The following is a 72089-nucleotide window of genomic DNA, read 5'->3' as shown; positions in this document are numbered from 1 at the left end:
AACAGGACATTTACTTGAAATAAATCATATTTTAATTGGCATTTTAAGTGAAGGAATGTGAATCATGATGACAATATATTACTGCAGATTGTACTCTTTAGGCAGAATTTCATGCTACATTTCCTTGTTTGTTTTAACATTTGAGCCGATGAAGCTGTTTTTATTTGAAAATAACTGTTGGTATTTTGTATTGAAAATATATGTCTTCTGATTCGAATAAACCCATCTTTCCAAATTCCTTCCTGCAATTGTTGGAGATGCTTCTCAGCGGCTCCAATGTTTCTGTATGTCTTGTGGCAGATTTTGCCCCACACCATTTTTTCAAGGAAGTTAATATAGCAAAAGGCCTTGGAAGACAGAGCAGCTCTCTGCACTGCAGAGGGCAGATTTGTCTCTTTACTAGTAAAGGAAAGATCGTGTCCCCCTCTAGGCAAAGGTGAGGCTGGTTTGTCAGCAGTCACCTTAAAAGACTCTGGATGTTGAAAGCTTGGATTCCCCAGATGCAACACAACCCCCATCCAGTGCAGCATCTCCCCAACACTCCTGGGGAACTTGGGTGAAGGGGACCTGATGCTCACAGGAAGCTCCCCTCCCCTGCTGTGCCTTGAACAACAGGTGTGTGTTGTCTCTAACCCAGAAGTCCTGAGTTTTCTGCCAGCATTTAAGGAGCTATAGCAGTGTAAGTTGTTAGCTTGCAATCACAGTCTTTGGAGTCTCTATCTTGTCAGAAAGGAGAGTGTTTTATGGAAAATAAAAAAAGGAAGACATTGTTGATTAACCTGAAAAATGTTGCTGAATCAAATATCTTATCTTGAGAGTGAGCAGTTAAATTTCTCCAAGGCTGGCAAAAGTTACAGGATAGAGCATAACTGGGTTTCATTTCTGTTTCCTGCCCTAATATACAGAATGCATTTCTAATTCAGGGCTCTCCAGCTGTCAGAGTACTTATACATGATGGCAAAAATGGCTGTTCTGGAGAGATGTATCTCTTGACACCTCAAATGGATGGACACTGTTTCCTATTTAGAAATGCACTGGCCAAGATCAAGATGCCCATCCATTACATACCAATCTTCTGGCCTGATTCAGAAAATTAGCTTGGGTGACATTAGTGTCTACAATTGCAAGGCTGGGTGAGGAGGCTGGAAAGCAGGAGGCAGATGAACGATGTTCAAGTGAACTAATGAACTGATAACCTTGTTCCTGTAGCGCTGGATAATATAAAGGTCTGGGATGCAGGGAAGATACATGGCCTGGTCTCTCACGCAGGGAAGGAGATTCCAGGGGTTACAAATCTTGACTCCCAATGTTGTGTCTATTTATCAGTGCACTGTTCGCTTGCTGAGGCCATTTTCCAGATTTATGTGCCTCAAGGTCACGGACTCCTAACCAGGAGAGTGATACCACCTAATGAGTTTTCTCCCACTGCAAGGCTTTGCCCTTCCTCCAAATGCCATAAATTCCAAAGATGGTCAACAGAAATTCATGCAGGGAGACACAGGGTATTTCTCGGCAAACTTGACCAAGTTACAAAATCAAGTTTCACCTTTGGCACTGGACCTTGTTCTAGAAGCAGAGGATTCCTCCTTTTGGTCCTGTAAAACCCAGAATGTCCTAGCTATATCTCCCCTGTACCTGACACCTACCAGTGAGTCCCAGGACTTCAGGCCTGAGTTCTTATAGTACTATACGCAGCACGTCTAAGGACAGCACATGGGACTGTCCCTTTTTGCCCCAAGCCCAACTGCAAGCATAGCTCAACATTTAAGTGCATCTCTGCAAAGGGATCCAACTCACAGTGGTCTAAGAAGAAACATTTATTTTGTTTCACAGGGAGGTGAACTGGAGAAGCTAGTTGGCCAGCACTTTTCTGGCTTCCATAGTGTCTCTGTTCTCCCCACACACATAGTCTTCACCCACAATCAGCCACCTCCTTATCACACTCTCTCAAAATGGCCCACCTTGTCCTGACAATCAGCTCTGTCCTTCAGCATGTGTACGTACACCACCGGCACAGTCGCAGCCTGCGACCATACAACAGAATGACAAGGCAGAATTGTCATTAAGCAGATGGCTCCAGAGACCCTGTCTGGCTTTGCCCTGATGTGGTCAAACAAATAACACCACCTCCCTGAATTTCAGGTTCCTCATGGTGCAAAGGCAGACTAGAGCAGGGCTTGCTCAGGCAATCAGAAGTTGTCCAGCACCGCACTTGGTCTCAGAAAGCTCCTGATGAACGGAACCCACCTGGCTCAAGCAGATACAAGAGTCAAACTCCGGTGTTTCCACCCAACAAGCCACTCCCTTGCTTTGTGGTCACACCTGATACTAATGTCAAATCAAGCCCTGTGAGCATAGGAAGTCCTTTCTCATTTTACCTATAGATAAGGAATGGGGCCCTCGAATGTCCTCCTCTTTGTCAAGAAGCGTCTGTGCTGCATGCAGGCTGAACCCGGACCCCGTGTTGGTTGAGGACCAGCTCCCCTTGTCTTCCAAGTCATCGCCCCGCCCCATCGCGAAATACTCTGTGCACTCCGTAATTAAGAAATCCACTAATTACAGCGTGTGTCTGAGATGAAACTTGTCACTTCTCAAGGAGGGAATTTCAGCTCCCTCGGTGCTGGGAACAGTTCAGAGCTGGGGGATTCTGACAGGTAGCTTGCCTGCTCCTCTGCCATTCTGACCTCATCAGCTCTCTGGTAGAGGCAATGGTGATTTGTAGGTGTGAAACTTCAAAAGGTTAGAAAATACATGATTTGTTTTAGGAAATAAACACTTGGGAAGGAAATATTACACTTATATAGCACTAGGTATTTAAATGGATTGCCCATACTGTTGATGAGAAAATTTTGAACATGCAGGCCATTTAAAAATCTATAAGTCATATACATAGTAACCATATTAACATATTCTCTGCTTTATAAAACACACACAAATAAATTGTAGAAAGACGAGATAAAAGATAAATAAGTTTTGGTAAAACCAAGTATGAATGAATATGCATTCGTCTTTTCTGAAACACTTGGTTTCATATTTTATGATGGGGTGATACCAAAGAATCATTCTGAGTTTGATTTATTTAACTTCTTGTTTAATGCCTGCAATGTGTGAAATCATTGCAAACATAAGAAGGACATTTTTTACTATATTTAATTAAAGTTTAATTTTCAGCCCCCTTCACCAGTCATGCCTAATTTTTTGTCAAAATCCTCTTTTTTTTTTTAAAGAGAGAGTGAGAGAGGAGAGAGAGAGAGAATTTTTAATATTTATTTTTTAGTTCTTGGCGGACACAACATCTTTGTTGGTATGTGGTGCTGAGGATCGAACCCGGGCCGCACGCATGCCAGGCGAGCGCGATACCGCTTGAGCCACATCCCCAGCCCTCAAAATCCTCTTGTGCTTTGCTTTGGTACTCTCTTCGTGCTGTGGTTTCTTGGTGAAGCCACTTGTTCATTTTATAAGTGTTAACTTTATACTTTAATTCATAAACCCACTTAAGAAGGCTCATGTTTAACAGACTTTGTCCTGTTTTCTTCTTTGATAAATGTCCAGGTTCTAAATCAGCTAGGCTAATGGTGGGTGCTCCATGAATATTTGTTAAATAAAATTTCCAAAAGGAATACCTTGACTTCTGCACAGAAAATGGATTCCAATGGGGTAAGAATATAGATATAGAGACAAGGTAGTGGGCTAATGCAGTTGTACTGGTAGTGCTGGGATTTGAATGAGGTACAGTTAGGATGAAGAAGAATGGAAAAAGTCAGGCCAGGTCTTAGAGAAAGAATCCACAGAAGTTAGTGGTGGGTCAGATCATGAAGAATAAGAAAGACAGTGGTCTTGAAGATGACTGTTAGATTTCTGGTTGGAATAACTAGTTCAGAGAGGAAGGATAGGAAATTAGAGAATTTTTACATAATATAGCACAAAGTCCCAATGCTTCTATTTTACAAATTTTTCCCCAAACCTAGATATTTCCCATGAAAATCTGTGCTCCCAGCCTGGTGGAAACCATCATTCCTTCACCTGAGTTTCTGCTTTCACTCTGTGCTATCTACACAACAGTTAGAAGGAATATTTTTAAATTCAGGCTTATTGAGCTATAATTTGCACACAGTGAAACTTACCCTTTTCAGTGTGCATTTATGTGAGTCTTGACAACTACAGTTGTGTCACTACCATGGCAACCACAGATACTGCCGTCACTTCAAAAAGTGCCAGAGGAAGTATTTTAAAACATAAATCCAATTAAGCCCCTATGGGCCTCCCATCTATCAAAGAATAAAATCTGTTGCCTGGCAGCCCTGGGTATGTGGTCTTACCCCTAAGCTATCTCTCCATTCACAAAAGCTGTGGCACTTCGTGAATATCCTGTGTCCATCAAACTGGCCTCCTTGTCATACCTAGAGGTCCCAAGCCCATTCCCACCTGACGGCCTTTTCATTTTTTTTCCATAGATCCTTCCCCAGAGAGCCTCGAGGTTTCTCTGAGGTTTCCCTTTAACCCCCATTATGCTTTCTGTTCAAGCAGCATACACACATCCCTCCCTCCTGCTGGACTTCTTTAGCAGGCTCATCTTTCTTCTTACCAGTTTACTGTTTTGTTTTGGTTTGTTTTCTGGTACCACGGGTAGTTTTGAACCCAGGGGTGCTTAACCCCTGAGCTACATCCCCAGCCCTATTAACATTTTTATTTTTGAGGCAGGGTCACACTAAGTTGCTTAAGGCCTTGCTGAGTTGCTGAGGCTAGCCTTGAACTTGTGATCCTCCTGCCTCAAGCCTCCCCAGTCACTGGGATTACAGATGCCCAGCTTACCTGCTACTCTTACCTAATAAACTACATATTACTTCTCTGCTTTTTATCTTCTTCAGACTCAAAATTCGTTAATATATAAGCTACATATAAATAGGACCTCCTGTTATATCTCCAGCAGCTAGAACACTGCCAGAGACATGGAGAATATTCAATAAGCATTTGAATGAAAACATGGACAGGCAGATGGAGGGTGGATGGGCTGACTGACTGTAAGACAGCAATCATCTCCTTTGGCCCTCCACTCTTCATGCTCATGGCTAGATCAGATTTCTACCTTGAGACTCAAGGTGCTGAGTAGCAAGGCTTCCAATATCATCAAGAATCATATCAAGGATCTTCAAGGGGCAACGTGCAATCTAAGCATAACATCTTCAGTGTGAAAAGGTTTCCACTTGACATGTGTCTGCAGCTCCAGATACAGCAGCTGTGGAGCAAAATCTCTCTTAATGCTCCGGGCTTCCGCCTCATTTATCTGCTCTTCACAGTTACCTCTTTTGCTTTTGAATCCACCTTCTTTTACTATTGTATTATCTGGCATTTGCACCTTCAAAACAAACAGACTCTCTTTCCCCAAAACTGCCATAATGAGGCTCATTTTTATTGAATATTTTGGAAAAAGCCTCCACAGCAGTCTGCTTAATCAGGTCATGTGGTGTCGTTTGTATTCAGCATTTCGCAGATTGTGCCTTTTTATTTTCCCCAGAATTATATTTTGTTGAGCTCTTAAGAAAGACATTCTGTTGGCAAAGGGCTGTTTGCTGACTATAATTACCAAATTTTCCTACTGAGTGCCCCTGAGGGCAAATAAGGTTCTATTCTTCCGTTATTGTTATTGGGCCAAGATTATTATTTCTATTCAGGAATTTATAAAGTTAGGTAGATTTATTATTTACACAAAATGTCCAATGCCCAACTATTTTAAGAAAAGGGAGATGATATTTTTTTCCTACTAAAATTTAAGTAGTGTGTCTAATGAAATCGTTAGAAAGAGGAGACAAGAAAAGAAATACCTTCCATCCACTAACTGGATTAGAGATTCTCTGTTTATTCCTCAGTAGTCAAGCACATAAATTGTCCAGGCAGAGAACGGAAGGAGAAGACAGAGTGGGGACCCAGAGGACTGGAAGTTAAGGCTTATCTTTGCCATTCCAACTGTCCCGCCTTGAGGTCCCAGCTCTGAGCTCGGTTTCTTGTTGGCTGTATTTCAGATGCTGTAAAAATGAAAGGCTGTCACTTTCCTAGGACTCTTAATACCATGCACTTCAGAAGGAAACTGGAAATGTTCTTGGTCCCCATTAGGAACATTTCTAGAGAAGCCAGCAGTTTGAATCTATAGATATAATTGCTGCATACACAAAATTAAGGCAGTGTCTCTAAAAAGAAAAAAATCTAAGGATCCATTTTCAACAAAGAGGACTGCTGGGTTTTTCCATTTCATACCTAAATAGAAAAGGGCTGTTATTGGCAAGAAGAAGGCAAAACCCTACCTATCGTCTTGAAATAGCATGTAAACTATGTGCACAGCTTTCTTTAAAATATCGTTAAAGGATCACTGTCCCATACCCACACTGCTGCCCACAGTTTAAACATGTAGACTGATTTCATCTCTATGGAGCACGACGGAGGTGAGCACAGTAAAAAACATACCTCACATACCCTATGATGCGTAAATTCTACTGCCGAAAATTCACTCTTCAGATACACTCGCGCAAAACCCAAAGAGAAATTAACATGTGCACATGTGAAGGTGTTCGTTGTGAAATTGGTTATAAGAACAGAAGACTATAAACAACCTAGGTGTCCATCAATAGAGACCAGAGAAATAAATTCTGGTACAGGCAAACAATACAGCTGAGAAAATGAGATCATCTGTAAGTGCTCATGTCACGAGATTAAATAAAATCAGTCAAGTTGCAGTCAGGTCTCTAAAATGTAACTGGCAGGAGGCTTCAACTTCAGCTAGACTGGCTTCCAAGTGCAGCTCCCCTACTTACTGGCTGCAGACTTTGGGCAAGTGGTTCTCACTGTTTCCTTCCAGTAAAGTAGGGATAGCATACTGCATACTTCAAAAAGTTAGGATTAAATGATTTATACATGTACAGCCCTTAAATATGGGTTCAAAAAATCATCTGCTTGTCATCAGTATTATTTTAATGTGTGTGTATGTGTGTGTGTTTTCTCCCTTTTTTTTTTGTTGGTGTTTCTGGGGGTTGATCTCAGGACTAGTGCATACTAGGTAAGCACTGTACCCTTGAACTACATCCCCACTTTACAATATTTATTTTTAAAAAAAGAGAAAAAAACAACAATAAAAAACAATGTCTTTATGTCAAAAGTGTCTTTATGTTACTTGTCTTCAATCTTATTTTAAGTTATTACCTCTTGGCTTTAGTTCATTAGGATATCATAGAATATCCATATTACATGTATGTACATGTAATATGTAAACAAAGAAATTTATTACTATTACTAAAGCATCAAAAATTAATTTTAAGTATCAAAAATTAGAACTAAAGGGAGAGTTCATTAATAGATAACTGAAAAGCTATGTCATATTCACAGTGTGAAATATCGCATGGAAACTAAAAGATTTGGATATAATTGCACTCATTGGCAGCGTTTTTTTCAATGCATCTCTGAATGTGGAAATTCAAATGCTGTATGTGTATACAGTCCAATTTGATATAATAAAGACAATTCTAGGTGCATGTGCATGTGCCTATGTCTGAGTGCACAGAAGCATATGCAATTACACCAGGCTGCAGACCCACGAAGAAAGTGGAAAAAACACGCCACACCAGTGCTCTCAACCAAGGAAGAGCAATACGGACTATATTTACACTCCTTCCCCAAACGACCGAACAAATGATAATTCATGACATCTCATGTAAACAGTACTTCTCCAGACAATGGCAAGGACCTCGAGAGCTGGGGTCAGGCAAGTGAGATGGACAGCAGTTCCCACTGATGCCCTGAGAGATCCCAAGGCCCTGGCCCCTGAGGAGACTCCGGGAGCCTGGTCAAGTCCCCAAGTTACCAATGCAGCACTGTACCCCTGAAGCCACTGGGCCGTGGAGCTGGCTGGAGCTCAAGGGCAGAGTAGTCTATGACAGGAGAAGCCACAGAGAAAGAGCGCAGGAGACCAGCAGGGGGCGCCCCTCAAGTGTTCAGCTGAGAACAAGTCAGTTCACCCAGGAGCATAAGGTCACAGTTCCCAGGGCTCATGCAGGGCGGGGAGTAGCCCCTGTTCCCACCAGAAAAGAAAAAAAGAAAGGGACTTTATGAATCATGGAGCATTAACTAGAGTACAGAGAGGCCTGCTTCAGAGAGGAAATAGTCCAAGACCGAGCACTTCTCTGAGCCAACCAATCTTAGAGGAAGATCTGCAAGGACACCATTTCCCTTAAACAGCTTCATCCTAGAACAAAACTTAAGATCCTCATGAGACACAGAAATAACCAGAACCCACAAGTAAGGTCATGAGATCTGGCATTCAATTAAAAATTTGGTAAGCATGAAGAAAAGCAGACATAGAACACATAAATGAGGAGAAAAAAGTTAAAAGTTTATCAAACAGATGTTAGAATAGACAACCTTAGAATTAGCAGAGAATTTGTTTTTTGTTTTTTGTTTTTTTCCATCTCAGAAGATGGAAAAATGTACCCTGTTCATGGATAGGCAGAACTAACATCATCAAAATGGCGATATTACCCAAAGTTCTCTACAGGTTTAATGTGATGCCAATCAAAATCCCAACGGCATTTCTTGTAGATAAAGCAATCATGAAATTCATATAGAAAAACAAAAGACCCAGAATAGCAAAAGCAATTCTAAGCAGGAAGAGTGAATCTGGAGGTATAGCGATACCAGAGGTCAAACTGTACTACAAAGCAATAGTAACAAAAACAGCATGGTACTGGTACCAAAACAGGCAGGTGGACCAATGGTACAGAATAGAGGACACAGAGACTAATCCACAAAGTTATAACTATCTTATATTTGATAAAGGGGTTAAAAACATGCAATGGAGGAAGGATAGCATCTTCAACAAATGGTGCTGGGAAAATTGGAAATCCATATGCAACAAAATGAAACTGAATCCCTTTCTCTCACCATGCACAAAAGTTAATTCAAAATGGATCAAGGAGCCAGATATCAAATCAGAGACACTGCGTCTGATAGAAGAAAAAGTTGGCTACGATCTACATATTGTGGGGTCGGGCTCCAAATTCCTTAATAGGACGCCCATAGCACAAGAGTTAATAACAAGAATACACAAATGGGACTCACTTAAACTAAAAAGTTTTTTCTCAGCAAGAGAAACAATAAAAGAGGTAAATAGAGAGCCTACATCCTGGGAACAAATTTTTACCCCTCACACCTCAGATAGAGCCCTAATATCCAGAATATACAAAGAACTCAAAAAATTAAACAATAAGATAACAAATAACCCAATCAACAAATGGGCCAAGGACCTGAACAGACACTTCTCAGAGGAGGACATACAATCAATCAACAAGTACATGAAAAAATGCTCACCATCTCTAGCAATCAGAGAAATGCAAATCAAAACTACCCTAAGATACCATCTCACTCCTGTAAGATTGGCAGCCATTATGAAGTCAAACAACAATAAGTGTTGGCGAGGATGTGGGGAAAAGGGTACACTTGTACACTGCTGGTGGGACTGCAAATTGGTGAGGCCAATTTGGAAAGCAGTATGGAGATTCCTGGGAAAGCTGGGAATGGATCCACCATTTGACCCAGCTATCGCCCTTCTCGGACTATTCCCTGAGGACCTTAAAAGAGCGTTCTATAGGGATACTGCCACATCAATGATTATAGCGGCACAATTCACAATAGCTAGACTGTGGAACCAACCTAGATGCCCTTCAATAGATGAATGGATTAAAAAAATGTGGCATCTATACACAATGTAGTATTATGCAGCACTAAGAAATGACAAAATCATAGAATTTGCAGGGAAATGGATGGCATTAGAGCAGATTATGCTAAGTGAAGCTAGCCAATCCCTTCAAAACAAATGCCAAATGTCTTCTTTGATATAAAGAGAGCAACTAAGAACAGAACAGGAAGGAAGAGCATGAGGGAAAGACTAACAGTAAACAAAGATGAATGGGGGGAGAGAAAGGGAGAGAGAAGGGAAAGCATATGGAAATGGTAGGAGACCTTCAATGATACACAAAATTATAAGAGGTTGTGAGGGGCAAGGGGGAGGGAAAAAATAAGGGGAGAGAATCGAACAACAGCAGAGGAGGTAGAGAGGGAAGATGGGAGGGGAGGGGAGGGGAGGGGGGATAGTAGGGAATAGGAATGGTAGCAGAATACAACAGTCACTAATATGCCATTATGTAAAAATGTGAGTGTGTAACCGATGTGATTCTGCAATTTGTATTTGGGGTAAAAATGGGAGTTCAAAACCCAATTAAGTCAAATGTATGAAAGATGATATATCATGAGCTCTGTAATGTTTTGAACAATCAATAAAAAAAAAATGTGAGTGAAGGCCACATAGGGGGATTTCCCCAGTTAGTCTGGTTAGTCAAAAGGTTTTTGTGTATGTTTTAATGGGTCATGAACTTATGGAAACAGAAGTATCATATTTCCCATCAAATTTTCTAGCTGGGCATGATGTCACACACCTGTAATCCCAGCAGCTCAGGACACTGATGCAGGAGGATTGCAAGTTCAAAGCCAGCCTCAGCAATTTAGTGAGACCCTAAGCAACTCTGAGAGACTTTGTCTAAATAAAATATTTTTTTAAAAAATTGGAAAGCATGAAGAAAAGCAGACATAGGACACATAAATGAGGAGAAAAAAGTTAAAAGTTTATCAAACAGATGTTAGAATAGACAACCTTAGAATTAGCAGAGAATTTGTTTTTTGATATAAGGAGAGCAACTAAAAACAGAGCAGAGAGGAAGAGCATGAGAAAAATATTAACATTAAACAGGGACGAGAGGTGGGAGGGAAAGGGAAAGAGAAGGGAAATTGCATGGAAATGGAAGGAGACCCTCATTGTTATACAAAATTACATATAAGAGGATGTGAGGGGAAAGGAAACAAAACAAAACAAGGGAGAGAGATGAATTACAGTAGATGGGGTAGAGAGAGAAGATGGGAGGGGAGGGGAGTGGAGGGGGGATAGTAGAGGATAGGAAAGGTACCAGAATACAACAGTCACTAGTATGGAAATATGTAAAAGCGTGGATGCGTAACTGATGTGATACTGCAATCTGTATATGGGGTAAAAATGGGATTTCATAACCCACTTGTCAAGAGCTTTGCAATGTTTTGAACAACCAAAAAAAAAAAAAAAGAATTAGCAGAGAATGACACAAAAAGACGTTATTATAACTCCATTACCAGTGTCCAAAGAGTTAAATAGACACTAAAGACATTGAAAGATCCAAATAAACCTCCTAGAAATGAAAGCTATGAGATGTGAGACAAAATATACACAGGATGGAATTTATGGCAGATTGAACATTGCAGTAAAAAAAATATTTACCTAAAAAATATAATACCAGACACTATCCAAAATAAAACACAAAAAGGTGTTGATGAGATGCTCACATGTATGAATCCACATGCAATTATAAAAGCATGGCTGTTAGTGAAGAAAGACATTTCTAATCCATTTTGTTCTGAAGGGTCCATTGTGCTTTCAGGCGTCCTTGGCCCTCCTGAGTGCCTGACAACATAAAAATCAAACTAGCAGGGCTTATGGGGTGTCCATATGGGGCAGCCAGGAGGCTTTGTGCTTTGCATATTTATGTCCTCGTTTCATGCTTTAAAGTTTATAGGGTGGGTTTTAATATTATTCACATTTTACAGGTGAGTGTGCTGCTAACCAGACCAAATGATTTCCACCCCTGGCTTGCTTCTTCATCCCACCTCCTGTTCAATACTCACAGAGCCATCTGTGTTTATGGACACAGACTCTTGAGCCACACTGTGTGGCAGAATAAAGGAGAACCAACCACCCAGAAAATTGAATAAATCCCCATTTTTAGTGCAAAGATTCTAAAAGTAAATTTAAAAAGCATTTGGGTCAACTGCTATAGACATATAGTATATATTATACACATCTATATAATTGAATCATCAGGTATATAATCGAATCATCCAATGTCTACTCATCTATTCTACATATCCACTGGAATCATAGGTATAGAAAATGATAAAGTCAATTTGAAATATGTTCCACTCAGAAGTTTGGTTCCACAAAATTACTGTACTCAAACTCTCCACAAATTAGAGCCATGTGCTGAGCAATCTTGCTACTTTAACTGTCTTCCCAGGACCAATCTGGGAATCTGCCAGAAGCCGGTAAGACGTGCTGAACCCCAGACCTACCCAATCAGAGTCAGCCAGAATCCGCATGGTCAAGAGAGGCCTAATGGTGTCTGTGCACTTTCCAACTTGAGAAGCACAAACTAACACCGTCACCCAGAGCAGATTGAGTCCACTTTTTAAATCAGAGACAAGCTCCTTGGAGGTAAGACCTCCAGCCACAAGTCACCAGTCACATAAAAGTAAAATTACTTTTTCCCTTTTTCTTATGGGTAGGTTTGCATGACCACTTCCGTCACTGTTCATGATTCTGCCTTTTAAAATAATTTTCATGTGGCTTGTGTACGGTTTCCTCTACTTAGAATTGTGAGCTCTACAGACAAGAGTGAGTAGCACTGGTTCAACATCTCTGCCCGCTTCAAGAGCCGTCATGTCGGGGCCCTCTGTGTGCATCCCCCACCCCAGCCCTGACTGCAAAAGTTTCAAGTAGTGGTGAGTTCTAACCCTCATTGCATCCAGGGAGCATCAAAAAAATACCACCTCCTGGCCCCCGTACTACAAAGATTGAATTGCACTCTCTGAGGAGGGGCCTGGGTAATCATAAGGGAAATAAAGTGATTCTGGTGCAACCTGATGTAAGGTGCAGCTGAACTTAATGTTGGCTGCACGGCAGAATCATCTGGGGGTCGTGCCAAGGCCCAGGCTACCCTCTAGGCAGAACCTTGGGATTCTCTGGGGCAGAGCTTGGGCACCCATCATTCAAAAACAAGATGGAACTAGATTAATTTACAGCTCAAGTGCACAAGACAGAGCTATTGTTATCCAAACTGAAACAAGGAAAGCGGCTTTCTGAAATATGAGAGACTTTCGAAAAGCTTGAAAGTAAGACGACTCCGGGAAGTAAGGGGATCAGGGGGAAAAAAAAAGACTGATAGATAGTTTTAGTACCCAGAACCACCTCTGGAAGCCAATGAAGATCTTATCAACTCCCCTCAGGAAGCCAAGGAGGTGTGGGGGACTTTTTGTTTTCTCCCCTCTCCTTCTGTTGACAGTTGTCATCATAGGTCACCAAAAGTGATTATCCTTCAGTCCTAGAAAGAAAAAGCTCCCCTTGAGCTAGCGGCATGCTCTGGGTTTCCCTCCCGCAGCTTCATCTCCTTAGCTTCATATTCTTGGCCAGTTCCTGAGCCTCAGCTGTTCCACCAGCAACGTTTATAACAGTCTTACTGCTGCCTTTCTGCCTGCAATTCACCTTACACTTCCCCGTTTCCCACAAGAGGTGAATGGGCAGCCATACCCTCCCTGGGTGAGACCTCCAGCGTGGCCTCCAAGCATGAGTCTTTGTGCAAACAGCCTCACTCCAGCCAAGTTGATGTGCTCACAGCAGGACCATCATGCACTTCTCTTGTGCATGGGGGACACACACAACCAAGACCCCTAGCAGATACCTGAAACCACCGACAATACCAACCTGTATACGCTATAGGGTTTGGGTTTTTTTTTTTTAACATATACACAAATCTATAATAAAGTTTCATTTATAAATTAGGCCCAGTTACAGATTAACAACAATAGCTAGTTAGAAGACAGAATAATTATACTATACTATAAATGTAGTCTTCCTCGCTCTCAAAATATCTCACTGCACTGTACTCACCTATCTTCCTGTGAGGAGATGGATGACGTGGGGTGAATGACACAGGCCTAAGGCTCTGGAAGGGTTACTTGAACGAAAGCACTGCTATAGCAGGGCAGTGGATCTAACAACCAAGTCGGCTGCTAACTGACTAATGAGCTGGTAGCTTACCCGGCAGGGAGGGATATGCCAAATCAGGAATGACTTACATCCCAGGGTGGGGGTATGAGGCAGGGGTCTCAGGATTTTTATCACCTTACTCAAACCAGCAAGAATTTGCAACTTACAAATTGTTTATTTCTGGAATTTTCCATTTACTCTTTGGGGACTGAAGTAAACCATAGAAAACTGAATTCAAAGAAAGGCCAACTTGACATAAGGAGGAAACCCCTGTACTCCCAGCACAACACTTTCTCTGATTTTGAGGGTACGACCCGCGTGTTCAGTTTGACCTCACTTTCTGTCTGGGTCATTGTCTGTCTTGTACTTTGGAAGTAATGCCAGTGGCCAAGGGTCCAAAGAATATAATCTTCAAAGCATTATTTGGTACCCGCTCTGTATTTGAGCATTCTTTTATGCACTTAAACACCTCCATGGAGCATGTTCTCTGGGGCTGGCATTAGCTAATTGCTCAGGTTAAAAAGCTAAAAGGCATAATCTCTAGCCTCAAAGAGGTTCAAAACTAGTGAAGAATTCAGGTAACTAAACCAACAACTACATGAAAGAGAGCAGAAACACAAGCTAAGTTCCAACAATTACTGGCTGCATTCCACTAGGAATTCTACTTAACCTCTCTATGCCTCAGGTTCTTTTCCCAGAAAATAGAATCACTAAAAGCACTTTCCATCAGCACTAAAAGAGTGATTTGTACAGTGCCGTGAACTGTTTGCTCAAGAAAATAGATGAAAAGCTCCTATGAACTGAAGAATATAGAAATAAACCCTCACACACAGTCAGTTAATATTTGACAATGGTGTACAGGAAATTCAATGAAGAAAGGCTTCTTTTTGACAAATGCTACTGGAATCATTGATTATCCTTGTACAAAAATTAAAGACCTTGACCTATACCACACCCAACATACAAATCTCAAAATGGATCATAGAGCTAAAGAAAAATTAAAATTGAAAACTCCGAGAGGAGAACTTGGAGGTACTAGGCAACTGTTTTCTTTTCAGTGTCACAGACATACCCTGGACCTTGGCATGACAGGCAAATGCCATACCACTGAGCCAAACTCCTTGTCCTAACTATTCCTAATACAGGACGCAGAAAGAAAAAGTTGATAAGTTGGACTTAATCAAAGTTAAAAACTTCTGCTCTTTGAAAGACTATTCATAGAATCAAAATACAAGCTACATCCAGGAGGTTTTTGTTTTGTTTTGTTTTGCAGATCACACAGCTAATAAAAGGTATTGTACCCAGAATATACAAAAGACTACCAAGATTCAATCAGAAAGCAACCAACCAAATTGAAAAGTGAGCAAAAGATATAAGTAAACACTGAACCACTGAAGAGATACAGGTGACAAATAAGCACATTTAAAAAGCTCAGCGTCATTAGTCACCAGGGAAATCTAAGTTAAAACACCACTGTGAAACTGAGACACGCCTATTGAAACAGTTCAACTCCAACCCACTGTCAATTTCAAGTGGTGGCATAGACAGGAATGGCTGCAACTGCCAATCATTGCTGGTGGAAGGGTCAAACTGCACAAGTGCTTTGGAAAATAGGCTAGCAGCTTCTCATAAATTTAAACCTGCACTGACCATAGGACCCATCAACCCCACTCCTAGTATTCATTTAGGAAAAATAAACATGTATGTCCCTATGAACCCTGCTTGCAAATGTTTACAGCAGATTTATTCACTATTCAACAAATACACATGCATCAACTTATCCATCAAAAAGATAAGGAAGCTGTGGTACATCCATACAGTGGAATAAAAAACAATAAAAAGAACAAATTACTGATGCATTTGACAACATAGGTAAACCTCAAAAGCATTATGTTAAGTGAAAGAAGTCAGACACAAAATACTATTTTTGGGTCATACAAAATGCTACTGTATGACTCTGTTTATAGAACATTCTGGGAAAAAAAGCAAAATTATCAGTACAGAAAGCTAATCAGGGGTACTCAGGGGCTGGCAGTGTGGGAAGGAAAGCGGTTAACCTCCCAGCTCATGTGCTGGAAGTTGGGCCCCAAGGTAATGGTAGAGAGTGTCAGTGGGACCTTTAAAAGCAGAGCCCAGGGAGTGGTGTGGTCCCTGGAAGCATCAGACTTTCTCACCACAGGGGCTTAGCTCTGTGGGACTGGACTGGTTACTGAGAGACGGTTTATACACAGCCCACTTGGCTTTCTCTGCAGTCTCTCTTGCTTCCTCCATGTCTGTCTCACATGCCCTCCCACCATGGGGTGCCATCTGCCCTGAGGCCCTCACCAAAAACTGCTGCCCTGCTCTGAGACTCCCCAGAACCCTGAGCCCTCCTTTAAACATTCCCCAGTCTCAGGCATTTTGTAATAGCAACACAAAACAGGCAAAGGACAAGTACAAATATGTATGGGAGAATTTTTAGAGGTAAGAGAAATGCTCTTTCCAGATTGAACTTATTATTATAAGTTCAATCTGGAATGTCCCCCAAAATGGGGTGTTGAAGGCTTTATTTTCATTGCAGCAATGTTCAGAGGTGGACTCTCAGGAGGGCCATTGGCTCATGGGTGGATTAATTCTTTGATAGATTCATACTTTGATGACATTGTTGGGGCCTCCTAGGAAGAAGTAGGTCAGTGGGGATATTGCACAGAAGAATATATCTTCTCCTCAGCCTCTTCCTCTCCCCCTCTCTCTGCTTACTGCCTGCCTGGAGCTGAGCTGCTCTGCTCTGCCCCACCTGCCATGATGTTCTGCCTTACCACAGGCCCAGAAAAATAGAGTCAGCACCGCTGCACTGAAACCTCTAAAATCATGAGCCCAAATACACCTTTCCTCCTTTAAGTTGATTTTATCAGGTATTTTGGTCACAGTGATAAAAAGCTAACATATCATCCTGAGTGGCTGTAACTATACAAATATATACAATTGTCAAAACTCTTGGAAACTGCAAATTTTAAATTTTACTCTAATTATACTTCGATACACCAGATAGAAAATACTGATAAAAATCAATACATACTTCTTGTAAAAATAAATAAATAAATATGTAGTCAAAAATAAAACATTCACTGCTAACAGTTTATGTGTGTGAGTAGTTTGTCTCTGCTATGGTTACACCAATGTGTGCACTTGTCAAAACAAATAGGACCATCCACTTTAAAAGAGCGGATTTACTGTATGCAAATTATACTTCAATAAACTGACTTGAAAAAAAAAATAAAAGAATGTTCTACTGAGAGCCAAAGAAAACAGAACCCACCTCAGGAGATTTAGCAACTGGTTTGCATTTCATTAAAAACTGGATAACTGCTATGGTCAAAAATGTATGATTTAAATCCCATCTACAAAGCCAGGAAAAATCCACAGATAACTTTTTTTTTTTTTACTTTGAAATTTTTCACATAGCTTTTTAAGCAACATGCTTTTGGCCTAATTCTGTCATCCTAAAGCAGACATTAGCATTTCCTGAGAAGGGCTGACTCAGAGAGTGGTAGACGAGAAAGTTGGAGAAATAAGCCAATATTTTACCAGGATTATAAAAAGAAAGAGAAGAAGAAGGGGGGAAAAAGCTGTCTGAGGGTGTCAGAAAGGATTCCAAAAGGTGATAATGCTTGAACTGGGTTTGAAGATTAGCAGGGCTTACCCCGTAGGAATTGGGGTAATTGATGGAGGTTCTTGGCACGTGGTTTGGGATTCACTTAGAAAAATGTACATGGAACACGTTCTGTGTTCATCACTATATGGGTCAGGGCATCTCAACCTGGCACAGCAGACACTGGGAGCTGGGCAGTTAGTTCTCTCTGGTGGAGGCAGTCCTGTGTGAGAGGAGGTTTAGAAGCATCCCTGTTTCCACCCACAAGATGCCAGCAGCACCCACACTGAAGTGTGATCACCAGAAATGTCCCTGTGATATCCAGTGTTCCCTGGCAGGGGTGTGAGGAGGTGGGAATCAAGATCACTGTCCCCCAGACCATGGCTCTTGGGTACTGTGTGCAGAAAGATCAGACCCTCTGCCCAACAATGTTGACAATCTCATTGCAGGGAGAAAAGGGTAAGTAGGACTTAGTCTGAGCTGGTGCATATGACTGGTTGTGGGTGTGTGTGTGTGTGTGTGTGTGTGTGTGTGTATCTGTGTACATCTGAAATAAGAAGACATGGATGTGGCAAGCTGGTTAGTTATGTAGATGTATATAAAGGTTTCTAGCCTTAAATCCAAGTGCTAATCACTCTGTAAACCTGTGATTTCAGACTTAACCTGCCTAGGAGAGAACACACAGTAGGAGATTGTCTAAAGCACTATATGAAGGCATGTGGTTAAGAATGCATCAATGCAACAAAATAACAAGTTTTATTTGCTGTCACCAATCTTTATTTTAAGGCTAAACAGCTCTTTGAAAGTCTGTAATACTTTGTGCATAATGTGCCTCAAATATAGTAGATTCTCCATAAATATTGAAGGAAAGGAGGAGGGGATGAATAAGTAAATGTGTTAGCTGGTTGTAAGATTTTCTCATCTCACAATGCATCTGACGGTCGCTATGGAGCAGAATGGTGAGGAGATGAAAGGAGAGGACCTCTGCTAGACCTGGGTGGGTGCATCACCTGACTCCAGTAAGTACAAGATGCATTTCAGTTGTTGCAGTTGGTACTGGTGTTACTATCAGCCCTCAAGAGATCTTGGCAAGAGAAGGTTGTTCCAGAAAAGGTTTGTGGGTCCTGAGTCTTCTTCATAGAACTTATCTCTCAACAACATGCCAGAAAGATTCCCTGGGGCTCGCTGGGAGCTGGGGAGCAATGACTTGGTTGCTGCCAATCTAAGTGCTCATCTACGCTCAGAGGGAGGCAGAATGGGACTGACGGCCACCACTCTGGCTTTCAGCTAAGACACTGGCCCACTCAGACCACCTGTCCGTTTATGTCCTGCATCCACTGAACACCGCGGAAATGAAGGATAAGAAAAATGAAAACAGTAATCTGGCTACAAACACGCAGAACTTTGGAGGTTGAACAGAGAGGGTCTCTCAACTCAAGCACAGCTTTACCAAGTCCTGAGGCCTGGATTTCCTGATGTCGACAAACAAGTCCTCCTGGAAGTCTCCCTTTCCTTTTCTGCAAACTGGAGTAACACTGTCCCTCCCCGTCCAGCCAATGTTGCAGTAACATTATGTGCTAAGTTATTTTAGTGCAAATCCCAACTTTCAGGCCCTTCCACCCCTACACACTACAACCTGTGCCTTCTCTAAGCAAAAGGGACATCTTCACATATAATCATAAAGCTGTTATTACACTAGAAATCACCAATTCTGTGATGTCATCTAATATTGAGTCCATATTTAAATTTTTCTCACCCATTTTGAAGCTATTTTTTTGCAGCTAGCAAATTTATTACTGCAAACATACTATTTGACGAAATAATTGAGTTGGCAGTTTCATGTTGTTCTCTAGAAGTAAAAAGAAAATGGCAAAAAAAAAAGTGTCCTATTTTTTGAAATCCAAAAATACACAAATGCCAGCCTTAGAATCCCTGACCTCGCCTCACAGATGCGCTGGTTCCTGTGGCCTTTGCTAACAGATTCTTTTCAGCTCAACTTTCTTGCTCTCCTCAGCAGTGTGTTCAGGTCCCAGGTAGGACCTGCAGGACCGTAAGCATGAGTTCACCGTTGTACACCTAGTATCTAGTAGAGCACCTGCCACACATACAAGCTAGTTATTAACATATTCCACAAATACTTTGAGGGCATCTACGATGGTCTAGAGTGCTAGAGTTTCAACTGAGGACTCGACAATTCAAATTCTTAATTCCGTGGAAGAAGAGAGAGAATACATCAATAATCAACAAGATGCATGACAGTTCTTGGCAAATGCCATAAAGCAGGGTGGGGAGTGAAAAGTGATGGAATCTGGGTGCAGTGGTTGAAGGCAGGACTGTCAAAGAAGACCACATAGAGGTGACGGTGGAACAGAACTAGAATGAGGTTAGGGAGTGAGCCCTGTGGCTCCTAGAAAGAGGAAAGAGGAAGAGGAAGATTGTGTGCTAAAACCCTGCTGCAGAAGCAAGCTCACCTGTGCAAGGAACAACAAGGAAACTCTGGAACAAGATCACATGGTGGGGAGCTGGGAGCTGCAATCAGAGTGGACAGGGCCAAGCCACCTAGAGTAGGTGGACAGACTCCTTCTGTACAGGGTCAGAGAGTTACTATTTTAGGCTTTGTGAGCCCTTTGGTCTTAGTCACAATTACTCGACTCTCATAGAGAGGGGAGTCTGGTCGCAGATAATATGTAAATGGTTTGATGTGGCTGTGTTCCAAAAAAACTGTATTGGTGAAATCTGTGGCAAGTCAGATTTGACCTGTAGCTTTCTTACCTGGGATCTAGGGCTTTGTAAGCCCTGGTAACTAGTATGGCTTTTATTGAAAGTGAGGTTGGAAGCCATTGGAGGATTTTGAGCAGAGGGAGCAATATTACTTAATTCACTTCTTAAATATCACAATGAATTTTCTTAATGCACTATGCTGTGGGGTGATCAGGGAGACAGAGGCCAGAAGACAATTAGGAGGCTGTTCTATATCCCAGCTAAGAGACAATGGTGGCTTTAATCAGGTGGCCATGGACACCATAATGAACAGTGGCCACACTCCAGGTGTGTTTTGCTGGTAGAACCGTAGCACTTGTTAGTGCACAAATGTGGGGTTTTAGAAAGACTGATTGAATTATTATTAAAGATACGATTATCAGCTTCTGAGATGTCATGGAGGAACTGCTAGTTCTGCAAAAGGACTGAAGAAAATAAAATTTAACTGATATGTTCAAAGATTAGGGGGATCCCAGGGATCTTCTTCATAGTTAAGAATATACTGTATGAGTCTGACCATCAGTTTTTCACTCCTGAAGTTACCATCACTATGTAACTTTGGGCAGGTCACTTAATCATTCTTAGCCATACTTTCTTCTTTATTATATGGATATAATAAAGGGTTGTTGAGGATTAAATAATTACAAGAGCACTTGGTGCTATATATGAACAAGCACAATTGCACATTGGCATTAAAAATGTTTGCTATTATAATAAAAGGACAAGAGGCATTCAAGAATGACTGCAGATGACATACTTAACATGACACATATGAGAAAGAACAAGATAGGATAAATGAAATCAGTGCTTCTCAAACTTCTTCCCTGGAGATCTTGTTAAAGTGCAGATTCTAATTCTAATAGGTCTGGATTTGAGCCTGAAAACTTGAGTCTCTGACAAGCTCCCTGGTAAAACCAAAGGCGGTTTACAGACCACAAGACAATGGCTAATTTTGTGTGTTAACTTATCTGGGCCACAGGATATCCAGATAGCTGGCTAAACATGAGTAAACATAAGTAAAGCAACATCCAAGTCCCTGAGAGTCTGATTAGAATAAAAAGGTAGAGTTTGCTCCCTGCCTGTTTGCTTAAGCAGGAAGATGATTCTCTCCTGCCCATAGCGTGCCTAGCTCTCAAGTCTGAAGAGACCCACACGGGAATCTACAATATCCGCCCTTCAGCTCTCAGGCCTTCAAACTACATCACTGGCACTCCTGGGTCTCCCGATCACAGATGGCAGATTGTTGGACTTCTTGGCCTCTGTAGGACAAGTAACAGTGCTGTAGTCCTATTTCTAAATATCCCATTTCTGACCACTGGAAAGACTTAGAACATAACCAAACCACTGACAATGAGCACTCTCCCCACCCAGATTATGGTCCCTAAATATAACTACCTATATTATAAGAACTTAGAATTCCTTTAACAAATAGAAGGATCCAGGACTGAAGCAGAAATGTACAAGAATATCCTGAATAATCTCATAATGCTTAAACCTAAAAACAAAACAAAACAACAACAACAAAAAAAAACCTCTGTGGCTAAACCAGGTCCTGAAGGAACTGAGGACAGGAAGCTGGAAGCTATCTGCTGACCATGTCCCCAGCAACTCTGCAGCAAGTCCTGCCTGGATGAGATCTGTGTCCGAATCTACACACAGGTGAAATGCAGAAATGCAGATTATGGGAAATTCTATCAGATCAATGACCTGGTTCTTCAACAAATAAAAGATGAAAGAAAAAAAAGACATGATTAAAAAAAACTTAAGAAATGTATCAACCAATTTCAATGTCTGTAACTATTTGAATCCTGATTTTGAAAAAAAAACTAATAATTTGGAAGGAAATTGAAATGAGTATTTTTTGATTATTTAACTTGACTCAAAGGTTATTTTGCAAAAGCTACTTGAAGTCCAAACACTTTTTATAAGGCTTCATTCAACTATGTTCTTAGAAACAAAATATAATTGCCAGCTTCAAAAAAACTCACATTGCTAATTTTGAAGACCAACCCAATACTGAAGGAACCTTTGTTTCCAAACCACATGTATTGCTTTGCTCTTGAAGAAAACTGGGGGTTTTTTTCCTGATTAAATGAAGATCTTTTCTGAAACACGTCTTCAAATTCCCCTTCTCCAGGCATCAGACACAGGCAACTTCTGGCCACCAACCACACCTGCATGCAAGGAGGGATTCATAGAAGCCAAGGGAAGAGGGACTTCCACACTCTAAGCTGGAGCCAGCGCTGGTACTTGTGGGCTCTCCCTCCCCAGCAGGCTCATTTCCAGTCCCACGTGGCTAGTCAAGCAGTGATTAATACAGCAGTGACTACCTCTAGTAAATAGCAGATAATGAAGGTGATAATGAAGGAGGTTTAAAGGAGAGATAAAGATGCATAGGCACAGGAACTGAGCCAGTGAGCTCATCTATTCCAAAAGGAAGCAAAAAAACCCATTTATTGTAATCATGAACAATTTCCAGTTTTCTCAGAATTAATTCATTCTTCAAGAAGTCATTGTATTCCTAGAATGTCCAATTAGATAAATGATCCTAAAAGCATCTTAAAACCCTTCCAAGATTTGGGGTGTTTAAGAAGACTCTATCTAAACATCCAGAAAGAGGAAGACAAGGTGCATGTTTATCTCACTCATCTTATTTCTTATCTCTGTGTCTCTTGTTTATTTTGCAGACAGGCTCAGCCAAACCACACACAAAGGAATTCTCTGTATGTGTTTGTTTGAATCAGAACAGCTCTGTTGAAGATAACTATTTGGGGAAATAAAATATTTAATCTCAGAAATAGGTGTTCATGTGCAAATGTGTTTTTATGTGTTTTCTCCTTTCTCTTCTTTACACTTTATTCTCTTCATTTCATCTGACCTCCAAAGACACAATCAGTTACTGCTTTTTGTCTTCAATCAATGTCTCTAAAAAAAAGAAAAAGAAAGAAAGAAAGAAAAGAAAAGAAAATTGGTTATTCTCCTGGACTCTAAATGAATTACATTAAGTTGTATAATGCAAAGTGTTCATGTCCTATTTAAAAGTGTTATTTAAAGATTGTTATGGTTAAATCTTGAGTAACTAGAATATGTGATGATTGCATTTTGTGAGCTTGAACCAATGATTTCTTGACATACAACTAGAAATAGCAGATTTTTTAAAATGTTTTTATTAGTGCTTTATAGTTATCCATAGTAGCAGCGTTGTTCATTCTGACACATTTTTACATGCATATAATACAGCTTGCTCCATTTCAGTCCCCAGTGCTTCTCCTTTACCTCCTCTCCCCTGGACTCCCTTCCCCTACTCTATTTTTTCTTAAACTTTTAAGCATTGTTCCTTCTTGGGAAATATTCTTCCTGACCTCAGAGACATTGATGATAGAGTAGAGGTCTGGGCAATTTGCTCTAAGAGCCCTGTGTTGGCTCTCGTCTTCCTGCCCTGTCCATTACCTCCAGGATGACTTTTTTGTGCATCTTGTGAATGGTGGTGATGAGGAAGCCCAGAGAGCCCACCTTGGGCTCTTCCTTGCCCCTCTACCTACCTCTCTAGCTGCCTCACCACCATGTCACCATTTCTAAGCATGGTCTGCCTTCAGCTGCTGGGCTTTTTGTTTTTTGTTTTTTGTTTTTTTTTTTTTTTTTTTGATTCACATTTTAGCTGGAAATGACTTTTCATTTCCTAAGCTCTTTTTGGCATTTTAAGCTCTGTTAATGGTTTTCCTTAAACTTTAATGCATTTCATTAGGAGGATAAAATAAAGCAATCTCACCAGCCTTTATGAATAATTAGTGACTTAGAAATGAGCCTTTAAGTTAGTGAAAAAAATCCACAGTAAGGTAGTGCAAAGATAAAAGACACGGGAGCATATACTTTGATGCACTTTAAAGAAATCATCATAGACTAATAATATGGTATCTCCAAGGAACAGATCAGACTGACAGGAAAATTGCTTTTCATGAAACAAAGTAGTTATGACATTTATAGCAACCTTTATAAAGGTTTGTAGCACAAGAAAAGGAGGAAATTTAATTCCATTATTTCCATGTGCCTAATAAGTAACCTCAGTGGAAAGGAAAGTTTGCAGGCACATATGCACACACACACACACACACACACACACACACACATATCTTCAGAAAGAGGTGCACATTTTCTTCTACTCCAAAACATAAAAAGGAACGAATAACTTTCTAATCACTATTTCTCTCCTTTTCTAGGAAAGTCAGACTGAATAGAAATGAATCATGGTAGCATGTCAGAGTGACCAATGGCAGACCTGCCAAATATCTGTCCATTTTGAAGTAGCTTCAGCTCTACAATTTTCTATAACAGTAAACACAAAAGTCTTTTTGGAAACACACTCCCTTTGTTAATACTTTTGAGTGTGTCCAAGTTGCTTCCTTTCCATTTGTCTTCTAGATGTTTCCTATGTGCGGAACTGTAAAGCAGACTTCACAAAACTGAAATCATTTCTTCAGTTGGTGAATTCACAGCTGTGTGTCTTTTTTTCTACTTCCAAACCATAACCAGGAGTCACCAAATGTTAAAAGGCGTTTTCAATTAAGTCAATAATTAAGCTGGCATTGTTTCCACAGAGTCTAAGATATTAGCTAGGCAGGAAAGATATCAATCCAGTTTTGAAAAATAAATGCCTATACTCTCCAATAGAAGAGACCTCTTATAGAGATGTGACTGGGCAGGCTTCCGAGATGGGTCTCCATGTCCTGCTCCTGATTCCATGGAATTTCTCCCTTTGGGTTATCCCGTCCCCTGGCTTGAGGGCTGGACTTATTGGTTTGCTTCTCACAAACAGAACATCTCAAGATGAGATCTAGTGACAGATATTCTGTGGTTTTCACTTTGGTCTCTCTCTGTCTCTAGGGACATGACATCCCTAGAGACAGACCAGTGGAGAACCTAATGCAATTGAGTTTGGATGTGGTTCTTCTGAGATCTGACAGTGGCCTCCAGGTGAGCTCTGAATCAGACCATCCCCCTGTTAAGCCTTGTGATGACCTTGCTCCTGGCAGACACCTTGGTTACAGCCTCCTGAGAGACTGAGCTACAGGTATCCAGCTGAGCTGCTCCCACATTCCCCACCTAGAGAATCTGTGCATCAGTAAATCTTGGCTGTTTCCAGCTACTAGATTTCAGGGTGATTTGCTAAACAGCCATAGATAACTAATACAAATTGCAACTGAACCCCTCGTGTGACATCCACATTGTCAACCGTGCAAAGCCTTCAACTGTGAATCCGGTTGTGGGAAGCTGAAGTGTGGTGTGGTCATTCATATTCATTCATTGAGTTTCCCGAATGATGTAATTTTTCTAGGTACTCATCTCCATTGGGTGCCAAGAATTGATCTCATTTTCCACTTGTTTCAAATGAGATAAAATATAAATTTAGGAAGAGGGGAAGCTGGAAGGCACTGTAAGAGGTTAAACAAGAAAACTAAAGAGATCATTATTAAGTCTTCATTTTTGAAATAGACACTTTCTCAGAAAACTAGTCGATTCTTCTCATGCAGATACGTGAAAAAGGACCTGCTAGAATAAAATTGTAACTGTAGAGTCAGATGAGAAAGCAGAATCCTAAACACAATGGTAAAAGAACACACAGGAGGCAAGAAGGGCCAAGATGCTGCAAGACTCGTGAATGTTCTCTCCATCTGAAATGAACTGGTCCTTGAATATGTAGACATTTCCAGGATTTTTCATTCTTGGTGAGTGTTCACTGTTTCCCAGGACCTTGGATAGTGTCCCCATTCCTGGAGTCCTCCAGTGTGACTCCACCCACAGTTCCAGGAATAGAGCTCATGACCCAGGCCTGGGAGATCATCCACTGACAGGCAGAGATGGGATCTAAGCTGGTCCAATCGACAAACCTCTAGTTTTTGGTTTTTGATTTTTTTTTTTAAACTCCAGGAGGAAGGTTTTCATTCTTTTCTGTGGCATGCACCTAAAAGGATATAAAGATGGAGCCACTGAGGTCATTTCTCCATGATGCAGGATGACAGGAGAGCCCAGATAGAGCTGCTGTGGTTTGTGGCCTTGTCCTGTAGACAGCAAGAGGAGTAAAGTCGGATATCACCTTGTGAGCCCAGAGTCCAGCCTGCTGGACACCAGTCCTGTCTCTGAAGCCTCAGTTATGAGCACCAGTGAATTTCCTCCTGGGATTCAGTCAGTCTGAGGAGACATTTTGGGCTGGTTGTTTTTTTGCCTTAGATCCCATTCAACAGGGAGTGTCTTAATGCCTGCAGGAGTGATCATTTTTAGAATGCTTGTCTTTTCACTTGAACTATCACAAACAGTCTCATTGCTTTGGATCAGCTTTCCTCCAAACCTCTTAAAACCTTTTTTAAATGTTGTCAGCCAGTGCAAAAATGGAAGCATATCTCTTTTAATAATAGCAACCATTGAGCAATTAATAGATATTGGGTATTGTCTGAAGCATTGTATATGTTATGCCATTAGTCTTCATTTTCTAGAATCAGGAGAGTAAAGCCATTAAAACACAGACTCTAGAACTCAAGTGCCCCAGATTTGGTTCTTCCTTCTGCCCCTTTCCACCAGTGTCACCTTTTTAAAATCTCTATGACTCAATTTCCCTTCCCATAAAACAGAGGTGATGCTGTCCTCATAAAACTGTGAACTGAATGAGTCAAGATTCATAAAGTGCTTGGCGCACAGGAAGTGCTGCCTGTTGAAGTGTCTCTTTCCCTTTTTGTTCAGCTGAACAATTTTTTTATGGATGCATAATAAATATACAGAAGAGTGGGTTTCATTGTGGCATATTTGGTCTGCACATAACATAATCTGATCAATTTCTATCCCCAGTACTCATCCTTGCCCTCCCTCTTCCTCCCTGACCCCCTTCTTCTACCTCACTGGTCTCCCTTCTATTTTTTTTAAATTCATTATACACAAATGCAGCACAACTTTACATTTCTATGGTTGTACATGAGATAGCATCACACTATATGTGCAGTCATATGTACCTAGGGTAATGATGACCATCTCATTCCACCATCCCTTCTATTTTAATGAGATCCCTTTTTTCCATGCATCTGGATAATTTGATCAGCAAATCCTGATTTTTTAAAATGTTTTTATTAGTGCCTCATAGCTATACATATTAGTAAGGTTCATTTTGACATATTGACATATTGGTTTTCTCTCTCTCTCTCTCTCTCTCTCTCTCTCTCTCTCTCTCTCTCTTGCCATGGAATAATAGCTGGGTCATGTTGTGGTTCTATTCCTAGTCTCTTGAGAAATCCCTATATGCTTTCCAAAGTGGTTGTACTAATTTACAGTCCCATCAAAAATGGATGAAGTATACCTTTTCCCTATATCCCCATCAGCCTTTATTGTTAATTGTATTCTTGAAGTGAAATGAAATTTAAATGTAGTTTTGAGTTGCATCTCCCTGATTGCTAGGGATGTTGAATATTTTTTTTCCTATGTTTGTTGGCCATTTGTATTTCTTTATTTCCTTCTTTGAGAAACTGGTTCTTTTGCCCATTTTTGGACTGGGTTATTTGTTTTTGTTTTTTGCTTTGTTTTGTTTTGCTTTGGTGTTAAGTTTTCTGAGTTCTTTATATATTCTGTCAGAGGAGTACCTGGCAGAGATCTTCTCCCATTCTGTAGACTCTCTTCATACTCTGAATGGTTTTCTTTGCTTTGCAAAAGCTTTTTAATTTGATGCCATCCCATTTATTGATTTTTGGTTTTATTTCTCTAGCTTTAAGGTCTTTTTAGGAAAATCAGCGCCTGTACCTATAGGTTGAAGTGTTAACTATGTTTTCTTCTCGCAGTTGCAGTGGAGTTTCTGGTCTAATTCCTAGGTCTTTGATCTACTTTCAGTTGACTTTTGTTCAGGGTGAAAGGATCTAGCTTCATTCTTCTAACAAGAACATGCAGCTCACAGAAGTGTTTCTTATTTATGTTCCAACCCTGTAGACACTCTTCTGCTCATTGTCCCAGTGAGGAATCCAGTCTTATGTGGAAGCCCTTTTACATCCCACCAAGACGGCCACTTTAAAATGTAGTTCTAGTACTGAAGCCAAGGGCTGTGAGACTAAGGACAGCTATCATCTTTATATCCTGAATGTCACCCAGCACAGCATTCTGCCAGTGGTTATTAATATGATGTGGACAAAGTAATCCAAAAGTTATCTACAAAGACTACAATGGCAGACATCAGGCAGAGAACACTAGCATGGGAGTCGAGAATTGGAACCACCAGGCTGGGGTTGTAGCTCAGTGGTAGAGCACTTGCCTAGCATGTGTGAGGACCTGGGTTCGATCCCCAGTACTACATAAAACTAAATAAACAAAATAAAGGTATTGTGCCCATCTACAACTAAAAAATATTTAAAAGAAAAAAAAAAGAATCAGATCAACTATTGCTATTGCTGTGTAACACATCTCTCCAAAATGTAGCAGCTGAAATCACATATGTGGATTACCTCACAGATTTGTGTGCTGGGAATCTATGAACCATGTATCTGGACACCTCTGGAGGGGGATATTCCACAAAGATGCACTCCAGGTGTCCAGGGCAGCGGGCACATCTGGAGGATCCAAGTGGAAGCTCATTTGTGTGGTGATCAGCAAGATTCACTCCATCCAGGGTGATGGGACTGAGGGCCACCATTCCACAATGGCAGCAAGTGGATGGGCTCCTTCAGTTTCTTCACACGGGCCTCCCCAGCTGACTTTAGCAAAGCAAGCACACAAGAAGAGAGAGAGAAAGGCGTGGATTGGGATTTCACTGTTTTGCCCTTTGACCCTGATGGAATTAGCCATTCCGGGCCTCCATTCTCCAGTCTATGAAAGCTATATTGTAATTTTCCAAGATCCCTGTTGGCTCCAACAGGACTCCAAGAGCCCCTGAGAAGCTCAGGGGTACACAGTGGCAGAACTGCCTTTGACACCTATACAAACTCACCTGCAGCAGCCAGATGGCTGGAACCTTTCCCCCGTCCCCAGCATCATATCTCACAGCCTCCCCTGTCAAGAAAAGCCACAGAGTGAGGAAAACACTAGAACATGCCATTGGCTCTGCTTCCTGGGTCAGGAGGAACTGGAGGGAAAAGGGGGCCACTGTGGTTAAATGCCAGTTTGCAGCATTTGAGAAAGAAAGAGCACAAAATTTAATTGAAATGGAGAATTTTATTAGTTTACCCTGAAGTGTCAATAAAAACTGGTGCCTGGCAGATGGTTTTGCTGTGGTCCCAACAGCAGCTCTGTCTTGAGGTTAATAACCCTTCACTTTATGGACTTATTGGCAAACTCTCTGTGGTATTTAAGTTTGTTTAGATGTTTTCTTGACTGTTATTAAAAAAAAAAAATCTGTCCACTACCGTTTTTTCCATCTACTGAAGACAGTTCTCCCTCCTTTCCTTTTGAGGAATGTTCTGGAATCTCTTTTAGCCCATTATAGCAATGAAGCAGGACATCAACTAAAAACCACATTTAGCAGTTTATTGATGTTGTAAGAAATAAGTTTTGTTGTTGTTGTTGTTGTTTTAAATCCCTGACACAGGTCTATTTGCTTATGCTTCCTTTAGGCTGAAGAAAGGGAGCACACTGCAGAAGAGCCATGTTTGGTTAAAATTCCAAATGAAAGATTTTCTTCTTTACTGTTAATCACAGGGCTTTCGTCAGCCCTCATTGATCCTACAGATGTTCCTGCTCCCTTCTGAATTAGCTGTGAGTTGGTGGCCTGTGAACTGGAGTTAGCAGATGTTTGTCATTTGTCCCTTCTTGTTCTGTTCTCCTTAATGTCTTTTAAATCTTTAAATGATTTGCAACCTTTAAAAACCGGGAGATGTCACATTGAAAGAAATTTAGATTTCCGACTTCCCTGAGCTATAGGAAGGCTTGGTGACTCCGGTACACATTCCAACATGGTGACAACTGGCTGAAGCAAAGACACCATTTCCTTCTTTTGGTGGGGCACATCCTTGTCTGTCACCACCATCTCCCCAACTCCCAAGTGCTCTAACAACTATGCTATTAATAAGCAAAAAATGAAAGTCCATAAAAGCCAGTGACTTCAGCATTGAGAAGATAGTAGGGTGGGTATAAACTGATGCCATAGAGAGTTCTGTCACTGTGGAATTGGGCAGCTGCTACTCCTCCAGCCTGCTTCGTTCATTCTTGATGAGTGGGTGAGGCACTGGGTGGGACACGGCGTTCTGGTCTGAACACCTTCTGCCATGGGATAGATATTGCAGGGAGACCCTCAAGGGCCAGATGGCATTTGTGCAGTTTTGTCCATGAGTCCTACTGTAGGCATTGAATTTAAGTGGCCTTCAGTTACCCTGAATGTATCACCACATTATGATCTTCAGGGACGCTCAGTGTTTTGGCTTCCACAGCCTCTTCCTCCAAAGGTAAATATTAAAAAGTGCATTTTATGACTGCTGAGCTATAAAGACATGCACAAACCAGGCTGGATTATATTCATTATTCTTTTATGATTTTAAAGGAATCATTTTGCAAGGGCAGAAAGCATCAGATAATTATGCAGTGGCTTGACCCGTTTTCTCTGCATTGACATTGGCTTTCCTGTTGGTTTCTTATTCGATGTCCTCATATTACTTGGTCTTCAGAGCAATCACACCCTCATTCTTGACAGAACAGGGGGGTGTGTTATTGTCTGTGCGTTATCGTGGTTTTGTGTTAATAGCAGCTGCGATGCCAAAATTAACCCATATTTTACACTTCCTCATTGTCCTGCCTGGCACACAACTGTCGTTAAGCACACAGAAGGAAGATGTCTAAGCACCCTGGTGTATGGGGCTGGGGATGTGGCTCAAGCGGTAGCGCGCTCGCCTGGCATGCGTGCGGCCCGGGTTCGATCCTCAGCACCACATACCAACAAAGATGTTGTGTCTGCCGAGAACTAAAAAATAAATATTAAAAATTCTCTCTAAGCACCCTGGTGTGTCCCATTTAACATCTAGAACTTGCTCGGTGCGCTCCTCTAGTCCCTGGTTCATGCATGTTTGCCGGCCTTTAAAGACTTCCATAAAAGTTACAAGCACCAGTCAGTAGCTAAGTACTATTTAAACCCTGTGGCCAAATACCATCTATGTTCTTGGAGGGATTTTTTTTTTCTTCAGTGCTTTTTCAAAGGGCTTCCAGAATGATTCCGATAGCAGGCAAACAGGTAATTTAACCCTTTCAAGGAAACTTGGATTCTCTGCCACAGTGGATGCCACCGTCCCCAGTAGTCAGCTGGCTGCCATAGACGACAGTTCACTCCGGAAGCAGAGCTGTGCATTCTGCTCAAAGCTAGAAAGCAGGACTCATAATTTACATCAGGGCCTATTTAAACGCTAGCATTTTGTAGCATTTCATCAATTCCTCTCCTCAACCCCCCTTCAAAAACAGATAGAAATTGCACAAAACATCATTTCCCTGAATTACGCTCTCTCTCCGCCCTAACCCCCCACCAGTTGTTTTATAATTTTTCATTAAGTCAAAAACTCTTCACTATCGTTTGAACCCAAATGCCATTTTATGTCGATGGCTGAATCTTTTATCTATGGCTGTTTTTAAAAGGAACAAGAGAAGTACGATCTCTTCTCATCAAGGAAGAAGGCTGCCCTGAGTCCTATTTTTCAATCACAGACCCCCCCACAACCCATAGACACCCACAGCCTCCTGTCACCTGACATTCCAACTGCATTAACACAAGACCGTGGCCAAGTGCCTAAGAGCATGGCACCTATGGGCCATGAAAACTTTAATTTCTTTTAAAATCATGAAAAAAAAGAGAGAATATAATCCAGCCTGGGCAATGTTTGTCATGATAGGTCTGCAGTTATAAAATGCACTTTTTAATATTTGCCTTTGAGGAAGAAGCTCTGGAAGCAAAGACACTGGGCATCCATGGAGACCATAATGTGATGACGCATTCAGGGAAACGGAAAGTCACTTGATTCTACTCCCACAACAGGACGCATGGTCCAAACTGCACAAATGCCATCTGGCCCTCGAAGGCTTCATTGAGACATCCCATGGTAGAAGGTGGAAGGCCAAGAGCTGGCAAGGGTTAGCTTAAAGGGCTGAATTTATGACAAATAGTTCTCAGAATGAACCCACATGCAGTCACAACGGCCCATTCCTGAGGACAGAGCCCTCTAAACTAATCCTGCCTCACCTCTCAGCACTGTCACATTGGGGATTAACAGAACAAAGTTCCAATCCAATGCATGATCTGAAATCAGGCTGCTGTGAAAACACTCCGCCTGCTCCTGGAGCTCCCATGCTGTGTAGCTTTAAAAGACCAGGTCCATCAGCCATCAGCCATCATTTGATGGAGAAGTTTTTCCAAGGTTTAGTCCTGTGAGACTCTCACCCTTCCTAGGATCCCAGGTGCTGCCCATGGTGCTGGCCCTGAGTCCACCCTGAGATCCACCAAACTAGACCAGCTGCTTTAATGGATTTCAAGCCTTTGCACTTGACGATAGTCACATCACATGGAAGGCTTTTTCAAAACACCCAGTAGCCCCTTGAGAATCACTGCCTATGCAGCTCAGGTGTCTGAGGGGAGGGAATCAATATTTCTGGGGTGGGTGAGGTTGAGGTGTGTTGGCAGGGATCAGCAAGTAGAGCATTTTCTCAGCTCTTCTAGGCCACTGGAGCACTGGGCATCGTCCCCACTACCTCCTGCTTCAACCCTCTGGCTTTGGCCCCTAGGACCCTACACTCTTGCATCTCTCTCCTTTGCCAGCTCTTTTTCCTCCCACCAGCACTTTTTCTAAGTTCCAGTCTCTCCTGGGAAAAGCCACCTCAACTGCTCAGGGCACAGCCCCTGGATCAGCCACCATCATTAGTGAGTCCCTTACAAATGCAGCCTGAGGTCCTAGCCCAACACACTGAACCAGAACTTGCATTTTTAAAAGGTCTCCGGGTGATTTTTGTGTGCTTTGAATGTTAAGAGAAATTATTCTCAAATATACCCCCCACCCCGCGAGCCCACATACCCTAAATTGCAAGGCACCATCCGAATGGCCAGTTAAGTCTCCACATGATCAATGCCCTAGCAATTCCAGGCATCCTCCTCCCCTCCCCTTCCCCGGCCCCTCTGTGCCCACTGCAAACCAGCCACCCCTGACCTTTGTTTGTTGACAGCACCAGCAGGGTACCAGGGCTCATAAAGCCAAATGAGGACAGTTGTTAGGCAGGCCACAAAAATGAGCACCATGGGCTCAGCAGCATGACCTGAGACACCTGGTTGTCTAATGGACAAGCAGCTGATGACTGCCATTTGGAAATATGGTTTCAATGTTCCAAAACTATGAATTTTTATGTGAGTGCTCTGAATTTTATTGTGGCCAAAAATTCAATTTTAAAAAAAATTAAGAAAAAGAAGTGTAGGCTATAATTCCACCTATGCTCAAAATCAAGTTCTCTTTGGCTTTCTGTTCCCTTCAGCATCTGTCACTATCAATACTTCTATTTAGCCACCTCTGAGTCCCAGCCCTCCCTTTCTTCTGCCAGCTGACTCAATGCACCAAGGAAGGTGCAGGGACATTAGGTCATCTCCATCTCCACCTCTGTGAGGTGAAATCTACCTAGCAACTGCCAAATTATTTTAAAATACTGTTCCAGTCATGCATATTACCTTCTATTCCAAATCCTGTAGATACTACACTGATCTCCAGCTGTCAAACCACCGCCCCCATCTCCTCCCTCCCTTAACTGGTCCTGTTTTTGACTATAGCTTTCAAGCCTTGGAAAAGGTAGCAGCCGTTGTGGAGATGGAAAGAGATGAACAGCTTTGAGCAGTAAAGTCTGCAGCACAGCCTAACAGGAAATTTCAGTACAGAGCTAATTATTTCTCATCTTGTTCCTATCAAAAGCCTGAACTTCACATATCATATTGCACACCTGAGTTTCCAACTGGCAGCCAGGGGGTCAAATCTGTCATACAAATCTTTTGTTTAGCCTGTGCTGCTTTTGAAAAGGTAGTAATTACACTAAAAATTGCACATAAAAATCAGAATTCTTGCCTTAAAACAAATACCAATGACAAATCTAGATCAAAACGTCTACATGGTGACTACTGGCTGGAGCCCAATGTTTACAGTCTTCATCTAGTCCAGTGATATAACTACAAACGTAGGAGAGGGCTATGGGCAACTTTAGAAATGAATTGAACCAGTATTCCTGATGTGATGAAATTCCACAGGTAAATGGAGGAAAACAAATTTAATGGGTAATACTGTAACCTTTCTATTCCCACTGATGTTAGATTTTTTTAGCTTTACTTGGTAACATGCAAGACAAAAAATTTCAGCCAGGTGCATAATTCCAGTTCCAAGCACATAAGTCAGATCAGCTGTCGTAAAATTTATAAATGGGCAAACAGAGTTGCCCTCCTCTGCCAGATCCACCCATTCACCACCTGTATCACTAATGACTTTTATGGGCCATCTCTGGATTCTGGTTGGGTTTAGCCAATGGTGGGGCCCAGTTGGACTCCCGGAGGGAGAATGAGGTTAGGGTTCTCATTCCCCATCACTGCAGGTCACAGGTGGCTACGTTCCTCCCTAATGAAGATAGCCTTTTCCTGGGTTCCAGAAGGGGAGATGCAGGTGCTCTCTACCCTGGGCTCCGAGGGTCCCCCTCTACCATTGTGATCCTGACTTCAGTTTTCTCAAATTATTGTAACTTGGGCATGTTTTCCACTTCCTGTGGCAATCTGACTACTCCAGCCTCAATCTAACTGAACATTAGCCAAAAGCATTCAAGAAGAAATATTGACATGAGAATTATTTTCTAGAATTTGAATATCACTGCTGGAGATTTTGCAGCAATTTTAAGTCCGTCTTCATATTAAGAATTTTAGAAATCACATATTTCTCTATCTTTAAGCTTGAATTAATGTTTATAAACATTTAACCAGAAATATATATTTGCAATATGTATAGCTTTGAAGAGAAAAAAATATTTCTTCTAAAATTATGAATCTTAAACCCTAAAAAATTATCATCTTTATATTACAACACTTCCCTTGGTATCTTGGCTTATCAGTGCCATCTGCTGGGAAGGATGGTATACTTAGGTCTTCTAAATTCCCAAATGTGTCCTTTGGGGGAAGAAATGGAAGGCAAATGCTCTCTTTATTTAAAAATCTGCCGTACTTTTAAATATACTGCTGCTCATTTTCCGCATCATTGTCAATATATACCCCTAATTAATTACAAAGCACTGAAATTATAAGCCTAAAATTTATAATTTCAAAAAATTAAACTTTTTCTCTACAGATATACATCTCTTGGTTTCTAAAATATTCTTTGTTCTTCTGTTGTTTGCTCTATATTTATATGAAGATTGACATGGCCAGGTGCAGTGGTGCACACCTGTAATTCCAAAAGCTCAGGAGGCTAAGACAAGGGATCCCAAATTCAAGGCCAGCCTCAGCAACTTAGCAAGACCCTGTCTCAAAATAAAAAAAATAAAAAGGCTGGGGGGTATGGCTCAGGGGTTGATTGCACCTGAGTTCAATCACCAAGACCAAAACGAGTTTGACATGCCTCACATGTCTGGACATTACCCCTTTATTTAGCAACATCTATGATAGTGATATATGTAAAAAGTATGTTTGATATATGTTTAACTATGTCTATTACATATATTTATGCACACTTTTTTTGCAGCAAATGACAAAGTTTTCATTGTGAACTGAGCAAGCAAGTGCAAGACTGCCCATCTTTTTGTGGTTTCCACCTTCCTTGGAGAGCAACTGATGTCAGATACATAAAGGGGACACAACTTAAATTTTATCAATGAAAATTGCAACAAGTATTCTAAATAATATAGAAACATAGACGGTTGCTTAACTGATTTTAATAACATGACATAAAGCTCCTAAACTTGATATAACAGTTATGCAAAATACATAGATGAATACTGTCTTTTTTCAAAAATATAAAATAAATAAGCACGACATGTGAAAATAGGCAAGTTTCCATTAAATAAATGAAAAGTTTAAAAAGAGAAAATTTTCCTTTCCATATCATTTGAAGAAGGGAAATTATCATTTCAAACAATATTCAAGTTTATTAAACAAATAAAAAAAGTATTATAAAATGTTTAACTTTCATCAGCTTCAAGATTTATGTTGCTGCCAAATTTTGCATATAACTGAACTTTCAAATCTGCTAACACCCGCTGAATTGATTCCACTCTGGATTCTAAGGCGTCAATTTCTTCTTGCAAATTTTTCTGGAAAAAAAAAAAATAGCTTAAATTAATTCTATTCAGTTGGCTGGTTTCAGAGCATCTGTGTCTGAAATAATATTTGGAAAGAATTTCAGGTCAAGAACTTTCTAAACTTGGACATGCAGCTAAATGACACTGATAATTAGATCTGAGACAAAAGTCTAATTCAGGTCCATACTTATTTAATCACAGAATAAGTCATGATTGTTTCTCAGCTTTGCTAGTCTAAAAACTGAAGCAGCTAAAAGAAAATTAATTCTTAAATTACCATAGCCTAATAAAGAAAGAAGTACATACAAAGACTTCTGTAAACATGTACCATGAGCTTGCCTGCCTTCTAACACAACCTGTCCCATCAAAACACACAAAATCACCAATAGTTAAGAGTAACAGCCTATAGTCAAAATCTGGCAGTTTTCACTATGAAGCCTCTAGGGCTAAACTTTGGAAGAGAAGAGCAAGACACAGCCATTTTGCCCACAGATGGCATACCCATTAACATGTTGACCTCAGGAGCAAAGACAAACACTTAGTTTTAGCAATGTTATTCTTTTAGAAGTCTAGCCAATGGTTCTCAAAGTGTGGCCCTCTGCCCAGTATTGGGGCAAAAATCACCTGGAATTATTAAAAATACAAATTCTAAAGCCTTACCCCAGGTCTTATGAGTTAGAATTTCTTTGTGTTGGGCTCAACAACATCAATTTTTAACAAATCCATGGGAGATTCTAATTCTAAAGCCTGCTAAAAGTTTGAAAGCAACTATTACAAGACAAAAACTAGAAATTGCCAGATGCAGTGGCCATGTCCCTAATTTCAGCAACATGGGAGGCTGCAGCAGGAGGATCAAGAGTTTGAGACCAGCCTAGGCAACTTAGGGAGACCCTCTCAAAATAAAAAAGCCTGGGGTTGTAGCTTAGTGGTACAACATCCCTGGATTTGATTCCCAGTAACACACACACACATACACACACACAGAAATAGAAACAAGACATGTACCTATTAAAAAAGAGAAAATTTCCATATCAGAAAATCCAATCAACCAAATAAGACTAGAAGATTATTTTTAAATTACAAGTCCATCATATCCCCCTTTCCTCAAAACCCTCTGCTCTAAGATGGGGTGGACAAATGACAGCCCACAGGCCAATCCAGCCTGAAGCTCGTTTCTATAAAGTTTCACTGCAGCACAGTCGTGCAAATTCATTTACCCATCTTATTTTCACAGGTTTATTGGATGTGGGTTTAATGCTTGTTTAGGCATATAAACAAGGAAGATTATCAATTTAAGTAATATTCAAGTTAATAAAGCTAAAGTTGAGGAAATGTTTGAATGCCCTTGGCTTCTCACACGCTAGCTCTGTGGCTGTTTCTCATCGACAGCTGAGGGCATGCAAGTTAGTGAGCAACTGCACATAATGCACCCTTGTCTCAAGCAGTGCTAAAGAGCCCACACTCTGGCCCAGTCAGTACAGGTCTCTGATCATTTCCTCAAAATAATTTTCAAAATGTAAACAAAGATTTATGTGTAAGAATGCTCACTATGACAATACTATGACAAAATATCAAAGACAAGTTGATATTAACAAGAGCAGTAAGCTAAATTAATGTCCAACTATACGGTATTAAAGATGGTAGTAAATAAGTCACAGAAAATGACATAAGTCTGCCTGAGTCCAAGAAGGTTCCCAATGAACATGTGCTAGGTGAGTAACCTTAACCAAAGTGTGGAGCAAAACTACACAGAGAATGAGGAAAAGAACAAGATACATGAGCATGTTCCCTATGGATGGTCACCTCTGGACAGTGGGATTACAGGAAGTTTCTCTTTTGTGCTTTATAATGTGCTGTACTTTCTATACTTTCAGTTAGGAGAAAATTCCAGTGTCAGAAGACCACTGTTTACATGTCACTATGAAAAAATACTGTAACCTCTCCAAGCCTCTATTTCTCTTCCAAATTGGGATAAAAATGGATCATCATTAAGATTAAGTAAAATTATGCTGGCAAAGCATTGAGAGCCTGCCTGGGACGGTATAACACCCTTAATGTTACTTAACATCCATTATTTTCCTCCACCCAAAATTACATGTTCTTTAAAGTGATATAAGTCCTAATTTAAGAATTAGACCTTGTCACCCAGGGAAAGACTCCCACATACCTTTGCTTCCTCTAACATTTCCTGTGTTTCCTCTTGAGAATGGCTAATGAAAACATCCCCAATTTGATAAGGTATCATTAAGCAGTCATCATCTGCAAGCATGATGTCATCACAGGCATCTTCTAAATTTTGGAGTTGTTTCTGTAAGTGCAAAAGTGAACAGCAATGAAAATGTCTCAAGATTCCCCAACAGAACTAAAAGCCAGGTTCAATATGGGGACACCAACTTTCTGAGGGGCTCTTTCACAAAGGTATCACCACACTAAAAAGAAAACTAAACTCTTACCCTTAGATGACACCTCACCTGGAATCACTGAGGAGCCAATACATCATCCTCTGGATGTTTCCAGACTGCTATGAGCACCCTACCCTACGTGGACTGTCGGTATCTGAGATCACTCAACATTTCCACTTTAAACAATTCCCCGCTGGTGAAGCCTGCCTTCTCACAAGAACCAAACAAAAAAACAGGAAACAAATCTACCTTTCTCAGCCTTGCTTGCTGAGATGGGGGCTGGAGGGAATAATAGCTTAACTTCCACCAATGGAATGCACATGAACTGGACATTTTGAGAAAGCTGCAGGAGAAGCTGGGCACCGGCCTCAGGGACATGGGGTTGCTGTAGCAGCAGCTCGGTGCTCCTCCTCACCAAGGAGGCTGCTGGCTCTCGGGTCAGCGGAGAAAAAGCAGTTTCGTCCCTGGTCAAGTTCTCTCAGACACAGTTCTAGAACTTGCTCCCGAACCCTCAGTCTAGACCCAAGGCCCTCACCAATTCTGTTCTCTCACATCCCTTAAAAAAATGACTTTCTACTTAGGGTAGACTGTGTTGCCGACAACAAAAGCCCACAGAGATATACTTAACTGTGCTCAACTTTTAAAAATAAACAACTTTTTATTTTTCCGAAATAAGACAAATACCTTTTTTACTTCTATTTCTTCCTTTAGTTCTGTGATTCTACTTGTATTCCGGGCAAATTTGTTTATCTTTTGCTGATCTTCAAAAGTAACATTGACATCTTCTGCAGCCTGAAAAAAAGTTTTCAATTTTTTGTAGAATTTTAATGAAGAAGTTATAGATTAGCTTATTTTACTAAAATATCAATAAACTATCCTAATGTAGTCCAGAATCATAAAACGTATAGAATATCACAAATGCCTTAGTCTTTGCTCCATGAGCTTAAAATTTGTTCATAAATCTATAAATTTTTTAACATTACAGAAAATAGTGCCTAACTTGTATACATTCCAAATATAAACAACATTTAGTAAGTCAGAAAAAAGAAACAGCTCATCTTTGGCCAATAGTAGACTTTCCCAAGGCAGAATACTCTGTCATCAAGATAACCCAGGGAGCAAAAAATATCTATGGTCAAATAATGTTAATGCCTCATATTAGATTTTTCCCCCATAGAGTTAAAACGTGTATAAGCATATTGTTAAGATCATAAATATGAGAGTCTCTAGTTTTTAATCAAACTGATATTCAATGGTTATACCCTGTACATAGTAAAAATTATATTATAATGTGAAGCTTGTTTATATGTCTTCATAAGACACAATTCACTATAAAATGATAAAGATTAAATGTTTATAAAATGATAAAAAAAATCTGCAAATAAAGAGGGCTTGGATGTCATAAAGCATAAAGTACTAAAGCTAACAGCTGACACTGATTGAGCCCTTACTATACACCAAGAACTTTCTAGGCATTTGATCATCTCTACTAATTCTCCAACCAGTCTTAATAAGGGGGATTGTCACTGCTATTTCACAGGTGGAAAAACTGGCACAGAATTTAAATAATTGGCCCAAAGTCGCACAGCCAGAAAATAAAGGAGTCGGATTTTTACCAAGGCAGCCTGGTCCCAAAAGTCCAAGACATGCCTGTGGGCTCTAAGAATTGGAATGCAAAAGTATACGCGTATATTGTGTGCACATGCGTACATGAGTTTCTGCATACTTAGAAGAGGCAGCAGGAAGTTCCTGGATTTCATCAGGTTCTCAAATGGGCTCTATATATTAAGAAATAAAATTAAATACCAGACTCTCCTTAGAGATTCCTTTATAAACAGGTGCTCTTATTATAAAGGACTAACAATGTATGGTATAAAAATAGTTGTTACTGAAGCTACATTATTATATCTATTAGCACATATAGTTTATCATAACTATATAATAAATGCAGCTTCATAAGGATTACCAGTTTTATTGCCAATGAAAGAAGAAAGAAATGAGTTCACAATATCCACACTCCATCCTTTGTCTCTTGTGACCCATGACATAAAACATAAAACTTTTATTTCTCCAGTACTTGAAAGTCAACCTGTAGTCTCAAGCAAGACGGCTCAGTGGCCAGAATATAAAGGCAGAAACCAGAATTGAGCCCTCCCTTTTATTAGGCTTTCTTCCCAATAAGCCATTTCACATGCATTAGACCTACCACCAGATTCCAAGCACATCCGAAGAAATCCCTTACATCATGATTGTGTAGCTTTCTGAGTGTTCAACCCCACACAGTTTTTATAAAGTGGGAAACATGAAGCTATACTAAAGAAACCACAGGAACACCTATAAGCAGGTGTCTTGGCATTTAAGTAATCCTCCCTATATTAGAACTACTAATTTCCTACGCAGAGAATAGAGAATCCTAGAGCTCCTGCTTGCCTAAAAAGTTTATGCCGTTTTAGTTAAATATTGAGCTCCAGAACACTTCATATGTATTTATAGCTGTGTTTGCTATCATGAGGATTTTAAAGGGTAATTCATGTAAAAGTACGTAGGAGAGCTGCCTGACACAAGTAAAGCTAATGGTTTCTGAATTTGAATCTAAATCATGATGAATCAGACTCAAATATACGTGTGCACATGGGCTTCTGAACACTTAAAAAAGTGAAAGTGCTGCAGAGAACTTGGTTACTGCTCTTTTCAAAACAGACATTTCCTGCGGTAGACCCACCAAAAGGCAAGCACCAGTAGGCACTTAGACCCTGGTGCACAACTCCTAACAGGGGCTCTCCCACCAAGGTTCAGGGCTGCAACTGGTGTGTCAAAAGGGTATATACCAATGTTACTGTACACTGCCCTGTGGGGTGGTTCACAGCAGGGGTAAGTCACACCTTCAATGGCCAGGGGCAGTGGCTTCTGGTTGTACAATGCTATTCTAGAACACTTCTATGTTTCCTGAACCTGCATTTTGGCAGAAAAGGTAATGCTTTTTTTGGTTCCAGGGACTGAACCCATGGTGCTCAACCACTGAACCACACCTCCAGCCCATTTTTATTTTTTATTTAGAGACAGGGTTTCACTAACTTGCTGAGGCTGGCTTTGAATTCCTGATCCTCCTGCCTCAGCCTCCCAAGCTGCTGGGATTACAGAAGTGCGCCACTGTGCCTGGCTGAGAGAGAATAATTCTTAATTGGGGTCCAAAACATTGAGAAGTAAATTTACTCCTGAAACTGTATGCAAAGTGGCATGCATATTAATGTGCACCCTTCTTGCAAGCAGTCTTGGTAGTTTTCACAGATTTTCAAAGGGATCCACAATCCCAAAAGGTTAGGAACACTTCCTTAAGAGAAACCAAATGTAGTTACTGCCAGTGTTGCGATTTTCTAGTACTCAAAGCAGCATAGAGTGGAGGAAAGTCATAGTGGATGCCAATACACCCAAGCAGGAACTTTAGGTAAATTACTCAATTCTCTTGACACCACCTCAGATTTGTCATCTCTAAAATGAGAAGCTAGTTCTACCTTACAGGGGTGATGAAATGAGTACTGAGCACCGGGACTGGGGATGTAGTCACTGTTCAATAAATGATAGCTAAGCACTTTACCTCCTGAACACTCTTTAGCCAAACTCACTACAAAGAACAGATGCAGGTATAGAAGGAAATCCTGCTAGGCCTAAGAGAAATATGACTGCTCAGGGTTCAAGGGAAAATTAAAATTCCCCAACCTCTAATTATACTCTTATCTTTAAGAGTTACTATCTTATGGGATTCTAGGAGGAAGTGAACCATGCTCAATCATGCTCTGCACTGAGTTTGAGTAGTGACAGCTGAGTCCCCAGAAAGAAAATGGCCAGTTTCAGTCGGTTTTTACTTTTTAAAGGTATCTACCAAGACTCTGTATGTGATTTTTGCTTTGTACTTTCATGCACCTTTCAAGCACAGTCATGAATTTAACAATTATTTAGTAGTATTTCCTATGTGCCAGCCACTGTGACAAGAGAGCTTCAACCCTGCCCTCATTAATACCTGCCAGCTTTCATTTGGTGGGGGGAGGTGGCAAAAGACAAGATGAACAAGATGATGCTCAATGGCAATAACCATGCTGGCGACAATAAATAGTGTAGGGGTGGAAATCTTCACTGTTGGCACTATTTAACCACATGCTATGTACTCCCTGATTCTAGCCTTCATCTCGCAAGCCCTTTCCCCCCACAGCTCTCATCAGAGATGGAAAGTTCAGCTTCCTATGTGACTACTGGCTGCCTCTCCCCCAAGAGTTCACCCCACTGGGAGGACACAGGGATAAGAACTTCTAAATGCCCACACTGTTACCTACATCATTTAAAATTGAGACTGTGTCATATCACATGCTCAAAAAAATTTATTCAATGAATGAAAGAGGGAAAAGGTTGGTAATCTGTCCAAGGTTCAAATCATTCTTCTACCATTTTCTCAATGTTCTCATAGTCTCTGTACTACTTTCCGTATCTGTACAACAGGAATGAACCACAACCAGTGTCTTCCAAGGAATTAAAGGCCATATGACCAGGGAGGATGCAACTTAACAAAACAAAGGGGAAGGGAACCTCAGTTTCATACCTGCCTGAAATCTCCAGGGTCCCAGACCTTACTCTGTTCCTAAATAAAATTTATAAGGACGGACCACAGGGTGAGCAATGCATCCTGACTCCCAGGTTTAGCTGTCCCTTGATCTTGGGCAAGGCAGGATGGCTGGTCACCCAACAGCATGCATAGAAGCTATAGACAATGTGATACTAAACAGCAGGAGAGTAAAAAGTAGATTTAAAAGTGGAGTGAAAACAAATCCCATCAGCTAGAGGATTCTCAGCAAGAAACACCTTTCACAGTTAAAAAGATTCTGGAGTAAGAAGGTCTTTAAATCCTAGCTTTTGCCTCCGTTTCCGCTTCTGCCAAATAAGGATAAAAACAGTTATCTCCCAACAAGAGTAGTGAACCAAGATAAATAATAAATGAAATGGGCTAAGAACTGTCCCAGCACACAATAAAACATCAATATTTATTAGCTGTTAATTCTTCACCTTTCCCCCACCCTGATTTCCTTTTTCTTCTATCTAGATATTTGGGAAGGCTTGCTGGCTATAAATCCCAAATGGAAGTTTACTTTGCTTTTGAGTAAAACAGTGTGATGAAATATCACGCTATGCCCTATAAGTATATATAATTACCATATACCTTTTTAAGATAAATATTGGAAAGTGGGCTCTGGGGAAAATAAAATGACCAAATCTGACATCCAGCTCTGCTTTGGAGCAGCAGGGTCACTGCGGGACTACAGCCTGCTCTTAGTCCAGGTGTCCCCATCCCCTGAGTCGCAAGAGGACCCAGATGACAGATGCGCGGCGCTGAGCCATGATACCCCATCGTCAGCAGACCCTAGGCTTCACCCTGCAGGGCGAAGGGCACCACTCAGGCTGCCTACAGTGAAGGATCAGCTCTGCTCTCCAGCTCCCCGGGCTGGGGCTGTCCACCGTGCATCCGCCTGCTTTCCCGCTCTTGGGGCTTAGGCAGTCCACAGTGCACGGGCCAGCTCTGCTCTCCCGCGTCCCGGGGCTCGGGCCTCGCACCGGACACCGCCTGTTCTGTTCTCCCGCGTCCCGGGGCTCGGGCCTCGCACCGGACACCGCCCATTCTGCTCTCCCGCTCACGGGGCTCGGACTGTGCACGTGCACCACCTGCTCCGCTCTCCCGGACCCGGGGCTCGGACTGTGCACCGGACACCGCTGCCTCTGCTCTCCCGCTCCCGGGCCCCGCGACCTTCCTCCCCAGCCTCCGCTTCCTCACAGTGAACACGGCGCCGGGCACCCACCCGCGGCCTGCGGAGGGCCAACGCGAGCACGCGCACACCCCGCCGCAGCCAACGGGCCTCGGGCTTCCCGCACCCAGCGCAAGGCCGGGCCGCGGTCCCCGGAGGGAGGCATCCCAGGACCCCGAAGGTCCCGGCTTATGACCCAGGTGCCCAGGGCGCCCCCAGGACCAAGCCCGAGCTGCGACCCTCGCCCTAGCCCGCCCAGGCCGCGCCGGCCGCTCTCGCCCCAGCGCTGCACTCACCGCCTTCTTCATGGTGGCCGCCATCTTGGGGCCGCACCACCCGGCGCGGCGGGGAGGGCGGCTGTGGTGCGCGTCTCCCCGTGTCCGCGCTCACTCTCTCGCTGCGAGCCCGGAGCGCAGCTTGAAATACAACGCAGTCTCCACATTCCTTCCTATAGAATCCCTTACCCACAATTCCCCACAGCTGGGACTCAGGGCGCAGATGAACCCTGGAAGGACTTGGTACAGGCCAATTAAAGGGACAGGCAACGCCCTGTGAACCGACAGAACGGGGGCGTGGCGCTCGGCTGCCGACGCCCGCCGTGGGCAGCAGGGGGCGCGCCGGGCGGGGCCGCCAGGGCCGGGCAGGTTCCTGTTCATCACCTAAAAAGGAACTTGGCTCGAGGGAAATCCAAAAGGCGCAGAGGAGGTGGCGCTCCTATAATTTATTCAGCAATACCGGTGAAAAATTCCGGCACACTTACACCAGTGCCTCTGATTCGTAATGGTGTTCTTAGCTCAGCCTAGATGCTTCTGAAGTTCCTCTGCCCAAAATTCGAGCTTTCAAGACGAGGAACTGCCGCTGACTCAGCGTTACTACCACCTCCCTCTGTAACACTGTTGGTGCTGTCTTTTTAGACGTCGGCATCCATTTCGGATGTGTAGACACTGGAAAGTGCCCTGGAGAGAAGGGTGACCGTGGTCAGAAGCCACCCTAGCCTGGATCTTTGAGAGCAGAGCCGAGGCAAAGGCTTAGATGCGTCTGCTTCGCTATGGAGTGCAGTCGCCGGCAGCAGAAGGAGGGGCAGGCGCACAGCGCACAGGGAAGGCAGCACAGCCAACAGCACCGAGCTGACCTTGGCTTGGGCTCAAGCACAGCCAGAGGCTTTGTCTTTGGGGACTGTCCTCTAAGAGACTCTAAGAGAACGTTTTACGCATGACTCAGGAAGGTCTAGTCAGGGAAAATGGGGAAGACTCTCAGTTCCCTTTTCCCATTCAAAGGCTAGCCCTTTCCATCTGAGCAGGTTGCTCACCCACAGCTGATCCCATAGCCTCCCTGACCTAAGCAGCCTACAGGGACACCCTGGGTGGTAGTGGAAGGTGTGAGGATCTAAGCACAAGGCACTGGAATAAGGAACCCTCCCGGGGAAGAGGTGTCTCTGGAGAAGGGTCAGAGAAGTTTCCGGAGAGAAGGGGGAGCTCTAACAGAAAAGAATCTCAGTTCACTGGCGTAGAGAGACAGCTTTAGAGGCAAAGCCAGGTACACATATTCAAGAGTGAGAGATGCCTCCGGGATCTTCTTTTAAAGGCATCTTGGTGAGGGGTGGGTGTGGGGAGGTATGTGGGATTGATATCTGCTGGTGATCTCAAGACAGTTTCTGGTGGTCTGGTCAATCTTCTTAGACTGATGTGGGCTTCATTATCCTGGGTAGATACGGCTGTTTCCCTAAATTATAGAATTCTCAAAATATCATTTGTTTTACATAATTTACTGGGGATGGTTAATTCACAGTACTCAGGTAGATTTACACATTTTCCAGGAATTTGGGATAAAGGACCTGGGAAAGATACTGGTGACACAGGCTTGGAAAAGTTTAAAGAATTTCTAAATTAAAATCTTCTTTCTTTATCCTTCCTTTATGTCTCCTTTCTACCTATTTCTTATTTCTTCCATCCTATCTCAGAGCAGCTGTTAGTCCAGATGTCCCCATCCTGAGTCGCAAGAGGACCGCAACTGCACACCTGAAGTTGGCCATGGCCCATGTGCAGCTGTCCACTGCAGGAGCCACTGGAGTATAGCAGGTGGCCAGAGACGGGAGGACAAAGGCAGGTGAAACTGAAAGGATCTAAAGCAACACAACATAAGAATCGACTGATACAGAGGCCCATAAAGCAGACTCAGAAAATCAGCTTATGATGTACCGAAGAGAGATCCACAGATTCCTTTAGGCATTTAAAATTACATGGGGCCAGAGGCTAACATGCTGTGCTACTGAGGAGTACTAAGAAGCCTTTCCATCCGAGGCTGTTTGTCACAATAAGTCCTCAACACCCTTGTCCCTCCTTAACTGTTTCTCCAGCTGAAAAATGGCACCAGAAAGTGCCTGGGTCCAAGGACAGAAGGGCTGAGGGTGGCTTATGTAACAGGGATCACAGTCTCATGTAACAAGTGATATGGGGTAAGGGATGGTGGGCTGGATCAGCAGCTCAAAAAGTCATGGCTTTCATCAGAAGCTCAGGTTTTGGACTTCCCTCATCATCACAAGATGGCTGGTGCTTCTCCAAGGATGGGTCCTCAGAGCATGTGAGAGTGGAGAAAGAAGGCAGAAGTTGCCTTTCTGCTGTGCCCACTCTCAGTCTCCATTTCCTCCCCCTCCCACCATCCCCAGTAGATGGCATTTACCAGAATGCTCCAATCCCCTCCGTACTATGTTTGTCTTATCTTCTCAAGTACTGGTCACAGCGATGAGATCAATGAGATCTGGTGGTACCTTAAACAACTGTGATTAATTCCTACAGTAGGAAATATGGCTACTGAAACACAGCTGGGCTTCTGAAAGCAGGGTGGGGCAAAAAGAGACATCAGTTGCTGGGTCGCCAACCAAAGCTGATTTGCACATGCAGGTCTGGCCGTCAGGCAGCAGCTATTCACTGGAGTGCATCTGACAGGAGCTGGGCAGAGTCTAGGCACAGGGTGGTGCCATTCCATCCGGACAGAAGATGAGGGCTAACCCCAGAAGCTGTGTTGCTGACTTGGCTCCCTCTGAAGACCTGCTTCAGAGGTCTCCTCTGCTTCCCACCACCCCCCCCCTTCCCCCAGTGCAGCACTTGGTATGTTTTCAGCTAATCTGTTTCCCAGCAGGGAACCTAGCTCTGCAAGCCCATGGCCAGGGGACTTCAAGTCTCCTGCTTAAAATTCTTTTATTTTCTCTGTGTCTTCTATTCTGTATCATTGGTCTACCAGTCTATTTTAGTGTCAATACCATGCTGTTTTGTTACTATTGCTCTGTAGTATAGTTTAAGGTCTGGTATAGTGATGCCACCTGCTTCACTCTTCTTGCTAAGGATTGCTTTAGGTATTCTGGGTCTCTTATTTTTCCAGATGAATTTCATGAGTGCTTTTTCTGTTTCTATGAGTAATGTCATTGGGATTTTTATTGAAATTGCATTCAATCTTTATAATGCTTTTGGTGGTATGGTCATTTTGATAATATTAATTCTGCCTATCCAAGAACAAGGTAGGTCTTTCCATATTTACATCTTCTAAGGTGTTCTTTAATTTTTTTCTTTAGCATTCTGTAGTTTCTGATGTAGAGGTCTTTCACCTCTTTTGTTAGGTTGATTCCCAGTTTTATTTTATTTTTTAGGCTATTGTTAAATATATAGTTTTCCTTATTTCCCTTTCAGAGGATTTGTCACTGATATACAGAAATGCCTTTGATTTATGGGTGTTGATTTTGTATCCTGTTACTTTGCTGAATCTATCTACTAGATCTACAAATTTTCTGGTGGAATTTTTTGGGGTCTTCTAGATATAGAATCATATTGTTGGCAAATTATTGTTATCTTATATTAGACAAGGGCGCCAAAAATACATTGGAGAAAAGATAGCCTCTTCAACAAATGGTGCTGGGAAAACTGGAAATCCATATGCAACAAAATGAAATTAAACCCCTATCTCTCACCATGCACAAAACTCAACTCAAAGTGGATCAAGGACCTAGGAATTAAATAAGAGACCCTGCATCTAATAGAAGAAAAAGTAGGCCCAAATTTCCATCATATCAGATTAGGCCCCTACTGCCTTAATAAGACTCCTATAGCACAAGAATTAAAATCAAGAAATAATCCTTTCATTTTCTGATATTGAGCATTTCCAACTTTTGCTCTGGTTCTTTCTCCAGCTGGAAGCTGTCCCTAGCTGTTGGGGCCAGCCTGAGGGAGAAGGGAGAAGCAGAGCATGGAGATCTGCAGGTGAGGGGGTAGAATCACTAGTGACCACTTGTAAATACTGTCCCCCTGAGGGTGACTGAAGATGTTCCCTTCTGTCTGGCCACCCACTGACTGGTTCCAAGATATGCCTTATGTTACCTTCTTGGTATTTTTCTTTAATTTTACCAATCATTGAAAGTTGGTCAAATTCGCTCAACAATATCATATTTTTAGTTTTGCTTGAGCTTGTAAAAATCAGAGGTCTGGTGACACTGCCTGCCTGCCTGCATGGTGGCAGCTACTAGTGTGCCCCAGCATGGCCAATTTAGCTAGTGTTCCCTCCCCGGGACCCCGTGGAGCCCCACTCACAGCATAGGTATTTGAATTTGTAACCCCCAGGCTTCTGTTCTAACACACTTACCTGGGGGGGGGGGGTGAATTTATTTATTTATGCTGAATGCAACTGCAAATAAATCAGTCACAGCTCTTGGCATCATGGAGCGTAGGATTGACACATTAAAACCACAGATCACAGCCCCTGAAGCTGCACCCCTGGGACCAAAATTGGGAGGAAGAGCTCATATCTGGCTGCAGAGGTCAACAAAGACTCTGGATTCGGTGGCTGTTGACTGGGCCAAGAAGGACAGGTGCCAGGCACTGGGATTGCTGCAGCGAAAACAATAGACAGAATTCCCTGTGCTCACAGCTTGCATTCCAGTGCTAGGGACAGACTATAACCCAAATAGGCGAGAGAATTATACAGTATTCAGAAAGTGTTCTTAGTACAAATGTGACTCAGCACTCCAACAAGGACACATAAGATGATAATGAATGCCTAGGTGACTAACAGCATGAGAACTGTAGGAGGAAGACAGAAGGACAGAAGCGATCAATACACTGACTGGAAAGTTGAGAAGAAAAACCAAAACCTGCTGGAATTGATGGGTGAGCTACAAAATTGTGCAGATACATCCTAGCATAATTCATATTCCATCACAAAGTGACAGTGAATCATCACGTCATTCCATATCCGTGTGTGGGCGGCCGGCGCCTCCAATCTGCAGCCTCTACTTGGGCTCCTGGTTCTAAGACTTGCAGGGGAAATTTGAGAGGATGCTTCATGCCCAATGAGGGGCAGGGAGGGGCAAACCCCCACTGTCAGGAAGTAATTCTGTTCAGTGCCTGAAGGGGGCGCCCAAGGTTCATGGCAATGATGAATTCCTCTTTTGTACCTCTCTTGAATCTTCTTTTTATGCTAGGACATGTCAAGTTGCATCCACAGTTTTGTAAATGATTTTGCCATGACCGTGTCTGAAAGGCTTTGCATCTTCTCACCGCACTGAGGGTATTTCTCACAAGGCCCCTCCTCCCTCTCCCACCTTGTTCTATGCCATCTGTCCCCCCTCCCTCCTTGTGTTCCTTCTTTACAGGCCTCCACTCCATGAATGCTATAAGCTCTCTCCTACAGTGGGGCCTTTGCACTTGCTTTTCCTGTGGCTCATGGTGTCTTTTCTGCTGTTACTCATCCAGCTAAATTCTGCTTATCTTAAGACTCAGCCTCTACATCAATCTGTCTGCTATGATCTGAATGTGTCCCCCAAATCCAAATGTTAAGACTGAATCGTCAGCATGGTGGTATTAAGAGGCAAGGCCTTCAATAACGGATTGTGTCTGAAGGCAACAGCCTCATGGATGGGAAAAGGCCCTTATGAAGATGCCTTAGGAGTAGGTTCCTTCTCTTCCACCTGCTGCCACCGGAGGACACTGTTCCTCCCTTGGGAAGAGGCAGAAGCAAGGCAGCATTTTGGAAAGAGAGGCCAGATTCCTCTCCAGACCCAGGGCCTGCTGACTCCTTACCTTGGATTTCCCAGCCTCCAGAGCTGTGAGATAAATTTCTACTTGTATACATTTCCTAGTCTCAGGTATTTTTGTTATAGCAGCACAAGGAGTAAGACAGGGGTTTTCCTTAAACATCCCCACTCCCTTAAACAAGTTTATAGCCTTCCCTGGCACATTTCTTTGGGGGGTGGGGAGGCAGTAACTGGGAATAGAACCCAGGGGCACTTAAATACTAAGCCACATTCCCAGCCCTTTTTATATTTATTTATTTATTTATTTATTTATTTATTTATTTATTTATTTATTTTGAGACCGGCTCCTGCTACATTGCTTAGAGCCTCCCTAAGTCGCTGAGGGTGGCTTTGAAATTGTGATCCTCCTGCCTCAGCCGCCCATGCCACTGGGATTACAGGCATGAGCCACCATGTCCAGCCTGCATTTCCTTTTTAACTGTCTCCCCCATAAAACTCAGAACACCAAGGAATGTAGACCGTGGACATTCTCACAGTGGCACCAACAGAGAAGCAGGTGCTTGATAAATGTTAAATAAATAAATATTTATTAATGAATCAATAAATGCATGAATGAATGAATCACTGTGTATTTAGGGATTTAATAGCAATATATAACACAAGAGAGCTGCTGGTGAATTCATTCAGTTACAATGTGTAAGAGTCCATAAATGTTTACATTCACTGTTTATGTCATGTGATGGCCCATTGCCTTGGCAACCTTTCATTTATCCACCAGGTGACGCTATGACTCCAGAACATGGCTTTTTATTCTCTGCAACACCTTAGAAACTGTACATTCTGCAAAGCAAGATGACACAAAATCAAGAAAAACACTCTGACTTTGGTCCAAAATGTAATCATTCTTAATTTCGCTTTTGCCTGTCAAAAAGTACATTTTTCAAAACCTTCCCACCTACACAGTATTTTTAGACCTTTATAAAATAGGCCATTCTGTAACCTGTTTATTTCAATAGTATATGCTTATAGCAATTTTGATACTGAGAAAGGAGTTACAGCTTATTTATTATAAATAGATGTTACAGAATATCTTTGAGAGAAAATCCAAATTCCCTAGTATGATGCAACAAGAATTTATTCAGAACCTAGAACGTATTTAGCTATAAGCCAGGTAGCCACTTCAAAGGGAAGCTGCTGCAGGATCTGATTTGCAGGGAGGTGGGCATCTTACCTGTCTATGACCACCTAATGTCTTTTGAATATTTTTGCATCTTCAAGGAAATCTCGAGGCCACAGTCTTACCTCTCCAGTGAGAAGTCAGAACTCAACTACCTCAACCCCCTTTAAGGTAGGACGCAAGCCTGGATCCAGCCAATCAGGGTCACTAGGCTGAGAGTTTCTCAAAGAACAATAACGGAAGGTGCAGGTGTTGTGGAGAATGGTTCTTGGGGGCGAGCACTGGGGGGCAGAGCAGCAGCAACAGAGGTGCCAGTGAATCGCCCTGGCCTCAGGCACACTGGCTAGTGAGAAGGTGTGCAGAAGGGATTTCACTGCCATCCTTAGACACTGGCCTTCACTCTGGGTCCCTCCTCCCCTGCCCTCAGGAAAAGTCTGCCCATTTTTTCCTAGTTTTCCATGTTCTTATGCTGAATCTAGCTAAAGGCTATATTGTGTTGTTTGCCACAGAGAACCCTGAAGAGACTGATGATGGATTTCAGGGAGCCCCTCGTCCTTCAGCATTATAAATTTGGCCAAGACGATCAGGAAGGGAAAATGTGACAATATTCTTTAGGTTTTTTGTGAGATGAACACAGTCTGGAGGTGAAATTCTAATTTAAGAAAAATCACCTTTCCCACCTTGTTGCGGCACCCAGATCACAACTACATGGCTTTTTATTTTATAAATCCCATACTCATGTAACTTGTAGGATGTGTTTGTGTAAAACTGATCTAGACCTTGATGAGGAGCCACAGGCTGAGGGGGCATCCCAATCAACAACAACCTCCAAAACCAATACAGTGCCACCACGGTAAAATAATAACCAGCCAGCGGTGTGACACTTGTCAGCAGAAAAACAAAGCAAGAGAAAGAGAGAGCACAGGCTTCACCAGCGTCAGGACTCTTTGGAAACTGATTAACTTGGTTATAAAGAGGGGAGGTGATGGAAGGCAGCATGGGAGCCATTGTCCCATAAGGAATGTGTCTCTAATCCTGGAGGGACCTCCCCACCAGTCACCATGGTAACACTGCTTACACTATAGGAGACTGTCTCCACCGTGTTGGTTATGTGAATTACTCATATATTCTTATCTATAAGCACTTTTACTTTCACTTATATTGTGATAGTTCAGTAGGCTAATGATTAAAATCTTTCTCTGAAGATACTAATTCTACAAAGGAGTGTGATCGAAATGCTATGAAGCAATCCTATTTAAAGTAGAAAAAAATTTTAAAATTATGTCTGAAGGCACATTACAATTTAAAAATCTCTAATTCATACCCCAACGTATAATCTTCATGTTCAATTTTATGATGCATAGAACAGTCCATAATTAAGTAATAGATATATATATATTTTTTTTATTTCAAAAGTGATCCCATTTTACACTTACAAAAAAAGCTTTCTTTCCAAAGCAGTTCTGAAGCCAGATTTAAAATTAGGTAGTCAGTGTAGTTAGGTAAATCCGGTCTAATATGGAGTGAAATCTAAAATGGAGGCCATGCTGACAATGATCCAGGGAAACACAGGACAACTCATGAAATGTTAATGAAGTCCCCGGAAAGGCCCTAGGCCAAAGTCCACCCCAAAGAAATGTTACTGGAGCCCAGGAAACAGCCCCCAACAGATTTGGAGATAGCCCATCCCAGAAAAGTGATAAACCCATCCCAGAAAGTGATAATTAAGTCCTTCCTGCCCAGATTACTTGTTTGGCCCACCTGTGTCCTAACCCTTCCTCCTTGCACCCCATCATCAAACCTATAAAAAGGGGAACACATTTGCCCGCCAACCAGATTCCACCTCTTGGGTCCCCTTCTTCCTCCGGGAGAAGTCTTTTCTGCTGTCCTTTAATAAACTTCTAATTTCTACTCTGACCTTGCCTCGGCGTGTGCTTTTCTGGTGTTATTCTTCAACATCCGAGAAGCAAGGACTCTCACTGGCCAACAGGGGTAACAGTTCCACCAGGTCATCTCACAGTGGTCTGACTCAGGGAATTTCTGTTGGATTATTTTAAGTTTTGCTGTTTCCTAACTGCCAGGGCTGAGCTGCAAGACCTCCATTCAGTCTCTGAACCCCGATTCGATTCGTAAACCTGTCCCTGAGATCACATCAAGAGCATCTGATTATTCAAATGCCGTCCCCCTGGGGCTCTGGGAAGGGAAAGCCCCCCTCCATCCACAAACTGAGTAACACTGTCCTTAGCAAATAAAGCACATTTTCAATAAATTCCAAGTTACCTAGAACAAAAAAAAAAAAAATGGAAATGTACTGAGACCATCTTAAAAAGAATTCTTATACATTACAAATCCACCTCCATTTATTTCCGGGGTCTTGGCTCCCTAAGAAGTTTGGAGCAGACTCCTGGGAGGACAAACCTGTGGGGCCATGTGTATCCTTCAGCATAACCTGTGTTTGACACCAGATGCTCCGACTGTGAACCAGGGAAGGTGAACTTTGTAAGCCATGGTGGATCGCAAGCAAAGATGTCCATAAGATGTACCAGAACATTAATTCATCTGCTAATTTGAGAAAGAAAAATGCTTATGTAATCTGATTCTTAAGACTTTGAAAACAAGAAAGTTATTAAATTATCCCACGGTATTCATATGGTACTAGCTGAATATCATTCTGCTTGGGTCTACTGTATATAAACCAAACTGTTGTTTGGTGTTAATCCCTCTCTCACCAAATTTTTACCTGTTACTTCTGGAGTTTTTCAGTATGCCATATGGTGCATTCTGGGATAGGTCTTACCCTTTGGTTGACTCCTGCCTGTGCTGTGACATGATCTACCTGCCCTCACCGTTGCCAGTGTTTGTCTCTGATGCCACCACTCTCCCGTCAGAATGTACACTGCACTCCCTTGAACATCTTAGCCCATGACTCCCAAGGATGCCCCATAATATATCAGAGACAGGTTTTACTGCTAAGAGAGTTCAAGGAAAAACTCAAGCAGAAACTAACATACAGATACCGAACGGGCTCCAACCAGACCTCAAGCCCTAGAAGAGACCTGTGTCCTGACTGACTGTCCCATGGCAGAAGGTGACCCGGTGTCTCAAAGTTCCCCTGGAGATTTTGCTTAGCTGAAGACTGGCCTGTACCTGAAACAATTAACAGTGGAACTGTCTGCTCCTTCAGGGAAGATCCCATCTTCACCAACGAGATATGACTTGGCTCTGAGACCCCAAGCCAGTCACAGTGTAGCCCATATCAGCCATTTCCCTAAAGTATGGGTGTCCAGTTTTGATAACTCTCACGTGGAAGCTTGTACTCTAGGTTGTTTTAAGTCTCTCCTTTCAAGGATTCAAACATCTTGGAGTCCCATGTTCCTGTTGACTGTCTGCCAAGAAATCAAAACAAAATTGAACTACCTTATGCCATTAACAGACTTCTGAGACCCCAACTCCCAGCCAGTTCCACCTCCAAGATGAGGGTGAGGAGCCTCTGGAGAACTCTGAGTCACCAGGGGCTCTGCAGCTACACGGAACCCACCTGAGGACCACCTGGCTGAGTCCAGTCTCTTCCCAGGGTGAGAAGATGTAGAGTAATGAAAGATTTCTGTTTCCCACCACAAAGCTTGGTGGGTGACAGATAAGGAAAACCCCCAGGGGGTGTCAGAGCCCCACTTTCCTCCCCAGAAGCGCAGCACCCAGGGGGAGGGTGAGCATGTGGCTCAGTGCATCTGTGGCTCTGAATTCCTCACCCACAGTGGGGCATCCTCCAGCCACCACATCACCGAAGGGGCCTCAAATTAACCAGGGCTGGTTGCCAGTGTCTGCACCCAGGGCCTCACTTCAGAGACAGTGCCCAACTCAGCCACGCCCCTCAGCAGTGGAGCACCTGCCCAGTGTTCCCACTGACTGGGCAAAAAAGGTAAACGCTGCAATGAGAACCGTGGGCTTCTCTGCCCTCAGGCTCTTCTACCCTCTCTCTATACCTAGGCCTAGAAATCTCCACACACCTACCTCCGTGTAAATGTTTTCTTTCTTCACATCCAAATCAAGCCATGTGATTGGAACCCCTACAAGTTATTTGCCTTCTTTATGGGAAGGCAGGGCAAAGGCAGGCTCAGAACAGGCAGGCGGCCCTGGGAATTCACATCGCGCTGCCCTGCTGCGTGGCTTAGCGTCTTCCTAAACTCAGTTGTGGCTTTCATCTTTCTTAAGCTTGGTGGGAGAGTGGGATGCAGGAACCAGTCCTTTCATGTCTCAGGTGCATCAGAGCAGCCAAGCAATTCATAATCACCCAGACCGGCTGCGGCTGCTGAACTGACACTCATCTCCAGAGGTGAGAAAAGGAAAAACTGAGCGACAGATGGGAACGACCGTGGCCTGTGGGCGATTTGGAAAGGAGTGTAGGTAGTGAACACAAATAATCCTATATTGGAGCATGGGACATCAGACATGTCATGTTGTCAACCAAATAATAATAAGCAATCCAGTGCCTATCCTCTGCCCAGTTCTGTGCTCAGTAATCGACTTTTCTTAATTCATATAATAATGTGATGGATAAATATTATTTTCCCCAATTTTAAAGAGAATATCTAAGAACCAGGCTGGATGGATGGTCTCAAATGCTGCCATTAGAATTTGACCTTCTGCTTCCTCCCCTTCCTTCACCTCATCTCTTAGCTGTGTTTCTGCCTGTGCTGGCTTTGCAATTAAGACAGCCTTCCCTGTTTGGTGGCCGACAGCAAACCTGGACTCTCCAGGAAGCTTCCTAATGGAAAGATCTTCCCTTTCTGAGTTGTCCCAGTAAAGTCCCCAGGGGCACTCTGGTGTGACTGACCTGGAACATGGACGCACTCTGAATAGACACAATGCACCTCAGCTAAGAGGATGGGACACACAGATTGGCCCTAAATCCCGGGCTCTCCCTTGCAGTGTGAGAGATTGGCCCTAAACTCTGGGCTCTCCCTTGGAGTGTACGATCAGGCACACGAGATCCGCACAGGAATCCCCGGGGGAGAAGTGACTCCTTGAACAGAACTAGATCGCTGGGCCAGTGAAACCCAAGAAAGGTCATCAGGTTCCAGCTGTATTTTGTATTATTTGAGCACATACTGAGGCCCAGTAGGTTTCTCAGGGCCTAGAAGGCAGCCAGATGTATGGGTGCTCAGGGTACTTGTGCAGTGGTTAGTTGATTAAATGACCCAAGTTTCTAAGGGCAACACTGGGGCGACTGAGAATTTGACCAAGGTTCTTTCAACACACACACCAGAGAAGCTTGTGGCACCTGGGAACTGGCAAAAGTAAAAGAGGTCACTAATGACACTGGTCAGTTTTATTCTTATTTAATAAAGCATGAATATTATAGAGCCCTAAATTCCACACCTGCACCACTGAACTAAATTACCTTGAAATAGCAACACACCTCTATCTTATATGAACATGGCAGCCAGCCAGGAGCCACCGGGTGGTTAGATTTGGAGATGACAGTAGAAAATACTGTACCTTTGTCTATAGGATGAATAACATACATTTTTGTTTCTGATCAGGTGTGTGATTGTGTGGGGGTCTCCTTAAGCCTTAAGCTGCCAAGCGAAGGGGCCCCTTCCTCTCTCCTCCAGGGCTTGGTGAGGCTGTCCGTTCAGAACTTCAGTCTGGGCTCAGTGTCAGTTGTATGCCTATCTGGAATTATACTATTTCTTTGGTTACACATGTGCTATTGTCTCCTCAAATAAGATATGAGATCCAAAAGGCCAGGGGCCATGCCTGTCTTGTTCATCACTATCCCAAGTGCTGGGAATGGTGCCTGGCACATTGTAGGTGTTCAATAACTACCTGTTGTATAACTCCACTTCCAAAGAATACCACTCTAAGTGAATGGAGAAAAAATAAGATACCGCCGATTCGATGTGCATTACCACCTCTCAATGGAAAGTCCCATTAATCTAGAGGGATCTTTGAGAGTTCCTGTAAACACACAAGATCCCGTGTTATTCTATTCAAGCTGCAGTAGTGAGTGCTACACTCTGAGAACTTCCTCACCATTTGCTGTTGCCTCTAGGAGGTTGCTTGGTTGATTTCTGTGAATAATCAAGTAATAAAATTCAGACTGTAAGGACGGCTTAGCAACTGCTACCACACAAAGGCTGCAGAAGTACTCTGCCATCGGAACTCTTCTTTTCCAAAGACAAAAGGGCTCTTCTAGAGTTTTCTTCTTTCAGAATTGTTCATTTGGCCTATTTTATGATCACTAACAAAAAAAAAAAAAACCCGTCATCTGTCTGCATATTCTCCTGGAGTTACTTATTCTACCCATGGAGGTGCTTTTTACCATTCCTTCAGGTGCCACTCACCTGTCCAGGTGTGTGCTTGCTGGTTCACATTAAACTCCAACAAAATAGTCAGTGCTCAAGGGTGCTCCATCCAAGTCAGCAGCCACATAAGATGTGTCAAGGAAGTCCCTCCCCCCACAGGAGTGAAAGACACCACTTGGGTTCAACAAAATTGGTGATAATAATAATTCTGTCCTGGAATTTCCCTGAATTTCACATGGATGGAATTAGCCAAGTTATATCATGTGAGGAAGCACAGCCCAGATACCTATGTGATGATGTAATCTTTAAGCTCATTACAAAACACATATGGTACCAATGGAATGTGTAAAGTTCCATAGACTTTTTTAATTAGTTGGTTTAACTTAACTCTGGATCAGATAGCTACATCTACAACTTCCAGACTTTTTATTAATAACGACAGCTAAAGCTAACACCACTCAAAATATTTCACACATATTAATTCATCTAATCATGTCTCATTTTCTTGAGGAGATAGTCTGTTATTTAAAGAGTGCACATCTTCCTCATATAGAACCCTATTTTCCTAGATATTTTGAAAAAGAAAAGGAAAAAAGCACAATATTTTTTTTATTGTTGGTCGTTGAAAACATTACATAGTTCTTAATATATCATATTTCACAGTTTGATTCAAGTGGGTTATGAACTCCCATTTTTACCCTGTATACAGATTGCTGTATCACATCAGCTACACTTCCATTGATTTACATATTGCCATTCTAGTGTCTGATGTATTCTGCTGTCTATCCTATTCTCTACTATCCCCCCTCCCCTCCCCTCCCCTCCCCATTTCTCTCTCTACCCCGTCTACTGTAAATCATTTCTTCCACTTGTATTATTCTTCTCTTACCCCTCATTTCCTCTTATATGTAATTTTGTAAAACCCTGAGGATCACCTTCCATTTCCATGCGATTTCCCTTCTCACTCCCTTTCCCTCCCACCTCTCATCCCTGTTTAATGTTAATCTTCTTCTCAAGCTCTTCATCCCTACCCTGTCCTTGGTTACTCCCCTTATATCAAAGCAGTCATTTGGCATTTGTTTTTTAAGGATTGGCTAGCTTCACTTAGCATAATCTGCTCTAATGCCATCCATTTCCCTCCAAATTCTATGATTTTGTCATTTCTTAATGCAGAGTAATACTCCATTGTGTATAAATGCCACATTTTTTTATCCATTCATCTACTGAAGGGCATCTAGGTTGGTTCCACAATCTTGCTATCGTGAATTGTGCTGCTATGAACATCGATGTAGCAGTGTCCCTGTAGCATGCTCTTATTAGGTCTTTAGGGAATAGACCGAGAAGGGGAATAGCTGGGTCAAATGGTGGTTCCATTCCCAGCTTTCCAAGAAATCTCCATACTGCTTTCCAAATTGGCTGCACCAATTTGCAGTCCCACCAACAATGAACAAGTGTACCCTTTTCCCCGCATCCTCTCCAGCACTTGTTGTTGTTGGACTTCATAGTGGCTGCCAATCTTACTGGAGTGAGATGGTATCTTAGGGTGGTTTTGATTTGCATTTCTCTGACTGCTAGCGATGGTGAGCATTTTTTCATGTACTTATTAATTGATTGTATGTCCTCCTCTGAGAAGTGTCTGTTCAGGTCCTTGGCCCATTTGTTGATTGGGTTATTTGTTATCTTATTGTCTAATTTTTTGAGTTCTTTGTATACTCTGGATATTAGGGCTCTATCTGAAGTGTGTGGAGTAAAGATTTGTTCCCGGGATGTAGGCTCGCTGTTTACCTCTCTTATTGTTTCTTTTGCTGAGAAAAAACGTTTTAGTTTGAGTAAGTCCCATTTGTTGATTCTAGTTGTTAACTCTTGTGCTATGGGTGTCCTATTGAGGAATTTGGAGCCCGACCCCACAGTATGTAGATCATAGCCAACTTTTTCTTCTATCAGACGCCGTGTCTCTGATTTAATATCAAGCTTCTTGATCCATTTTGAGTTAACTTTTGTGCATGGCGAGAGAAAGGGATTCAGTTTCATTTTGATGCAAATGGATTTCCAGTTTTCCCAGCACCATTTGTTGAAGATACTATCCTTCCTCCATTGCATGCTTTTAGCCCCTTTATCAAATATAAGATAGTTGTAGTTTTGTGGATTGGTTACTGTGTCCTCTATTCTGTACCATTGGTCCACCCGCCTGTTTTGGTACCAGTATCATGCTGTTTTTGATACTATTGCTCTGTAGTATAGTTTGAAGTCTGGTATCGCTATACCGCCTGATTCACACTTCCTGCTTAGCATTGTTTTTGCTATTCTGGGTCTTTTATTATTCCATATGAATTTCATGATTGTTTTATCTATCTCTACAAGAAATGCTGTTGGGATTTTGATTGGCACTGCATTGAACTTATAGAGAACTTTTGGTAATATCGCCATTTTGATGATGTTAGTTCTGCCTATCCATGAACAGGGTATATTTTTCCATCTTCTAAGGTCTTCTTCTATATCTCTCTTTAGGGTTCTGTAGTTTTCATTGTATAAGTCTTTCACCTCTTTTGTTAGGTTGATTCCCAAGTATTTTATTTTTGGGGGGGATATTGTGAATGGAGTAGTTGTACTCATTTCCGTTTCAGAGGATTTGTCGCTGATATACAGGAATGCATTTGATTTATGTGTGTTGATTTTATATCCTGCCACTTTGCTGAATTCATTTATTAGCTCTAATAGTTTCTTTGTAGACCCTTTTGGGTCTGCTAGGTATAGAATCATATCGTCTGCAAATAGTGATAATTTAAGTTCTTCTTTTCCTATTTTTATGCCTTTAATTTCTTTCGTCTGTCTAATTGCTCTGGCCAGTGTTTCGAGGACTATGTTGAACAGAAGTGGTGAGAGAGGGCATCCCTGTCTTGTACCAGATCTTAGAGGGAATGCCTTCAATTTTTCTCCATTCAGAATGATGCTGGCCTGTGGCTTAGCATAGATTGCTTTTACAATGTTGAGGTATGATCCTGTTATCCCTAATTTTTCTAGAGTTTTGAACATAAAGGGATGCTGTACTTTGTCAAATGCTTTTAATGCATCTATCGAGATGATCATATGGTTCTTATTTTTAAGTCTATTGATGTGGTGAATAACATTTATTGATTTCCGTATATTGAACCAGCCTTGCATCCCAGGGATGAATCCTACTTAATCATGGTGTATAATTTTTTTGATATGTTTTTGAATCCGATTCGCCAGAATTTTATTGAGGATTTTTGCATCTAGGTTCATTAGAGATATTGGTCTGTAGTTTTCTTTCTTTGAAGTGTCTTTGTCTGGTTTAGGAATCAGGGTGATGTTGGCCTCGTAGAATGTATTTGGAAGTTCTCCCTCTTTTTCTATTTCCTGAAATAGCTTGAAAAGTATTGGTGTTAGTTCCTCTTTAAAGGTTTTGTAAAACTCTGCTGTATACCCATCCGGTCCTGGGCTTTTCTTAGTTGGTAGTCTTTTGATGGTTTCTTCTATTTCCTCAATTGATATTGGTCTGTTTAGGTTGTCTATATCCTCCTAACTCAATCTGGGCAGATCATATGACTTAAGAAATTTATCGATGCCTTCACTATCTTCTATTTTATTGGAGTATAAGGATTCAAAATAATTTCTGATTATCTTCTGTATTTCTGAAGTGTCTGTTGTGATATTGCCTTTTTCATCCCGTATGCTAGTAATTTGGGTTCTCTCTCTTCTTCTCTTCATTAGCATGGCTAAGGGTCTGTCGATTTTATTTATTTTTTCAAAGAACCAACTTTTAGTTTTGTCAATTTTTTCAATTGTTTCTTTTGTTTCTATTTCATTAATTTCAGCTCTGATTTTAATTATTTCTTGCCTTCTACTTCTTTTGCTGTTGTTTTCCTCTTCTTTTTCTAGGATTTTGAGATGAAGTATGAGATCAGTTATTTGTTGGTTTTTTCTTTTTTTAAGGAATGAACTCCAAGCAATGAATTTTCCTCTTAGAACTGCTTTCAATGTGTCCCATAGATTTCGATATGTTGTGTCTGTGTTTTCATTTAACTCTAAGAAGTTTTTAATTTCCTCCGTGATGTCTTCTAAAACCCATTGATCATTCAGTAACCTATTGTTCATTCTCCAAGTGATGCATGATTTTTCCTTCCTTCTTTTATCGTTGATTTTCAGTTTCATTCCATTATGATCAGATAGGATGCATGGTATTATCTCTACTCCTTTATATTGTCTAAGAGTTGCCCTGTGACATAATATATGATCTATTTTTGAGAAGGATCCATGTGCTGCTGAGAAAAAAGTGTAACTGCTTGATGTTGGGTGGTATATTCTATATATGTCAATTAAGTCTAGGTTGTTAATTGTGTTATTGAGCTCTATAGTTTCCTTATTCAACTTTTGTTTGGAAGATCTGTCCAGTGGTGAGAGAAGTGTGTTGAAGTCTCCCATGATTATTGTATGGTGGTCTATTAGACTCTTGAACTTGAGAAGAGTTTGCTTGACGAACATAGCTGCACCATTGTTTGGGGCATATATATTTATGATTGTTATATCTTGTTGGTGTATGGTTCCCTTGAGCAGTATGTAGTGTCCCTCTTTATCCCTTTTGATTAACTTTGGCTTGAAATCTATTTTATTAGATATATGTATGGACACTCTTGCTTGTTTCCGCAGTCCATATGAGTGATATGATTTGTCCCAACCTTTCACCTTCAGTCTATGTATATCTTTTCCTATCAAATGCATCTCCTGTAGGCAGCATATTGTTGAGTCTTGTTTTGTGATCCATTCAACTAGCCTGTGCCTCTTAATTGGTGAGTTTAAGCCATTAACATTTAGGGTTATTATTGAGATATGGTTTGTTCTTCCAGCCATATTTGTTTATTAATGTTACTAAACCTGATTTGTTTTCCTCTTTGATTACCTTCCCCCCTTTACTGTCCTACCTCCCACTGTTGGCTTTCATTGTTATTTTCCATTTCCTCTTCCTGTAATGTTTTGCCAAGGATTTTTTGAAGAGATGGTTTTCTAGCTGCGAATTCTTTTAACTTTTGTTTATCATGGAAGGTTTTAATTTCATCTTCCATCCTGAAGCTTAATTTCACCGGATACACGATTCTTGGTTGGAACCCATTTTCTTTCAGTGTTTGAAATATGTTATTCCAGGATCTTCTAGCTTTCAGAGTTTGTGTTGAGAGATCAGCTGTTATCCTGATTGGTTTACCCCTAAATGTAATCTGCTTCCTTTCTCTTGTAGCTTTTAAAATTGTCTCCTTATTCTGTATGTTGGGCATCTTCATTATAATGTGTCTAGGTGTGGATCTCTTATGATTTTGCACATTCGGCATCCTGTAGGCTTCTAGGATTTGGGATTCTGTCTCATTCTTCAAGTCTGGGAAGTTTTCTCGTATTATTTCATTGAATAGATTGTTTATTCCTTTGGTTTGGAGCTCTGTGCCTTCCTATATCCCAATGACTCTTAAGTTTGGTCTTTTAATGTTATCCCATATTTCTTGGATGTTCTGCTCATGGTTTCTTAGCAGTCTTGCTGAGCTGTCTATGTTCTTTTCAAGTTGAAATACTTTGTCTTCATTGTCTGATGTTCTATCTTCTAAGTGATCTACTCTGCTGGTAGTATTCTCAATTGAGTTTTTAAGTTGGTTTATTGCTTCCTGCATTTCTAGGATTTCTATTTGTTTGTTTTTTATTACCTCTATCTCCCTGTGTAATTGATCTTTTACTTCCTGGATTTGTTTATGTAGTTCCTTGTCAAAGTGATCTTTCATTGTCTGATTTTGCTGTCTCATGTCTTCCTTGAGACTCCAGATCATCTGAAGCATGTATATCCTGAACTCTTTTTCTGACATTCCATCTGTTGCAGCTGTTACCTCTTCTAAAGTTGAGTTGACCTGCATTGCTTGTGGTCCTTTCTTTCCTTGTCTTTTCATACTGCTCGCGTTTCTTTCTGCTTGGTGAAACTGTTGTGTTTTTGAAATTTTCCCCCTATTTATTTATATTGCTCTTGTATAGTTGGGAAATCTCCCTTGCAGGGCGGGTAGTGGCTGTGGTCCTCCTCTAATTAGGGTGATCTGCCTACCACTCTGGTTGGTCGCAGGTCTGCCCACCCTGCGGGCGCGGGTGGTGGCTCTGCTCTGCCCGCACTCCAATTGTGGTGACGTAACTACCACGCCCTCGGGTCATTGGTCCTGATCCGGATGTGGGCGGCGGCTCTGCTCGGCCCCTACTCCAATTGGTGTGACATGTCTACCACGCTGGCAGGCCTCTAGGCCTGTTCCGCCGGTGGGTCGCAGGTCTGCCTACCTTGGGGGCTCGGGCAGCAGTTCTGCTCAGCCCCCACTCCCAGTGGGGGTACCTGACTGCCTCTCCAACAGGTCGCTGGGCCTTTTCCGGATACGGGCGGTGGCTCTGCTCCACCCCCGCTCCAACCAGTGTGACGTGACTGCCTCGGTGCTACGTGTCCACCACGCTGGCAGGCTACCGGGCCTGTCCTGCCAGTGGGACGCAGGTCTGCCTACCTTGCAGGCTCAGACGGCGGCTCTGCACAGCCCCTACTCCAAATGGGGTGACTTGGCTACCACGTCATCGGGTCGCTGGTCCTGTTCTAGGCGTGGGCGGCTACTCTCTTCGACCCCAGCTGCAGTTGGGGTGTCGTGATACCACGCCGGCGGGTCACTTGGCCTGCTCTGGGCGCAGACGGCAGCTCCACTCTGCCCCCCTGGCCCCCACAGCACCCAGCAGGACTCGGACCAAGAAGCAGTCACCGCAGGTTCCCCAACCCTGGGCCAAAGCAGCTTCGGGAGCCAGAACCCAGCCTCTCCGATCCCGGCTCACGCTCCGCTAGGAGTAGGCTCCAAAGAGCGACCCCCGTAGGTTCCCCTGCCCCAGGCCAAAGCAACTCCGGGAGCCAGAGCCCGGCCGCTCCAAGCTCTCCGAGCTCGGTGCTCGCTCCGCTGGGAGCAGGCTCAAAGACGCAGTCCCCGCGGGCTCCCCAGCCCCGGGCCAAAACTGTTCTGGGAGTCAGAACCCAGCCACCCCGAGCTCAGCGCACGCTCCACTTGGAGCTGGCCTCAACACGCAGTCTCCGCAGGTTCCCCAGCCCTGGGCCAAAGCAGCCCCGGGAACCAGATTCCGGCCGCTCAGAGCCCGGCGCACGCCTTGCCAGGAGCGAGCCCCTAGGAGTATTCTCCACTGGTTCTCCAGCCCCGAGCCTGAGCGATCTGTCTGCGAGACGCAGGCAAATACCAGCCTGAAATCACCTGTACCATAGCTGAATGAGCTGAGATCAGTAGAAAACAGGGATGATTACATCAGCTCTCCAAGATGGCGGCTGCTGTCCTCCTCCGTGGTCCGACCGGTGTTGAGAACCGAACTGGACCGCTTCTCTCCTCTGTCTCAAAGCCGGAACTCAGCACTAAGCACGGCCATTGCACCACTGGCAGAAGCCCCCAGAATCCGCATCACTGCACCCCCGCTCCGGCACCTCACTGCTTCCCAGCGTGTGCGCCGCATACTCCAGCTGCGGGGCGCGACCCTCCGTGCGGAGAAGTCGCCCTCGTCCGAGCCCCCGCAGCTGAACCTCGCGCGATGGAAATCCGTCCACTAGATTCTGGAGCACCTCAATTTCACTGGAAATTCCCAACAAGATAGCCTTCAGCTGTTTTACCTCGTCTTTCTCCCTCACAGTGACACGGCGCACTGGGGTGATGCACTCCCTTCACCGCCATCTTCCCCTCCTTCCACAATATTTCTTTATAATCAGGTTTATCATAGACACTTTTTAACAAGGGCTGTGTTTCACTTGAACTATAGTGTCAGTTAAACAAGAATAGCTATAATAAGCAAGGCACTTACTCCGTGTTATTTTTGTAATGTATTATTTGACAAATATTTATTGAGCACCTAAGGAGATTCAGGCCTACTTATAGGTAACAGGATTAGAACAGAGAATGAGACAAATAGCTATTTTGTGACAGGGAGCTGGCATCCTGCACACAGCTGGAATTTAAGTCACATCATTGTAACCTTCATCTGATAATATTGCAATGATAATATGATGGTGATATATAACAGCCACTGCATCATTCTCATTGTATAGGTGAGGATGGGGTAAAGTGGTGTGCTCACACGGTCATGTGTAGCAAGGTGGATTCAAACCCAGGTCTGCTTAACATCTTCAGGAAAGAGAGGTTTCCTCAATGCAGAATGGGAACTAGCACCGTACAGCACTGTTGTGTGGGCAAAGATAGCCTGACACACACACAGAAGCTCCTTTGTAAACTGTGATTTGCAGCAGTTACGACAGGATCCATTAACTGGGCTCACACAGTATTGTTCTTCTCCCTAGAAATGGAGCTGTTCTTTTAATAGTGAATCTGTTCCAAAGTTCTTCCCATGTTGATACATGTTGGGAGATGTCAGATACTTTTTTCCATTATAGTTGTAATACAAATTTAATTCACCAATACAACTGAAGGCTGCTCAGAAATAAACCAAGCAAGCACTTGGTGTTTCAGTTTGATAGTTTAAACATTCGTCTTTGCCTTCCAGAGACATGAGTATAATAACCTTCAATTTGCCAATGAGAAAAGGGGGCTCAGAGAAGCTACTTCATTTGCCCAAGGACTGCAAATTGGTGCAACCACTCTGGAAAGCCGTAGAAGATTCCTCAGAAAAACTTACAATGCAACCACCACTGACCCAGTTATCCCACTCCTTGATATATATATTCAAAATACTTAAAATCAGTATGCTACAGTGACTCAGTCACATCAATGTTCAGAGCAGCTTAATTCACAATATCTAAGCTATGGAACCAATCTAGGTGCCCTTCAACAGATGAATGAATAAAAATGTGATATAAATATATATAATGAAATATTACTCAGCCTTAAAGAAGAAAGTATGGCATTTTCTGGTAAATGGATGAAACGAGACTATCATGCTAAGTGAAATAAGCCAACCTAAAAAAACAACAAAGACCAAATTTTGTCTGTGGTATGTGGATGCTGACTCACAATAAGTGTGTGGGGGAATAGAAGTTTATTGAATTAGACAAAAGAGAATGAAGGATGGAAATAGGGAAGACAGCAGAATGAATTGGACATGACTTTCTTACGTTCACATATGAATACATGACCAGTGTAACTCCACATCATGTACTACAAGGATGGGAAGTTATACTCTATGTATATACCATATGTCAAAATACACTCTACTGTCATGTATAGCTAAAAAGAACAAATAAACTTTTTTAAAAACAATCATAAAAAAGTAAATGCTTTGAACCGTCATTCTCAGACTATTCTAGAATTTTTTAAATCTTTGTACACAAAGTATATAACTTGTCCTTTAACTATTTAGATGTAACCAAGTCTTGCTTCATTTTATCATGGCAACTTACTAATAGAATGTTTTTTTATCCAAGGTTTTCCATTCATTCATTACCATAGAATTTTTAAATAAAGATAATCTTAGAGCTAAAAAGTAGAAATAAAATAACTTTCTCAAGGCCACCTGGCTAGTGAGCAATGGAGTATGACTTCCACCCAAGTTGTTGGGACCCAAACTATTATTTTTGTCTTATAGGACTGCTTTCTATAGGACACACAAACAAGTCCTCCAGGGTTTACCAGTAGTTTCCTCAGAGAACAAAGGATACACTCACACTGATCTTTCTCCTTCTCACTTGGGTATGAGGAAATAATCAATAATCAATTGCCTATTATTTGCTTATTGGGTGCTGGCCAACATAAGCAGCCCTGTGTCATGTGCTCTAGGAGAGACTAACACAAGGAGACAATGTTTATAATTCTGAGGTTTGTCTAATTGGGCAGAGAACCCAGGAGGCGTGCTGTGGAGATTAAGGCCCTAGTAATGTGAGAGGCCAGGCCCTGTAGTTCACAGTAACGTTAACATTTGCACCAAGGTCTCTCAGCACTTTGTCGTCCTCAGAAAAGCCCTCGGAACTGGGTGCTCCCCTTAGCACCACTTCTGGAAGGAGGTCACAGGGACAGTAGACTCCCTGGCTCATCTGGCTGCTAAGTGGCCAAGGTGGGATTTGAACTCACCAGCAGGTGTTCGCCCTATGATCAGTTTCCCCAGTCAAACAACTCTTCAGTTGAACCCAAGTGTAGTAACTGAGGCATCTAAGTTGCCTGCCTTCTATGTAGTTTGGAAAAACTGAGGCCTGCAAACCAGAACACTAGGAGGTAGCAGTCTCTAGGCACTTGGTTATGCCAAGAATTCTGTATGCATTGTCCCCCCTCCCCCCAGGACCCTTGAGAGAGTGGCTCTTGTTGCTATTGAGATTCCCAGGATGTTTGAGCTTCACTGTGAGGTCGGTTCTGACACTGTCCATTCAGCTGATACATAGGCAGTCTTCTGAGTTTCCACAAAGGGAAGATCTCCAACTCACACCTCAGTTTAGCCAAGCCCTAAGCACAAAACTATATTTCCCTTTCACACATGGTGCTTCTCAGCACAGGGAAATCAGCCTTGCCCTTCAACACACTCCTCCACCCAGCCCTCACCACACATGTGTGCACACGTGTGCACATTGCACACATGCTGCCATCTAGGTTCTTGCAATGAGGGTTGGAGTGTAATTATCATCCAGGACTTGGTGAGAGTTCCCAGAACCAGACAGAGGGCCTGGGCCTGTCCCAGAATTTATGAGACTCTCTGAGATCTCTCATTAGGGATTCCCGACAGCATCCCTGCCCAGGGAATCACAGAGACTCCGCCTGTAGTGACTGGGGATGGGCCAAGGGAGGAGCAGTGAATTCCTGGGACAGGGCTCAAAACAGTCATTTCTTATTTAATGGTACCTGGTCAAGAATGGGTAAGTATTGTCCTCAATGAACTTTCAAAGAGCTAGTTGTACTTCCCCCTGCAAGTCAGTATTAAAATTATTAGAGACTGTCTCCCTCCAACAAGAGAAACCAGTTCCCCAGAAACAGGACTTTTCCAATTGGCTGTTATGTTAGAAATATTACCTGCACTTCTAAGCATCTGTTTGGAATACAGGAAACAATATAGCACTAAACTGCTAGGAGACCCTGGCAAATCTCTAATGCTTCCCCTTCTTCTTGAGCACACCTGCTGAGAGCAAGAGAGGAAAGAATACTCCCTAGTTAAAGTCACGGGTCATCATTTGCTGAACATCCACTATGTGGCAGTCACAAGTAGGACACACAGCGGAGACCTAAATGGACCTTCTCTGGGGTGCATTTTTTTTTACCACCCTCAACACATAAGATATTCATGTCACATGTCACACTGCCCCCTGACACTGCCATGGTAGTCATTCTGATCCCATGCCTGCTTGGAAATATTCTCATTTAAGGATTATTTTCAATATCCTGAGATATATGTTTGTGAAAAGATAACACAACATGACAAAATGTATATGCTCTTTATATTACCGGCTTAGTCTGGAACTAGAAAATGTTGGGTGTGAACCCCACCTGGGCCACTACTAAGGTCTATGACATTGAGCAAATTATTTAACTCTCTAAGCATCATGGGGTTGTGTTTCTGCTTTTGTTCTTTGTTGACATCAGAATGAAGTCAAAAATGCAAAAATGGATGTAAAAATGTCCAGCTCTGTGCCTAGGTTTATCACTAATTCCAGAAAGCTTTGTGTGTGTGTGTATGTATGTGTGTGCTATATAACAAAGCTTTCTTTTGTAAAATATATAATATATGACACACATATATAATGTTGTCTATATCATAATCATATTCCATATAGTATATATTACATAAGCTATATAAATCTCTAGTATGTGCTATATAATATCTAGTCTATCATGCATAAATATATATAATAATTATACATAAACTCTATATTCAATGACTTTTATTTTTATTAACATAAGGTCATTGACTTCTGAGGACAAATCTAAAATGATTGTTTTCCAACTCAAGTTGGAACAAAGGGTTTTCAAGAAACAAACTAAATGTTTACAAGAGACTTATCAAGGAAGGATTTGTTAATCCTAGGTCAAAAACAAGCACTCAGGTGACTGGAAACTGGGAGAGGAAACAGTTTCACCTCTTCCCTGGGAGCTGGGAACTTTATGTTGGATCAGCAACACGACCATATGAGTCACAATCAACAAAAATTTCTAACTTCCCTTTCTGAATTATGAAGGTGAGTTGTACTCTGGGCTAGTGCAGGTGTGCTTGGGAGCATGCGTATGGCTGGGCTTAGGATGGACCTTGTAGAGGTGGTGGGGATGGTTGAGGGGCCTGGTTTGACTTGGGAGTGTCTCTGCTTTGTACAGAATGGTCAATGCACATGAGGGAGGGGGCTGAGGGAAGTAGGGGAGGTGGCAGCCATTGCAAGCTATGCTCTCACATCGCATTCCATAACCACCTGAGGAGGTAATGACCACAGCATTTTTTATTGATGCTCATAGACAAGACTAGGTTGTAGGCACCTTACATGCATTAATTCGTTTAATCCTTATAACAACCAAAAATAAAGCAGCCAGGAAGGAAATTCTACAAACTCAATTGGTCTTCTTGCCCAAGAACAGAAGGTGAAATCCATTCTTTCTATGCATTTTAGTGAATGTCGAATCCTCTCCACCTGTAGAGGCTCAGAAAGTCATTTTTTTTTCCTCTGAAGGAAGTCCAGTCCAGGCTGGGGAAGCCTGTCTCTCCAGAAGGTGAGCGGGCAGCGCGCCCTTGGCAGGAGCTGTCACCCTTCCCGGACGGCACTCAGAGACCTCGCCACCCAGGATGGCTATTGTGCAAGCGCCAGGCTGCAGCCACTGCAGGCTGCTGCCCGCACAGGGCGGGCGGGGAGGCGCATCAGCGCGCACCCGGTGAACTTGGCTCGCGGGCCTGCCTCAGGGTTATCTCCGGGGTGGAGTCCACGGCTCTCCCGCCCCAGAAGCAGCGCATCGGTCACCCGACCCTGGCGCACTCGCTCACCTCGCTGACTCCATTCTCTTTCCACCACCCCCCGCGTCCCGCGTCCCACTTCCCTTGGGGCCTGGCCAGCCCGGGCCCACTCCGCCCTACTCAGAGTGCTCATTGGCCACTCAGGGCCTGCCTGTCTCCATAAATACATGGTCCCGGGACTGGAGCATGGAGAGGCACTGCAGGAAACGACAGAGTCAACAGCATCCTTTTCACCCTTCTGGGCATACCCTTCTGTGGCTCCAGACCCTAGAAGTCAGACTTGCAGACCCAACCGCGGACCCACGGGGCTCCTTTCCTCTTCCAAGAGCCACCAAACCCCGGCAGCGCTCCTTCAGCCCCTGTCGCCAGCGCTACTCTGGCAGCTGCAACCCGAGGCTGCCCCATTTGCATTCTCTCCAAGGTCCCTTCTGCTCCCAGATCCTCCTCTACCCTCCTCTGTCACATCGGCTGGCCCTGAATTTCCCAGAATCGTCAAGCCCCCAGATCCCGCTAACAACTCTTAGCCTTGCCCTCCCCAGTGCTGCGTCCTCGCATGCCCCGCGTCTCAGCTGCTGCCATGAGCTACCTCCTTGGCAGGAGCCGCTCCCTTGCCGCCTTCGAGCAGGGGCTGCGCAGCCTGGGGCAGCCCCCCAGACGCATGACATCTAGGGCGTGTGCGCCCGGTCCACCGCAAGAGGTGCCCCTCTGTCCGCTGATGCCACGTGGTGAGACGCAGAACGCGGACACCCTGCCGGGTCCCACCAACTGGCCACTGCTGGGCAGTCTGCTGGAGATTCTTTGGAAAGGGGGCCTGAAGAAACAGCATGACACTCTGGTAAATATTTTGTCATGCCCCAATTCCCTTTTGCTCCCTGCCCTGCCCTGTTCTCCCAGTATCGCTTCAACCCCTCTGTAAGGCGCAAGGCCAGGGGCGCACGGTGCGCTCAGTGCGCTCAGG

At 42.6% G+C, this 72089-nt stretch overlaps 2 protein-coding genes across 2 annotated transcripts in view; one reads left to right on the top strand and one right to left on the bottom strand.

The window, feature by feature from the left end:
* Window positions 1-36126: 36126 nt before the first annotated feature.
* PFDN4 (prefoldin subunit 4) lies at window positions 36127-45150 on the bottom strand. Its single transcript, XM_081290830.1, has 4 exons — window positions 44997-45150; window positions 39599-39706; window positions 38680-38820; window positions 36127-36524 (listed from the first exon to the last, which is right to left on the bottom strand). The coding sequence occupies exons 1-4, from the start codon at window positions 45018-45020 to the stop codon at window positions 36393-36395; spliced, it is 405 nt and encodes a 134-aa protein (XP_081146956.1). The 5' UTR covers window positions 45021-45150; the 3' UTR covers window positions 36127-36392.
* A 26534-nt stretch (window positions 45151-71684) lies between these two features.
* The window catches only part of CYP24A1 (cytochrome P450 family 24 subfamily A member 1), a gene marked incomplete at both ends in the record, with an annotated part of 13371 nt that continues 12966 nt past the window's right edge, over window positions 71685-72089 (top strand). Inside the window, one exon of the mRNA XM_081292739.1 lies at window positions 71685-71966. Coding sequence (XP_081148865.1) covers window positions 71685-71966 — 282 coding nt within the window. The remainder of the gene's footprint in view (window positions 71967-72089) is intronic.

This window comes from Spermophilus citellus, assembly GCF_964194105.1.
Source record: "Spermophilus citellus genome assembly, chromosome: 4".
Taxonomy (NCBI): Eukaryota; Metazoa; Chordata; class Mammalia; order Rodentia; family Sciuridae; genus Spermophilus; species Spermophilus citellus.
The sequence above is the reverse complement of the archived record's forward strand: the minus strand, read 5'-3'. Positions and strand labels throughout refer to the sequence as shown.

Excerpts from the sequence above, each read along its gene's own strand:
- PFDN4 (XM_081290830.1), bottom strand. The coding sequence starts at position 45,020 with ATGGCGGCCACCATGAAGAAGGCG. Across the intron at positions 38,821-39,598 it reads AAGAAATAGAAGTAAAAAAG|AAACAACTCCAAAATTTAGA; the intron begins GTATTTGTCTTA and ends TTGCACTTACAG. Across the intron at positions 36,525-38,679 it reads AAATGTTAGAGGAAGCAAAG|AAAAATTTGCAAGAAGAAAT; the intron begins GTATGTGGGAGT and ends TTTTTTTTCCAG.